The following is a 72089-nucleotide window of genomic DNA, read 5'->3' on the forward strand; positions in this document are numbered from 1 at the left end:
ACATAGCTTGTAGGTCTAATGTCCAAATGCATCATCTGGACCCCTGCTCAGCTATATGCTAAAATAAACACGCTACAAACTGAAATAGAAATGGACAGAAAAGGACACAAGCTCTGAGTTTCCCCTCAAAGTCCAAGTTCTTCAAATGTATAGAGCAGACAGTTTCATGAGCCACTGAGAACCTCTCACAATAAGAAAACAGTTCAAGAACCTTTATCAGTGGCAGGCTAAACATTTTGATAAATTTTCTCATCCCTATTGTTGTCATCACCAGCATCATCATCACAAATGTTTTCGACTACCTCCTCCACAATAACAGAATCATTGCCTTCCTCTTCCGCCCAGGCGTCCTCTACAGCTACATAGATAGCTTCTTGAGAATCATAATACGCCACCCCCTCCTCGTTCTCCTTTGCCCCTGCTGGCTCCTACTGTGTCTCCATGGTGTCTTCTGGCTTAATGTTCTTGTAGACCTGCTCCTCCTCTTCCTCCTCATCATCATGATCACTGTCTACATGGTGGTTCCTGAATCTGACAGTCACTGAAACAAAAATGTTGTAACTTAACATCACAAGAATGTGAAAATCATCTTCTGAAATGAAAGCAGGAAAAAGATGAGACAAAAAGAGCAACGACTTGTCTTTCCATGTAATGTACTGGATGTTATGGTGTGTACACACTTGGAGTTTGGATGTGAGCTTCAAGCTGCATGGCTCCTCGTCTTCTTCTGTAGACCACACAGACGACCGCCAACGTGACCAGGAACAGCACCAGGCTGCGGGCTGCTACTAAACACAGCAGCAACGAGGGCACTGAGAGAGAAAACACATACAGATGTCCAATCACATTTTTGTCCATATAACCTTTTTAAGCGATAGTTTGGATTCTTACCTATATGGTTGTGTTTGCTGCTCAGTGTGATTGCAATACATCCACCAAGTTTGGCCCATTAACTTTGCCTATCATAAGAATGAGTGCTTCACCGGGAGTGTACTGCTGAAAATGAATGAGAGTAGATAGATCGGAAAACCTGATGCTGACTGGCGATTTAAAGCTGAAAATTTGTTTTGAAGGTTACACAACAGCATACATTAGTATTGGTCTCACCAGTGATTGTTAGACATATTAAAAAGATGTCACATTTTTTCAGTGCACCATGTCTTTACAATGAGAAAGTTTACAATGGGAAATTTTGAAGTGCTAAAGATGGCAGCACGTCAATGTAAGATACACGATCAGCAGTGATTTTATGACAGATTCAACAGACAACAACGCTGCAAGCCCAAACGAGCTGCAACAAGCCCAGTGATGACTGCAGGTAAACACAGGTAAAAACACTGCATGCCTTTGTAAAACTCTGTAGCTTGTCTCTGTAGCTTGATTGTGTGCCTAATATACAGTGATGTGGCGTGCCTTTTCCACTAGGTGGGGCTAGCTGCTGCTAGGCTAGCGGATTCTGAAAGTTTTAAAAAAAGTTTCTTTACAGTCATCACCACAGCACCACAACCTTAACTAAGGACTTTGGATATTCATCAACACCTAAAACAACTAATACAAGAAAAGTTGCTGATACAACCATATTTCCTGTAGTCCCCATGGGGGAAAATTGCCAAATCTGGAAATATTGCTTAGGTATAAAGCTTTCCATCCCGTTTCTTTCGGCGTGCAGTGTCAACCAGTCAGGGGCAACCAGGAAAAGCCGAACACGTTACAAACATACTGCCATCAGGCGGGGAAAAGTATGCCCTTTGGTACCCACAGATTGCTGCAGAGCAAATTGTGGTAATCTTGCTGCGTGCTACGCTCTCTTCCTCTTTAAAGTCTATCCATCTCGTTTCACTTTGAGCAAAAGTTTTTTGGCCTCGGTATCGCCCTGTAGATTGAATATGGAATCAGAGGTCTACTGCTGGTGACACAGTGGCTGTTAGTGCTATGGCAGAAAATAGTTCCACCATTTAGGAAACCTAGAATTTGAAAAGAGAAACTACTACAAATGTGGGCTGTTGTGTGTTCATCAAAAACGTTTTTCACCTTTTGTCGCTGTTTCCCTGTCTTTAGCTACTTTGTTCATTTTGGAGCATGACACCCCTAATGAAGCCCCCCCCCACCAAGCCACTCCCAGCTCTTGCAGTAGGAAAGGACTCAATGGACCAAACTCGGTGGATGTATTACACTCACATGGGGCAGCAAATAGGATGAGTACTTTAAGAACATGTTGTCAGGTCTTTGTATTTTTTTTGTAAAATGATGTTTTAAATTTCTGTTTCAGATACATTTTATTTGGACTGTAACAGAGAGTCAACATTTTATCAGTTGAATTTTAGAATTTGATCAATGTAGACACCTGCTTCATATCAAGCTGTCTGTTGTAATGGTGACAGCTGATGTTCGGGCACAGAGAGGAAACATAGCTGCCTTAACCCTTTGGTGCATAGCGGTCACTACAGTGGACAGCTGTTTAAAAGTCATCTTCTACTAAATGCAATGGTTTCTATGGTGGAATTGCATGTCAGCTGTCAGCTGCTCTCTGCTGCACCCCCCCATTGAGGTTTATGCAGAGACTGTCAGTTCTTGTTGCTGAAAACATATTAATATTAGTATCATGACATGGTAATACCAGTCCTGCATCCTTAAAGAAGTATGGAGACTCACAAAAGTGGCCATGCCCTAAGAGGAGTAAAAACACATAAGAAAAAAATCTTTACTCAGGCTTTCATAATTCATGCATCAAAGAGTTAATGATTATAACTATGTCACTTATAATTTCATAGACTAGACTATCCATTTGTTAATGTATCTTATTATTTTTTATCGAGTTTGATGAAACTGTGGGGTCAGAACTATTCTAAACCATATTTTGTTTTCTTTTCTTCAAAATAAAAATTCCCCACCAAGGTTTGACATCTAAGTATGACAAGTGCGACATGTAAAGGAAACCTAATGGTGAATACTCCCAGACCACTAAGCTGTTGCAGCTTTCGGTTTAACACCCACACCCTGACACATGGCCTGTTTCGGAGAAAAATTAGTGCATATTATCTTCCTGGTCAAAAATATCTCAGCTACAGTAACATGTGATCGCTGTTATTGCCATGACAGCAGCCACACAAGCCCAGTTTTTTTCTGCCTCGGAAGAAACATTTTTCAAAGCTCAGAGGTTATAATGTCTGCTTAGGTTTTAGGGATCCTCTTTCTGAAGACACACTTTTGGTGAAGTCAAAAAGAAACTTTACGGCCAAACCTGCTGCCTGGTGCTGGGTGGTAGGAACTGTCAGACTTGGTCCCGCTGTATGTAATTACCCCCTTCATCTTTGTCTATATTGAGTATTACCATAAGAGGTGTTCCTATGTCCAAGTTAGGGGGGCACAACATAGGGGGCACAACTGTTTTCAATTAAGCGAGTGATTTACTAACACCTGTCCTCATCTTCCTTTTCCTCCACCTCTTGCTTCATATCATTATCCTCGTCATCAACATCTTTGTTTCTCCACAGGCATTCTACAGCAAATGGCCATACTGTGGAGCAAGCAGCAGTGATCCCCTCTCTGGACCATGCAGTGGCTAACAACCTTTTGGTCACAGGCCTACCTTTTGAAGCTACTTCATACCTCATTACCCCTCCATTCCATTAGTTACAGGCTGAAATTTTAAATTAATGTATCAGATTTTAATGAGAATACTGCAGTTGAAACTCTGCCCTCGTACACTTAATGATGACAGTCACCGGCATTGAGCTGGGAGAGCTCAAGTTGTGTGATGCGACTTCGACTTGGTACACACAGCTGTAGATTCCCTGGTGTTTATATTCTGCCACAGGGAACAGAAAGGAGGCTGAGTGGTTGACTGCTGGCTTAGTGTCAATGTTGGAGCCAGAGAAGGTGAGGTGGAAGACGCCTCCAGGATACTGGGGAGAAATAGAGCAGGTGATGATGAAGCTGTGACCCCTGGTGATGTCTGAACGCTCAGCAAACCTGGCTAGCCCTCCATCAGGAGACGTCAGGAAGATGCGTGGCTGATTCAATTTCACTGGGTGTAGAAAAAAAGACAGAATAAAAGAAAACGGAAACAAAAATTGAATATATTAACAGCAAGATGCACTTCCTTCCTGTATTTGAAAATCAGTGAGGGTGAGGATGGTGCTCTGCCCACATCTGTATTGGGGAAAAACATACAAAGATCAGTACTTTCCATGCAAGTTTGCATCCAATAAGGTAAAAATAATACCTTACTGGATGCAATTAGATGGGCCAGGTAGACTCAAAAGTGATACTGTTAGATTTATGGACATTAGATACATGCCCAGTCAGCATTCACACACTAGCATAACACATTCTAGAAACAAGGCATGGACAGTGGTTGGCCTGTCCATGTCCAGGTAACTGGCCAATTATACACTCCTGATCAAAATTTTAAGACCAGTTGAGAAATGGCAAGAATTTACATTTTGCACTGTTGGATCTTAAGAAGGTTCTAAGTAGTGCTTCAAAATGCAAAAAGAAGTAATCGGAGTGAGACAAAAAAAAAAAAAAAAAAAAATGAGGAAGCAAGTTATTGCAAACAACCATTAAACTGAAATAGGCTGTTCATCAGCTGATCAAAAGTTTAAGACCACAGCCTTTAAAAGCCCAAATCTTCGTTAAGAGTCTGTTGCGTTTGCATCTTCGTCAGACATATTGAGGAAGGATCACACCAAATAAGTAGCTTACTTATTATTTATTTTCTTCACAGCCCCGGCAACACATCAGCAGCCATGGTAGAACATGCGAAAAAACGTGCACACACCTCCACCTGTTTTACTTCCTTGTATATATAAAAAGGGCGTAAAGGTGTACTACATACAGTTTACGACAGTCATGTGATGACATTACACCAATACGATTGCATAAGATGAACAGGTGGTAAATCACATAAATGGGAGTATACATAAAACAAAAACAAATAATAATAGTACATCCCAAATATTTGATGAGATCACATAACTTAACAGAGTCAGTGTCATTTTCTGTCAGGTATCCACACTGTCATGACCTCCTGATGGCAAAGGCAAAAAAGCCTTCCCTCCATGAATGCGGTCGGATTATTGAGCTGCATAAGCAAGGCCTCTCGGTTGTGTGTAGGTCCAACCTCTGTACGGGGCAGGCCCAGCCCAAGAAGATAAATGTGTATCATTTCCTAATATTGGGACTCTTTCTGACTGAGATCCTGTGAGAGCTCTGTCACCCTGAGCCCAGTGCTGCCTTACTTTATATGTGACCATAATAAATATTTCATCTGAGAACTGAAGATTTTCTCCGGTTTGTTCTTGGGCTTTCAGCAAAAGAATCGGGTGCTAACATGCCTTCATGCCATTAGACCCATCAGTGTTCGTCTACCTCAAACTGCAGCTACTCTTTCTACTTCCTGATTGTTTTCATGTTTCTGCTTTTATAGCTGACTAAAACGGCACCCATATCCATCTCTGCTTTCATATATGCAGAGGGCATGGTTGAAGTGCTGGACCTTGCAATGGCTGAGCCTCTTCTGCTGAACTTTTAAGAGGCAACATTTGATGCATTGTCACTGGGGTTTAGTTCATCTTGATTGTCCTTGCTGAAACATGGGATGCACTGTCAAGACCTGCACGCTCATTTGTAGACTGAGAGTGTGTATCAGTGTATTAGTGGGTGCAACTTGGGGGCAAAAACTTCAATTATTTTAATTACAGTATAATACGTTTAATATAATTACAATAATAATTAGGGCCCTCGCCTCTCTGGAAGAGGGCCCTATCGTATCTGTAGCGTTTCTTTTTCTTTTTCTTCTTCTTCATTATTATTATGTCTCTTTGAAGCTTAATTAAACATGCTCAAAAACTCACCAAATACAGAACATACATCAGGTCTGGCGAAAAATTTGCTAAAATCAAAAAACGGACCCCCCCTAACTGTAAAAATGAGCTCACTAGCGCCACCTAGCCACCTAGGCCACAAATGCAGCCGCTGCAGCCCACAGGACTGTGATAGAAAGACCAAACCAACCAACCCCCCCCACTTAAAATCAACAGGAAGTCCGCAATTTGCGTTTGAAAGTCACATTTTCGCCCCAAATTTTCACTTTGCAGGAAATCCATCTCCTCCCAGGGCGTAAATGGAATCGGCTTGAAAATTTAATACATGTCAGAGGACACAGTGTGTAACAAGAGTTACTCAGGACTTCGTCATTACTTGATTCTAGTATATAAGCCCTCAAAGTCGTAGTGGTCAAAAGGCCCCTGCAGTCCAAAGTAAAAGTCTGACTGCTTTCAAACCTATGCCGATGGAAAGAGGACGAAAATTCCTACAAAAATATGATATTTTGTGTAGATTTGAACAAGTTTGTGGCCGCTGTGAAGACTTGTATACCAGTTTTGACTCTGCTCTGCTCTCCACTCTAGGTCATGTGACACACTCTAGCTGCCTGCACATCCCCCAATACACATCCATTGTAAAGAGTGTGAGGCAGCAGAAACAACTCTCAAACTAAAACTGTGAAAACTCCAAAACAGTACAAGACGGCAAAAACTTGTCAATACGAGATTTATAGATCAAGGTCTTGTGCCACATTTAAACTTCAAACAAAGTCTGTCACTCAAACTATGTTTGCAAGGTAAAAGCTCAAACAGGGGTGGTTTTGCTCCATTTCTCCATTGGATTGAATGAGGACTTCTCTGTCTGCCTGCATTTTGGTCTGCTCTTCACACAGCTGCCGCTACTCATTTCAAGCACACAATAGGACATTGTGTGTGTGTGTGTGTGTGTGTGTGTGTGTGTGCGCGCGCGCGCGAGTGAGTGAGTGAGTGAGTGAGAGTGAGTGAGTGAGTGAGTGAGTGAGTGAGTGAGTGAGTGAGTGAGTGAGTGAGTGAGTGAGTGAGTGAGTGAGTGAGTGAGTGAGTGAGTGAGTGAGTGAGTGAGTGTGTGTGTGTGTGTGTGTGTGTGTGTGTGTGTGTGTGTGTGTGTGTGTGTCTGTAACCCCAGTTGACAAATGAGTGATAAATGGACACCGTCCCCGAGGGGCATGGGTGCGAGGGCCTGTCCGACGCTGCTTGCAGCTTTAATTGTGTTTACTTGTGTTTTTGCCCATCCGTCAACAAAATTTGGCTTAGGGTCACTGTTGTTTTCTGGTTTGTATAGCTCTCATTCTTGCAACAGGAAGATCTGATGGGTCGAACTTGAAGGATCTATTACACTTGCACAGCGTGGCAAATACCTCACACAGGTGATTGTGCATGGTCGTCCGGCAGGTTAATCCAGCAGTGCACTTTGATTTGGAACATACTAAATTGACATATTTGGACACATGGACATTTTCATATCCTTTTTGTTGTGATTTGTTAAACCCGAGGATCATCTTCGTTCTAGCAGCAATAGCTACAGTTTTTGAACATTTTCCATTAGGTTTTTCAATTCACATTTAAAGTTTTTTTTTTTTTCTTTTAATATCTGTAACATTACAAGCTACTGTAGCTAACTGTAGTGCATCTCCTTCAAACGATCAAGAGTTTGATAACGATACCTTAAAAGTCAAAGAAGAGAAGGGTCTCACCTGCACAGATGACACCAGCATCTTCATTATGATTACAGTTATGTATCCCAAATCCACTGTGTGGGCAGTCAGTTAGGGAACTTTCATTTCCTGAACAGCTCACATCATCGAGCCAGATGTTATTGTTTCCTGCACCAAAGTTTGCACTTGAAGTGGCCTCTATTGCAGTTCCACAGCCTTGTAGCTCCCTACAAACCACCTCAGCGTCCGTGATGTCCCAGTCATCATCACAGACTGTTCCCCAGCTGTTGTTGTAGAAAACCTCAACTCTTCCAGAGCACAGAGTTGAGCCAACTAATTTGATCCTTGCATAATCTGTAAGGCACAGGTGACACAATTCAAAAGATTTTGCACCTTTCCTGAATGTCAAACCACAAGATCTTTCAAATGTTGTATGTTAATTGAAGAAGGTACTGACCTGCTGGTGAAGATGAGGTCAGGGAAAAAGAGACTCTTGTGCCACCTGCTACCCGTTGCCACTACCTGCTCCCCATGAATTGCGCATTTAGGAACTTCCGCTATCCCTAAACGGTATCTTGCGCCCACGCTACCCGTTATACATTATGCCGACTCCGTTATTTGCGCCTGGAGGTGTGCCCGTGGGTGTGTTTTATGCGCTTTCCCTAAAATTGCTATCTTGAGCACACACTTTAGGGAAAGCGGATAGCAGGTGGTCCTAACCACCCACTATCCGCTTTTCCTAAAGTCTGGGCTTTAACAAGAGCACGCCCAGGCGGAGCAACGCCACGCATGCGGTCGGACTGATACCGGGACACTGTTGGAATGGACTGAGTATATTACTCATATAGACTGTTTAGAGGAAAGACTGTTTTAACTTGGACACTTACCCAGTGTGTTTTAATTGTTTTATCATAAGCCAGCAGCTGTGCTATATTTTTATTCTTCATATTTTATTAGCCCAATCTACCTTGTCAATAAATTAGTTTACATATAGTTCCACCTCTGCCTCTTGTGTGTGTGTGGTGTGACCCGGGGATTTTACTCAATCAGTACAACCTTGTGACACGTCCACTTGGACACATGTGGCTCCACCTCCCGAATTAACTCGCCTATAATATAATATATAATTTGTATATACACTACTCACAAAAAGTTAGGGATATTCGGCTTTCGGGTGAAATTTCAGGATGAACCTAAAATGCATTATAACCTTTACAGGTGAACTTAATGTGACCTTCTGTACTTTTGAACTTTTGAATGCACATGTCCAACTGTTCAATGTTTCAGTACTTTTTGCACAAGTTGCTGTTCTCTGACAAGGGGCTCTAGTTTCCCGGCGCAGCGCGGGGTGGCGCAGTGAGGCGAACCCCGCGCAGAGCTAGTTTCGACCGGCGAAACGGCCGAGGCGGACTGTTTCCAAGTTTCGCAGGCGGAGGTTCGCCGAGATGGGAGTGGTGGCGCAGCGGGGGGAGGTGCCGACAGATTCGGCTTGGCGCAGTGACAGTTTCGTGCCAAAAGGCTTCGCTGAGGTGCGCCAAAAGCTCACCATCTGAAACCACGTCTACTTTCAGCGCAAGGCGGAGCGGAGCTGGCGCAGTGGAAGTTTGGCTGGCTGGCGCACATCACCAAAACCTCACAATCAGCACAAATGGTGCCGATCTCCTTTGATCTGACATCAGCTGTGACGGGACAGTTGATATGGAGATATATGTATGTGCTGATTGTGATCGTAGCATTGAATAATGTTTTTTTCTGTATTTATTGCATCGTTCATGTGCCTGACAGTCCGGAAGCCCGCCTGTGAGGTTTTGGTGACGTGTCCGCACTGCTCGCCGGTCTCCGCTCCGCGCTGGTCTCCTGAGCTCCACTCCGCCTGCGGCAATAGACCTCCATGTCAGCTGTGTAAACTTTCATTACGCCTTCGCGCAGCGCATTTTAAAGGCAAGGACAGGGGCTCATTTGATTGGTTACATGTGAATCGGCTGTGTCAAACCCACTCCATGCCTTCTCTCCTCCCCTCCGCCGGTAGGAGGGACGGCGGAGGACTTGCGCCACGAGAACGGCGTGCCAAACTTGGAAAATCCGCCTGGCCACACCCAGTTGGCGAAGCGCATCTGCGCTACGCCCCCGCCTCGCCTGGTCTGCGAAACTAGAGCCCAAGGAGTTTAACGGCAAAATTCACAACAGGTGTTTGATCCATGAATCGACCAATAAATTTCCTGGTTCAATTAGAATTGGTATTTAAACAGTCCTCCTCATTATGCTGTTCACATTTTAACATCATGAGACCAAGACGACACCTAACAATTGATCAGCAGCACCTTGCCATTGTGATGTTCTCAGACGGAAGTGGCCACTGAGCTTAGAGTGTCACAGAGTGTCATCAGCAGGTTGCAACAGAGATACAGAGAGACTGGAAGAGTCACAGCAAGGCATAGAAGTGGACATCCTTTGGCCACATCCCACACTGATGACCGCTTCATTGTGAACAGTGCCCTGTGGAACCGGATGATGAATGCCACTCAACTCCAGGCACATTTAAGGGAGGTGAGAGGCACCCAAGTGTCATGTCAGACCATTCGAAACCATTTACATCAGCATGGTCTGAGTGCTAGATGACCTGCAAGGGTACCTGACCACACCACCAGGCACAGGTGTCATCGTCTTGCATGGGCCAGGGAGCATTTACGCTGGACGAGGGACCAGTGGGCCTCAGTGCTGTTCTCTGATGAAAGCCGATTCATGTTGAGCAGAAATGATGGCTGCCAACGATGTTGGAGACGTCAAGGAGAGCCCTATGCATCAGCCACTGTTGTCACCAGACGAGCCTTTGGTGGTGGTGGTGTTACTGTGTGGGCAGGTGTGTCTAGTCAGTACAGAACTGCCCTAATGGTACAGTGACAAGCCCATACTACCTGAATAACATCATTAATCCAGTCATTGTGCCCCTGCATGAACAACACAGGCCTAATTTCATCTTCATGGACGACAATGCTCCAGCTCATCGAGGTCGTATCATTAGGGAACGGCTGCTGGAGACTGGGGTACCTCAAATGGAGTGGCCTGCACTTTCTCCAGACCTGAATCCCATAGAAAACCTATGGGATCAGCTGAGTCGCTGTGTAGAGGCTCGGAGCTCTGTACCCCAGAACCTCAATGTCCTGAGGGCCGCCCTTCAAGAAGAGTGGGATGCCATGCCTCAGCAGACAATAAGTCGACTTGTGAACAGCATGAGACGTTGTTGTCAAGCTGTAATTGATGCTCAAGGGCACATGACAAGTTATTGAGACATTGACATTTTTTGTTGTGGTATACCCACCACTGTTGTTGGCTTTTGTTTCAAGAAATTGTTTGAGATGAGGAAATCACCAGTGCATGCTTCTACTTAAATGCCCTACTTTCATGATATAATATCACTGTAGCGTGAACTTTTTACATTTTCCGTAAATTTCACCCGAAAGCCAAATATGCCTAACTTTTTGTGAGTAGTGTATATATAAAGCCACCTTGCTTTAGCCTCAGTTGAACCCCCTTAACAGAGTCAGTGTCATTTTCTGTCAGGTATCCACACTGTCATGACCTCCTGATGGCAAAGGCAAAAAAGCCTTCCCTCCATGAATGCGGTCCCCCCCTGAATCCCCCCCCCCCCCCCCCCCCCCCCCCCCCCCCCCCATGTCACTATTTGATGCCATATCTTGCTTTGTTTTCTGTTGACACTACAATAAATATGTTTTTTGAAGAACAGTTTGATGTAGTTGGATTATTCAAGGCATTTCCTCTAGTTTTAGAGCTTATTTTGAGTTTCTAGTTCTTGTAAAGCTACTTTGATGGACTGTAGTGGAAATAGAACAGTGAGCAAAGAAATTTGGTTAGAGGATTATTGCTTTTAGTAGCATTATTTAAAACATATGAACATGCTGAGCGCTCAACACTGTATGGCAAGTTTCAAAGGAACGTAAGAGAGAAAGAGGGTGGTACAGTAATGCCAGACAGCAATTTTTTCATGTCCCCCTCCAGGAATTTCTCTCTGCAATTTTGCTGTTTATTGTCCCCCCCAATAATGAAATGGGATTTTCGCCCCTGTCCAGCACCTTAGCAAGATTTGACTGGGCGAGTCATGGCCATTCTGCTCCATTGTGCCAGGTTATGTCAACTATGTCAAGGTAAAGCATTATAACAAGTGTTTGCTCACCAATGCTGATGTTGACTGTGTTGCTGTGAGTGGTGGACTTCTGGGTCTCGAGGTGGCAGGTATACTGTCCCTCATCAGTGGGTGTGACTCTGGACAGTGTTAGTGTCATACTGGTCTCTTGACATCCATGGGTCTCCTGACTGGGTATGGAAGCTCCATTCTTATATAAGCTGATAAGGAATGGAGTGCAGAACTGTGTGGAAACTTTACAGGTGAAGACAAGGTCCTCTCCTTGTAAGAGGGCTGTGTCGCTTGCAGATAGATTCACAGAAAGAGCCCTGCATTGATGGTGTTGTACCGTCGGCCCTGTGGCGAAAAACCTTGTTATTACTTGTCTTCAGCTGATCATGCTCAGAGATCTTTAATTCCAACATTCCAACCCCGCCAGAAGATAAGAATCCATAGCAAACACAGATTAATTATTTTAAAGACACATTTTTATATAGTATTTCTTATAATAGCTAAAGATTAGCTTAATGCAACTCAATTTTTACAAATTTTATTCCAACACACATCCGCATCGCCTTATCCGCTGACACTTGATCCAAATTCTCTTTTTGGTTCCAGAGACAGAGAGATCACAGAGTGCTCACTTTAATATCTTAAATATTAAAACCTACTGTGGCAGTATGTTATAATTGACGTGTATCTCCTTCAAACGATCAAGAGTTTGATAACGATACCTTAAAAGTCAAAGGAGAGAAGGGTTCAGCACATTCACATTTATTTGAGGTAAACATTCAAAAATTTGTCTCACCTGTACAGTTGACACCAGCATCTTCACCATGATTACAGTTATGTATCCCAAATCCACTGTGTGGGCAATCAGTTAGGGAACTTTCATTTCCTGAACAGCTCACATCATCGAGCCAGATGTCATTGTTTCCTGCACCAAAGTATGCTCTTGAAGTGGCCTCTATTGCAGTTCCACAGCCCAGCTCCCTACAAACCACCTTAGCGTCTATGATGCCCCAGTCATCATCACAGACTGTTCCCCAGCTGTTGTTGTAGAAAATCTCAACTCTTCCAGAGCACAGAGTCGAGCCAACTAATTTGATCCTTGCGCCATCTGTAAGGCACAGATGACACAATTCAAAAGATTTTGCACCTTTCCTGAATGTAAAACCACAAGATTTTTCAAATGTTGTATGTTAATTGAAGAAGTTACTGACCTGCTGGTGAAGATGAGGTCAGGAAAAAAGAGACTATAGGAGAGAAAACATATAGATACAATGTTTCATGGCAGATGTGTTAAGTATAAGGAGACTTAGCTGATTGCTTAGCATATTATATTTTCTACAATTTTACAATACCCATATCCATAATAAGTAATTCCATGTTCTTGATATTAGTGGACTTACCTGCTTTATTTTTGCCTCGTTTCAACACAGAAAATTCTTGAAACAATTGAAAGTTTAATGGTTAGGCTAGTCGGTCTAAAAATTAGAAGCATAAAAACTGCAGTATGAAATTAGACATCTTTGAAATATCAAATAAAACAATGGCAAAGTGACTTATTTATTTAGAAAGATAGTTTACATTATCGTCTGCATACTGTATGACATAAATGCCTTTAAGGCTAGTTAAACTGTCTGTTATTCACTCTAGGAATGATGTTTGCATGCTTTGGCCATTTATGTCTAAGTTTTAACTTATTTAGTGACTCAAGATTGTTTTGAAGAATGACTGAATATGATATAATCTTTCATGTAGTGGACTGATTATTGTACTATTTCTTAAATAGTCTTATTGCACTGGGTGTATTTGTATTTATGACACCAAATTATATAGTGTGTTTTTTATTTATGGCCCTACAGTGTTCTGATGTTACAAAGCAATGTATTCAGGTTCATAATGTCCATTGCTGAAGCTAAATATCATTAGTGATCACACATTTAAGAAAAAATAAATATTTGATTAATTACTTTTTTTTTTTTTTTTTTTTTAACTTACTTAAATATGATACTTATGTGTTACATCATATCTGAGTATATTGATACAGATAAATCTGTTAGTATGATATGGACATTTTATTATATTTAACAAATGTTTAACTCTTTTTCCAATATTAAACAAATGTGGAGGATGAATCCATTCTTTTGAGTTCAAGTTAGCACATTTAAGAAAAGAAAGGAGAAAAAAAACATATTTGTTTGACTGAACTAACCAAGTACATAAGAGTTTGCTGCTGCTGCTTAATTTGCTTCTTTTCTATGCCTGTGAGACACCATGATGCATGAAAACTTGCACCTCATTAAGTTACAAGAAATTCTTCCAGTGTGCTGTGCCTCCTCAGAATGTTTGGGTACATGAAATAACATGAATCTGAAAAGTGCATAGTTTCATGCATTTAATATCTCATGAATCACCAGGAATTATCACAACTTCACGTTTTTCATTCATGATGTTGTGCATTAATTAAAGTGTTAACTCAGGTAAGTATATCATCATAAAATAAGGTTTTAGTAAACATGAGCATATGCCAAAAATTTGGACCACTGATCCAAATACAACACAGAGCACATTACCAGTCCACCATCAGCCCTGCAAATAAAGTGGTGAACCATTTGATCCTTACTGTCTATTGTGTTATCAGGTATTTTCATCACAGGATGTAAACACATCCTGTGATGAACTTTATTGATTTTTTTTTTTTTTTTTTTTTTTTTTTTTTGGTGGTTATCACCAAAGACAGGATGTCCTGTTTCAACCAATGGAGCAAGATGTAGTTTTGTCCAGCATATGTCAGCCAGCAACTATAACTATTAAACCTTGCTTGCATTTAAAACAGCTTAAGTTGGGGAAAGAAAAACAGTACAACACTTGATTTTCATTAAGTCTTATTCAGTGACTGGAGGCTCTTGTAGTGTTATCAATTAATAAACTTTGTTGAAATTCATCAGATAGATTTGAGTTGGCAATTGTTGCAAATACCTGATAACACAATAGATAATAATGGTCAGTTGGTTTACCACTTTATTTGAAGGGCAACATGATGAACTCATGAATAACTGATGCTTAATTAATTAGGATTTCATGATGTGCTCTGTGTTGTAGTAGGTTGGATTTGGTTCAGTGGTCTGTTTTTTTTTTTTTTTTTTTTTGCAAAGAATACATCGTGGTTATGTTTACTAAATCATAATGATATTCATACCTTAGTTAATGCCTTGATTAATATGTCATGACAGATATGAAGGAGAAACCTTGAGCTTGTGTTAATTCCTGATAATTCATGAGATATTGATGTGTGGAACAATACATTTTCATGCATGAATTCGTATTATTACCCTTGACAATAAAAAATGCAAAACCTAATTGCTGCTGTTTAGCTTTGTAGATCAGCCTAAATCATCTAAAACAAGTCAAAGATGCAAAATGTTCCACAGCTGTTGCATTAAAATCATTTGAAAGAATACAGAGTGCAGCATGTTGACCCTTTTAAAGAAACTAACTCACCAAAGACCCCAAGAGGTAGAAAATTCAACATCATGCTCAGTGAAGGAGATGCTGGGAAACATCCAGAGTCTGGGAAATGGATAAGTGAGCTGCAGTGCAGGAGCTCCTCAACGCTCTTCCAGTAACTCTGTATGTAAGCACGTGAAGGAAGTGACCAGATGAATTCATAACATTTCACAACTCATCCACACAGTATTTTTTTTTTTTAAAGAGTTACAAGTTAGTTGCTGCCCAAAATGATTTCATTACAAAGTTATTTGCAGGTCATATAACACACACACACACACACACACACACACACACACACACACACACACACACACACACACACACACACACACAGAAACACACTCATAATAAAATCTTGTAATTCCTATAACTTGTAGATTGGATTACACTCAACTCAGAGAGCAATCAGAAATGTTAGTGTATTGTATTTTCTCCCTCAAACAGGTGTTAATAAAAATGATCTATTTAAAAGAAGATTATTTTGCAGATTGTTCATTTTCTTGATGAGGATGCCGGAAGAGCACTGCTTTTGTTAACTTTCCACACCAAATCTTCTTGATTTTCCCCTGTTGCTGCCTCAGGAGATCAGTGTAGTCTGATCTGGTGATGGTGTGACTCTCTTCCAAGTAGTCAACCAAGTCAAGATTATCTTTTGTCTCCCATGATAGAAAATTACTTTGTATAAAAGGAAATTAACTGAAAAAAGACAAGACACCTTTACACCCACATTTACAACCTGACTGATATAATCAATCCTGTTTCTCTCACAACACACTGTTTCACAAGTACAAGCAATCCCAGTCACAATATAGATATCTCACTACTTGCATACCGCAAAACCATGCACATACACAGCATCACCTTGCCTGCAGACATCAACACCTTGCTTTTCCTGATGCAGAGAACCATTGTGTTTCCACAGCTTTGATTCCTCTTTTGTCTCTGGTTGGAAGTGATGAATCCAGAGCTTGTTGTGGATGATTGCATGGACACATGGAAATACCCAGCAGGAGGCATGGTGCTACACCAGGGCTAGGGGGCGCTATAGCCCCGTCCTAAATCTGCGTAGCCCCAGTTGAGCCCCCTCAAGCATTTTAGTATTTTTCTCTTTGAAATAAAGGAATATGTACAAGCTGATAACCAGCCATTCTGTTCCTCGTCCAATTTCTGGCTGCATGCTAGTGCCGTAGGCTACATGTACCCTATGATGTGTGTGTGTTTGTTTGGATATTATTATGTGGTATTAAGTTTAGTAATTTTGTATATTGTGTGTCTGTCATAGCCTCATTTATTATTATGAATTAGCAACTGTAAGGCCTAACCCTGTCTGGTGGTGGGAACATGATTCCATCACTGATCTGGATCTGGGTGGAAGAAGATGATACATGCACACTGTTGGCCAGGCTCTTGGCATAGGCGGTATAGGCGGTCGCCTAGGGCGCCATCTGCTGGAGGGGCGCCGCAAGCGCCAGTCACCCTCGGAAAAAAAAAATAGTAATAGTAATAACGATAATAATAATTTCCGATTGCCCATTGGCGCCCTCCCTTTGTGTTCTGTCTTGAAAATAACATAAAATAAACAAAGAAAGAAAGAAAGAAACAAAGACATGTTTGTCACTTGCACTGCCGAGTCACATGACGTGTTGGGGGCGCATCTCAGGGTCAGAGGAGTCGGGCTTTAACATGGTGCACGTGCACGCCGCGCCCAAGTTGAAATTTTGTGTAACTCGGCCGCCCAATAGGAGAGAATAGTGGAATCTGAAAAAATCGTCGCCACCACTGGCACAAGCAGAGGTCCTTATATAGCAACACTTACGGTAAAAACGGCTCCATTCTCTGCAAATGCCCCTATATTGCAACACTTACGGTAACTCACACATTAGGTAAAATGCAGAGAAAGGCCATAGATATCTATAATAAAGGCCTTTATTATAGATATCTATGAGAAAGGCCACACAGAGAAAGATAGAGCCGGCAGCAGGCACTCCCTGTTCGCACGGACTCCGCAGCTTCCCGTGAGCTCCAGGTGACTCTCAGCCGTCTGGCTCTGACCCACAGCCCCCAGCAGCAGCAGGAAGCCCTCACCCTGCCACCAGGTTGTAAGGAGGACTACAGGTGTACAAAATTCATTTATTCAAAAAGCGAGTCAAATACATCTGGTGCGCACTCAAACATTTCTAGTGCACAACATAATAAAACGTAGCATGGTGTGTTTTATTTTTCTCTCAATGGCCCCTCCGTGGCTCATTAGGAAATAAACATAAAACAAGAGAAGAAAAATATTTACATTTTTAATCCAATCAAAGAGGACGTCATACAATTCAAATAAATACAGTGTACTCTACATCAGCCAATACAACTGTTTCATTGCTGTGTGTTGTGTTGCCTGTTTGAACTGACCGTGTGCATCTGCAAACATGTGACTAAGAAGACAAAATATTGCCAAACAAAATTGAACTTCATGAAGAATTTCGGGAATCCCGACAGGCCCTGAATCCCCCACAAGGTCTTGCGATGCTGTTGTCACCGGCGCACAGTGCTTTTGGCTAGCAGATTTCCCATGAAAAGACTTTCTAACTTGATATTTAAGAACGCCTGACTTCAAGGATTTAATCCGAAGGAAGGGACAAAAATTGTGAGGACTTTTCAAATGGAACAGATAGATGTACCTCAAACGGAATGGTACAAAAAGAAAGGCCGGGTTGTGTGGATGTAGTCAAGCTAGCAGGTTGCTGTGCTTTGCGACCCGCCTCCTTTTCGTGGCGGGTCGCAGCAGCGTCTGGTTGAGAGAGGCACAACCTGCCCAGGGCTTTGCTGAAGCACCAAACCTCCACAGCCCACATCCGCTCTCAGATCGCCCTGAGCACCTTTGGGAAGAGCCGGGCAGACAACTGTGTGCACACTATAATCCGTTGATGTCAATAACTACATTTTTGACAGCAGCAATTTGATTGACTTTGCAGTGGTTTTAATATTGAGTTCTACTTCATATATATTTTTGTATACATGATGTACTATGCGATTTAAGCTCTGGCTGATCCTGCCTACCCAGCCACGGACCTCACTGCGCGTTAATTCATGATATACATTGAAAAAACAAGTCCAAAGCATTAATTTTTTAAGACAACTTAATCTTGGTGATGGATTTGGGGCATGTGTGTCTGGGTTAACGGGAATGAGCCAAACGTCTTTTTATTTTTTATACCGCAAGTGTTGCAATAACGCCCCACCCCACCCCACCCAGCAAATCCGGCGCTCCTGGTTGTCACCCAGTAGTGGGGGGGAGTGGCAGGATGGGGGGCGCCAGGGAGTAATTTCGCCTAGGGCACCAACATGGTTAGAGCCGGCCCTGTTGTCGGCCAGTTGGCCTAGTTTTGGAATAAAATGATGGCTTAGATTGTGAGGACAGCCAGCATGTTTTATATTGTATGTGCACAGCTGACAGGTGTGGGGGAAATGCACTTCTTGTTGTGGATATTGTTCCTTTCATTTCTTGTTTCTTGTTGCTGTTGATACTATGATAGACATTTAATCCATAATATTATAACCAATGCAAAGCAGGGCACATGCATATCACAGGCCTATAAGTTATTTTTGTTTGCAATAGAAATAAAAACACAAAGACTGTGATGATAGCCATGCAGTTCATTTTAGTTTGTGCACAGTCAACAGGCATGGGCTAAATGTATCACACTTCTTGTTGTGGCTGCACTTGGATATGGATATTATTAATTCCGTTATTAATTATTGATTTCATTTCCAATGTTGTGATAGCCATTTCATCTGAAACATTATTAACAATGCACAGCTGTCTGATTATGCAGATGAAATAAATGCACTTCTTCTGTGCTGGAGAGAGGCAAGTTTCCTGGTCTTCAGCAGCATAAATTGAAAGTAATATTTAATGTAAACATCTAGAGACACTAAATTGCAAGGCTCTCTCTAACCTCATGCCCACCCTCCCACAGGCTACAACTAGCAGACTGAACTAGAGTTAAAATTTGACCAAGATTGAATTAGAAGTACATGCACATTCTTCATATTTGCATGCTGTCTGCACCCTCACGAGTAGTAATCATTGACATATGTTATCACCATGCTGTAGTACCAACTTCCAGTTAAAGTATGGTGCCTTCCAGATACATACATACTGAACCATATATACATACATACTTAGAATTTGGCAAAATACATTTTAGAAAAAGGAAAAAAATCAACATCTGACTTCAAAGCTATGCTTAAAAGTAAAGAGGAACAACAACGATATAGAAATGTATTGGAGTCAGAAGTACAATATTTGTCTTTGAAATGTAGTGGAGTTAGCCACAAGTTTTCACCCTACTTCTTTGAAAAAAGGTCTCCCAATTAGTCAGTTTTTTCGTCTTAGGAGGATCTGCCATTCTACGGAGGACTTTAAAGAAAAATCAGTAGAAATGAAAAAAAGATTTGCACAGTGTGGGTACCCACCCAGGTGGATCAATGAGGCATATGAGCTGGCCCTAAAAAAGACACGCTCTGATTTACTCAAAAAGAGCGTCAAAAAACAAAGTTTTCTGTTACGTGTATCATGCAACATTCAGTTCACTCCACCGCCATAAAATCTGTTTTTAGAAAACACTGGCATATCCTCAAGTCCGATCCTGAATTGGCTCCAGTTTTTAAAGATCCTCCTCTGTTCGTTGGGAAAAAAGGAAAAAACTTAAGGGATCATTTGGTTCGTGCCAACTTTGATGCGAAGGTGAGATCCAGTCGAGCCATCCAGACGCGCTTCCAACCTCTTCCAAATGGCAATTATCGTTGCGGTAACTGCGCGCAGTGCAATAACACCCGTGAAATCGACCACTTTTCCCATCCCCACACAGGCAAGAAATTTTCTATAAATAGCGTTATCATGTGTGCATCCACACACGTAATATATATGATACGCTGTCCGTGTGGGCTGGCATACATCGGGAAAACTACAAGAAAACTTAAACAAAGAATCAGTGAGCATAAAAGCAGTATCCGCAGGAATGATCGGAATTATCCAATAGTAGTGTTGCAAAATTCCTGGAATTTTCAAAGTTGGAAAATTTCCATGGGAATTTTTGGAAATTAACGGGAATTAACAGGAATAAACGGGAATTTTGTGGGAATTTGTGGGAATTTATATTCACTGCATTCACCCGATCATATACATGTATACATAATAAACATTTTGGTTTGTTATAAGCAGATATGCATGCAAACATGTTACATTTTAATGAATTTCCAGGGAATTTTCTGGAATTTTCCCTAGCTGAGTCAAACTGTGTTAATTCAGGCATAGGACTGTGTGCATTACTATTGTTAAGGTGTGCATATGAAGTGGTTCAAACTACCCATTCAAATGCATAGAAATGCAGGAAATTGAATCGTGATGCTGATGTGATGATCGTCTGTCTCAGTGGAAGTGCTGTAGCCTAGTGGAGTATAGGCTACTGATTGATGATGATCAAATGTGCTCGAAATTATTTGCATATGTGAATCATGGTGCACAGGTGAATTTGCATGGAATCATTTAACATATTTGTTTCCACCAAAATGCAAAGTTGACTGTTTATATTTAAGTTTTATTTCACACACTTGGGTATGGGGATGATGATTTTACAGTATGCTGGCATTGTGGCCTTTGGGTTAGAGGTGAGTCCTGAGTTCAGGAGATTAGGGTTTCCATTTCCAAAATGGTGATATTGATGTTGACATTCATTTTATTGATTATTGTTTATTTTTGCCCCATTCACCTTAAGTTAACAAAAACAAAAACGAAAATTTCCAAAATTCCCAAGCTTAAATTTCCATGGCAACTTTTTAAAAAACTCATTCAAATTGATGACAAGAAAAACGAAAATTCCCAAAATTCCCAAGCCGAATTTTCCTGGGAATTTTCGGTAAAATTGAAAAAAAAAAGTGACAGCAAAAATCTTCTGAAAATGTCCAATATTCTAGAGTGAAAATTCCCATGGGAATCTTCGGAAACTTTCTGGGAAATTTACCGGAAACTTTCCACCCCTTTACAACACTATCCAATAGCTATACATTTCAATGATGCCCACCATGACGTCTCCTCATTACGTTTTTGCGGCATCGAACAGGTCACCTTACCACCTAGGGGGGGTGACCATGATAAATTACTGAAACAGCGCGAAACGTTCTGGATCTACACCCTTCAAACATTGGCACCTAAAGGCCTTAATGATGAACTACTTTTGAGCTGCTTTCTGTGATCCCTCACACTCATCCACTAATAGGCTACAACTTATCTATACCCTATTTATTTTGATGCCTACTTGAGGGGTCCCCAGCCCTATAGAAGATTTTTTCCAGCCACATATGTATGTACTCACATCACCAGGTCTATTAATCATTTACTTATGTGACCTACTGGTTTGGGTTTACTTACAGATGTAGGTTTATTCTGCTTGATAAATTTACATTTATTAGAGGACTCGTGCATTCTTATTATAAGTTCCTCTTTTTTGCTTCTCTTTTTCTCTATATTTAAACTATGTATTGCATCTGTTGTAATTTTTCTGACTGTAATCATTAGCCATTACCTTTATTAGGACCTGATGTATTCAGTCACAACTTTTTATATAAAAAATGTTTTGTGTTTTTTGCTTGACTGCATCGTACTTTCCCTATGTCGCAATAAACTCTTTGTTCTGGAAGTTGGCCAGTGTGCGGGAATTTATCCTTCAATAAGTTTAAAAAAAAAAAAAATGTCTTTGTTACCGTCCACCACTGCACACTGGCATGCATATGGTTTATATACCATATTATATGTATGCATTTGTGTTAATGTAAGTATATGTTTACGAATGGATGTATATGTTTAGCCATAGATAAGCATGCATGTATTTATTTGCATGCTTGTATGCATGCATGTATGTATATGCATGAGAGAATGCTTGTATGTGCAAGTGTATTCTCTTTAGGCCTGAGTGGCTTCCCACACACAGTGATTAATACACTGAAGATTAAAAAATAAAAATAAAAGAATCCTAGAAATGAATGATAAAAACAGCAAATTACCTTTGATAAGGACGATGCATTTAATGGTGCTACTTTGTGTATTTGGAAAAAAATGCAGAATTTTTGCTTTAATCAATTTTGTGAGGATAATTTTATCATGAGTGGCTGAGTTATTCCTTTACATAGTAGTACTACTAGTAGTAATAATAGTAATAATAATGAACTTTATCAATATAGCAACTTTCATACAGTAGCTCAATGTTCTTTACAATAAAATGAAGAAATGAGAATACATAAAAACAGGCAAATTACAACAACGCTAAAACAGAGCCATCAAATGGAAATTAAACAATAAAAGTTACAGGTCCTCCAACCCAAAAGACCACATAAATAATTTGTTTCAACCAGCAGAAGCGTTTTCTGAACAAGCGAGCTAGCCAGCCTGCACACCGGCTAACGTGTCATTAAGGTCACTTAACTTAAAAACGTAACTACAGGTCATAATAAAATGCTGTACAAAGGGTTGTTTTTTGTCTCAATAAAAAGTTAGAAAATAGCATCAACAGGTATGCTAAGAACCATAAAATATGTGAGAGACAGGAAGAGAAAGGAAAACATGAGAGCAATAAAATATGATGGGAAGGGAATTAAAATGAAGGAACTATGGCAGTTAAAAGCAATGTTTAATAAAAAGTTGGTTAAAAATGTTCAGAGAGCTTGCATGTTTTATAGCCTTGGGTATAGAAGCAGAGGGTGTGATTTTACAAATTCTGTATTAATGCTTCACTTTGGCCACTGTTCAACAAACACCTCCATTTTAGTTCAGTCCAACTTAAGATGATTTTTCATTTATACATTCATTCATGTCCAAATGCATCATCTGGACCCCTGACCTGCTATATGTGCAAGCTCTGAGTTTCCCCTCAAAGTCCAAGTTCTTCAAATGTATAGAGCAGACACTTTCATGAGCCTGAGAACCTCTCACAATAAGAAAACAGTTCAAGAACCTTTATCAGTGGCAGCCCGCAGGCTAAACATTTTGATAAATGTTCTCATCCCTATCGTTGTCATCACCAGCATCATCATCACAAATGTTTTCGACTACCTCCTCCACAATAACAGAATCATTGCCTTCCTCTTCTGCCCAGGCGTCCTCTACAGCTACATAGATAGCTTCTTGAGAATCATAATACGCCACCCCCTCCTCGTTCTCCTTTGCCCCTGCTGGCTCCCACTGTGTCTCCATGGTGTCTTCTGGCTTAATGTTCTTGTAGACCTGCTCCTCCTCTTCCTCCTCCTCATCATGATCACTGTCTACATGGTGGTTCCTGAATCTGACAGTCACTGAAACAAAAATGTACTAACTTAGGGTGCTTTCAGACCTGTCCCGTTTAGAGCAGTTGTTCCGAAACAGGGAGCGTTTCCCCCTAAAGATCGGTTCGTTTGGACATATGTGAACACAGGAATCGCGCTCGGATGCGGGACAAAACAAGCGGGCCGAGATCGCCTAGAAGAGGTGGTCTCGGCTCGATTCCATTCGAACCCTGGAGCGGTTCGTTTGCAGTGAGAACATAATCGACACAGCAACCGACACAATTCACTGACACAACTCACTCATAACTGTGGTTTAACCAGTGTCAGAGCCCATCTTCGTCGGCGATTCCTTGTCGCGGCCCGTCTTCTTCTCAGTAGATGCAGTATGATATTATTTTCCCTGCGCAGTCTTGATTCCCGGTAGAACGGGATGTTTTCCTCCGTTACAGAACACCCGTACATTCAGTAGCGGTTTTAGGCATGTCATGTGGGGGGCGGCTCAAGAGCAAAAAAAGAGCAAAAAAAAAAAAAATCATCAGCGCCGCTCACCTGTCAGATCCGGCAGACCTGATCAGGTGGGCGCGGTACCGGCCGGTGCCACGGCCGGCCCGCCTGATGACGACCGGTGCCGTGGCCGGTGGCTTTTTATTCAAACAAGATTTTGTCCATATAAAAAGTAGGCAGGAGTAGTAACACGAAAGGGCGCAAGGCAGTAATTTCGCCTAGGGCGGCAACATGGGCAGAACCACCACTGGGTACATTAACCACAGAAACACAGAGAAACAAACTAGCCACACACGCTGAAGATGCTCCATGGTTTTTGTTTTTTCCGGGGTAAGAACGGAAGAGGAAACTTCTTCTTTCGGGGTAATTTCTGACCAATGAGAGAACAGTTTTTTCGCGCATGGCATTTGTTTACAGCTTTGAACCGCTACAGACGGTTGCCCTGTGAACACAAACGCCCCAAACGAAAAACGAAACAACTGTATCGATTTAGCCCCTGAATCGGAACAAAGGAAACGGGCCACAGGTCTGAAAGCACCCTTAACATCATAAGAATGTGAAAGTCATCTTCTGAAATGAAAGCAGGAAAAAGATGAGACAAAAAGAGCAACGACTTGTCTTTCCATGTAATGTACTGGATGTTATGGCGTGTACACACTTGGAGTTTGGATGTGAGCTTCAAGCTGCCTGGCTCCTCGTCTTCTCCTGTAGACCACACAGACGACCACCAACGTGACCAGGAACAGCACCAGGCTGCTGGCTGCTACTAAACACAGCAGCAACGAGGGCGCTGGGAGAGAAAACACATACAGATGTCCAATCACATTTTTGTCCATATAACCTTTTTAAGCGATAGTAGCATTATCTTCCTGGTCAAAAATATCTCAGCTACAGTAGCTGTGTCCCAATTCAGGGTCTGCATCCTTCGAAGTCCGCATTTGAAGGCCAGTTACATCACAACACTGCGCGAAGGCCTGTCCCAATTCATCCAAAGCCGACGGTTACGCAACCAGGAAATACTCCGAAGGCTAGACCGTCCCATTTCGTTGCCGTTAGTTGACGGGGGAGGATGCTTCGGTTGACTTCGGAGGACCCGGACTTCGAAGGATGCAGACCCTGAATTGGGACACAGTTAGTAAGTTGTGACCGCTGTCATTGCCATGACAGCAGCCACACAAGCCCAGTTTTTTTCTGCCTCTGAAGAAACATTTTTCAAAACTCAGAGGTTATAATGTCTGCTTAGGTTTTAGGAATCCTCTTTCTGAAGACACACTTTTGGTGAAGTCAAAAAGAAACTTTATGGCCAAACCTGCTGCCCGGTGCTGGATAGTAGGAACTGTCAGACTTGGTCCTGCTGTATGTAATTACCCCCTTCATCTTTGTCTATATTGGGTATTACCATAAGAGGTGTTCTTATGTCCAAGTTACATAGAGCAATGCTAGTTACTATGGGGTTGCTAGTTAGGAGGGGGCTGAAGTGTACCCTAAAAGGTTACAGTTAAAAGTTGAGACAAGGTTTTGGACTTACTAGGGTTTTGTTGGTTTGGGCCTGATCTGGGTAACTTCCTTTGAGATGGTTATGGTTTGGGTTTGGTTATGGTTAGGTTTAGATTAGGAGTAAGATTTTTGTTTAAAACTAAATGGTGGATTTGGGGAGGGGAATAGGGTATGATGGCATTCCTGTAGAGTTACTGTTAGGTTGATACAAACCCTCTGATTTACACTAAGGCAAGCGCAAACCAGCCGTATGCATAAAAAAAAAAAAAAAAACAAACAAACAAAAAAAAAACATAGGGGGCACAACTGTTTTCAATTAAGCGAGTGATTTACTAACACCTGTCCTCATCTTCCTTTTCCTCCACCTCTTGCTTCATATCATTATCCTTGCCATCAATATCTTTGTTTCTCCACAGGCATTCTACAGCAAATGGCCATATTGTGGAGCAAGCAGCAGTGATCCCCTCTCTGGACCATGCAGTGGCTAGCAACCTTTTGGTCACAGGCCTACCTTCTGAAGCTTCTTCATACCTCATTACCCCTCCATTCCAGTAGTTACAGGCTGAAATTTTAAATTGATGTATCAGATTTTAATGAGAATACTGTAGCTGAAACTCTGCCCTCGTACACTGAATGATGACAGTCACCGGCATTGAGCTGGGGGAGCTCAAGTTGTGTGAGACGACGTCGACTTGGTACACACAGCTGTAGTTTCCCTGGTGTCTAAACTCTGCCACAGGGAACAGAAAGGAGGCTGAGTGGTTGACTGCTGGCTTAGTGTCAATGTTGGAGCCAGAGAAGGTGAGATGGAAGACGCCTCCAGGATACTGGGGAGAAATAGAGCAGGTGATGATGAAGCTGTGACCCCTGGTGATCTCTGAACGCTCAGCAAACCTGGCTAGCCCTCCATCAGGAGACGTCAGGACGATGCGTGGCTGATTCAATTTCACTGGGTGAAGAAAAAAAGACAGAATAAAAGAAAACGGAAACCAAAATTGAATATATTAACAGCAAGATGCACTTCCTTCCTGTATTTGAAAATCAGTGAGGATGAGGATGGTGCTCTGCCCACATCTGTATTGGGGAAAAACATACAAAGATCAATACCTTCCATGCAAGTTTGCATCCAATAAGGTAAAAATAATACCTTACTGGATGCAATTAGATGGGCCAGGTAGACTCAAAAGTGATACTGTTAGATTTATGGACATTAAATACACGTCCAGTCAGCATTCACACATTAGCATAACACATTCTAGAAACAAGGCATGGACAGTGGTTGGCCTGTCCATGTCCAGGTAACTGGCCAATTATACACTCCTGATCAAAATTTTAAGACCAGTTGAGAAATGGCAAGAATTTCCATTTTGCACTGTTGGATCTTAAGAAGGTTCTAAGTAGAGCTTCAAAATGCAAAAAGAAGAAATGGGAGTGAGACAAAAAAAACATTAAAAAAATGAGTAAGCAATTTATTGCAAACAACCATTAAACTGAAATAGGCGGTTCATCAGCTGATCAAAAGTTTAAGACCACAGCCTTTAAAAGCCCAAATCTTCGCAAAAATGTGGATTCACTGTCATTTTCTGTCAGGTATCCACACTGTCATGACCTCCTGATGGCAAAGGCAAAAAGCCTTCTCTCCTTGAACGCGGTCGGATTGTTGAGCTGCATAAGCAAGGCCCAACAACAAGGCCTCTCGCAGTGTGCCATTGCTGCTGAGGTTGGACGCAGTAAGACAGTCATTTTAAACTTCTTACAAGATCCTGAGGGTTATGGAACAAAAAAGTTAAGTGCTAGAGCCAAAAAAATTTCATCCCTAACCCTAACCGATTTCAGGAGTGTACTCGGTTGTGTGTAGGTCCAACCTCTGTACGGGGCAGGCACAGCCCAAGAAGATAAATGTGTATCATTTCCTAATATCGGGGCTCTTTCTGACTGAGATCTTGCGACAGCTGTGTCACCCTGAGCCCAGCGCTGCCTTACTTTATATGTGACCATAATAAATATTTCATCTGAGAACTGAAGATTTTCTCCGGTTTGTTCTTGGGCTTTCAACAAAAGAATCGGGTGCTGACATGCCTTCATGCCATTAGACCCGTCAGTGTTCGTCTACCTCAAACTGCAGCTACTCTTTCTACTTCCTGATTGTTTTCATGTTTCTGCTTTTATAGCTGACTAAAACGGCACCCATATCCATTTCTGCTTTCATATATGCAGACGGCATGGTTGAAGTGCTGGACCTTGCAATGGCTGAGCCTCTTCTGCTGAACTTTTAAGAGGCAACATTTGATGCATTGTTACTGGGGTTTAGTTCATCCTGATTGTCCTTGCTGAGACATGGGATGCACTGTCAAGACCTGCACGCTCATTTGTAGACTGAGTGTGTATCAGTGTATTAGTGGGTGCAACTTGGAGTCAAAAACTTCAATTATTTTAATTACAGTATAATACGTTTAATATAATTACAATAATAATTAGGGCCCTCGCTTCTCTGGAAGAGGGCCCTATTGTATCTGTAGTGTTTCTTTTTCTTTTTCTTCTTCTTCATTATTATTACGTCTCTTTGACGCTTAATTAAACATGCTCAAAAACTCACCAAATTCGGCACGTACATCAGGTCTGGCGAAAAATTCGCTAAAATCAAAAAACGGACCCCCTAACTGCAAAAATGAGCTCGCTAGCGCCACCTAGCCACCTAGGCCACAAATGCAGCCGCTGCGGCCCACAGGAATGTGATAGAAAGACCAAACCAACCAACCCCCCCACTTAAAATCAACAGGAAGTCCGCAATTTGCGTTTGAAAGTCACATTCTCACCCAAATTTTCACTTTGCAGGAAATCGATCTCCTCCCAGGGCGTAAATGGAATCGGCTTGAAAATTTAACACATGTCAGAGGACACAGTGTGTAACAAGAGTTACTCAGGACTTCGTCATTACTTGATTCTAGTATATAAATCCTCAAAGTCGGAGTGGTCAAAACCAAAACCTCATTTTTTCTCATGGAGTTTGGAGTACAGAGGCAGACACTTGGCACTAATTAGGCCCCTGCAGTCCAAAGTAAAAGTCTGACTGCTTTCAAACCTATGCCGATGGAAAGAGGACGGAAATTCCTACAAAAATATGATATTTTGTGTAGATTTGAACAAGTTTGTGGCCGCTGTGAAGACTTGTATACCAGTTTTGACTCTGGCCTGCTCTGCTCTCCACTCTTGGTCATGTGACACACTCTAGCTGCCTGCACATTCCCCAATACACATCCATTGTGAGGCAGCAGAAACAACTCTCAAACTCAAACTGTGAAAACTCCAAAACAGTACAAGATGGCAAAAACTTGTCAATAGGAGATTTATAGATCAAGGTCTTGTGCCACATTTAAACTTCAAACAAAGTCTGTCACTCACTATGTTTGCAAGGTAAAAGCTCAAACAGGGGTGATTGTGCTCCATTTCTCCATTGGATTGAATGAGGACTTCTCTGTCTGCCTGCATTTTGGTCTGCTCTTCACACAGCTGCCGCTACTCATTTCAAGCACACACTAGGACACTGTGTGTGTGTGTGTGTGCGCGCGTGTGTGTGGGTGTGCGCGCGCGAGTGATTGAGTGAGTGAGTGAGTGTGTTTGTGTGTGTGTGTGTCTGTGACCCCAGCTGACAAATGAGTGATAAATGGACACCGTCCCCGACGGGCATGGGTGCGAGGGCCCGTCTGACGCTGCTTGCAGCTTTAATTGTGTTTACTTGTGTTTTTGCCCATCCGTCAACAAAATTTGGCTGAGGGTCACTGTTGTTTTCTGGTTTGTATAGCTCTCATTCTTGCAACAGGAAGATCTGATGGGTCGAACTTGAAGGATCTATTACACATGCACAGCGTGGCAAATACCTCACACAGGTGATTGTGCATGGTCGTCCGGCAGGTTAATCCAGCAGTGCTTTAGAAAAAGCACTTTGATTTGGAACATACTAAATTGACATATTTGGACACATGGATATTTTCATATCCTTTTTGTTGTGATTTGTTAAAGCCGAGGATCATCTTCGTTCTAGCAGCAATAGCTACAGTTTTTTGAACATTTTCCATGAGGTTTTTCAATTCACATTTAAAGGTTTTTTTTTTTTTTTTTTTTAATATCTGTAACATTACAAGCTACTGTAGCTAACTGTAGTGCATCTCCTTCAAATGATCAAGAGTTTGATAACGATACCTTAAAAGTCAAAGGAGAGAAGGGTACAGCACATTCACATTTATTTGAGGTAAACATTCAAAAATTTGTCTCACCTGTACAGTTGACACCAGCGTCTTCACCATGATCACAGTTATGTATCCCAAATCCTCTGTGTGGGCAGTCAGTTAGGGAACTTTCATTTCCTGAACAGCTCACATCATCGAGCCAGATGTTATTGTTTCCTGCACCAAAGTTTGCGCTTGAAGTGGCCTCTATTGCAGTTCCACAGCCTTGTAGCTCCCTACAAACCACCTGAGCGTCCATGATGTCCCACTGATCATCACAGACTGTTCCCCAGCTGTTGTTGTAGAAAACCTCAACTCTTCCAGAGCACTGAGTCGAGCCAACTAATTTGAGCCTTGCAGAATCTGTAAGGCACAGATGACACAATTCAAAAGGTTTTTGCACCTTTCCTGAATGTAAAACCACAAGATCTTTCAAATGTTGTATGTTAATTGAAGAGGTTACTGACCTGCTGGTGAAGATGTGGTCAGGAAAAAAGAGACTATGGGCCCTATCTTGCGCCGGATTTTGCCGGATTTATTGCGCAAGAGGCGCTATCTTGCTATCTTGTGCACCTCCCGTTATCCGGAAAACACTTGTGCTACCTGCTGTATTATGCATAGGCGTGTTTTGGGCGTTACGCCAGTTAAACCAATCAGTGTGCCAGGTGCCATTGCCTTTAAGACCCCCGGGTCACACCACACACACACAAGAGGCAGAGGTGGAACTATGTGTAAACTAATTTATTGACAAGGTAGACTGGGCAAATAAAATATTAAAAATAAAAATATAGCACAGCTGCAGGCTTATGATAAAACAATAAAACGTGCTGACGTAAGTGTCCAATTAAAACAGTCTTTCCTCTAAACAGTCTACCGTATTTCACCAATTAATCGCCCGGCCGCAAATAGCCGCCTGGTTCTTTTAAACGCCTGGGGTCTGCACCCATTTTGCATATTAAACGCCCAGCCGAATAACCGCCGGGGCGATTATTTGCATCATAATGAGGTAACCCAAAATAAGGCTATTCACCTTATTTTTGCAGAAGTAAACAGTTAGCCGCACAATAACAGTGCGGCACTTTTGTTTTCTGTCAAAATAAGAGCACTCGATAACGTTAGAAAAAAAGGGTGTACCGTAATCTTAAATTGCCCGACAATAAATATGTTGGGCGGTAACTGTCATCACAATAATGGCCTGGTGCAGGTCTGTGCAAAAATAAATAAAGGCCTGCAGCGAACTGCCACCTGGTTCTTTTAAACGCCCGGGGTCCAAGTTGATTTTGCATATTATACGCCCGGGCGATTAATTGGTGAAATACGGTATATGAGTAATATACTCAGTCCATTCCGGCGACGTCACGGTATCAGTCCGACCGTGGTGAGGCTCCGTCGGGGCGTGCATTGAAGCCGCCTGGGTGCGCTCTCATAACAGCCCAAACTTTAGGGATAGCGGATAGCGGGTGGTCAGGGTGACACGTCCACTTGGACACATGTGGCTCCACCTCCCAAATTAACCCGCCTATAATATAATATATAATATGTATATATATAAAGCCACCTTGCTTTAGCCTCAGTTGAACCCCTGAGAAAATCTACCCCCCTCTCTCCATCGCGGGTTTAGGATTTAGGATTTAGGATAGCACAGCCTGCCCTTAAAGGCAATGGCACCTGGCACACTGATTGGTTTAACTGGCGTAACGCCCAAAACACGCCTATGCATAATATAGCGGGTAGCACAAGTGTTTTACGGATAACGGGAGGTGCGCAAGATAGCAACTTTTGCAGGGGAACGCCTCTTGCGCAATGCTAAATTCCCAAATAACGGGTTTAGGGACTCTAGCACAAGATAGGGCCGTATAGGAGAGAAAACATGTAGATACAATGTTTCATGGCAGATGTGTTAAGTATAAGGAGAATTTAAGTGCATCTATTATTTGGTTCATAGTTACCATATTGTATTGTCTCCCTTGAACAAGTAAAAACCCATCAGCAGATTTTCACTCTACAAAAAGATCCATATGTGGCCATTTCATGTATAAATGAGTTTTTCAAGGTATTTCCTCTAGTTTTAGAGCTTATTGTGAGTTTCTAGTTCTTGTAAAGCTACTTTGATGGACTGTAGTGGAAACAGAACAGTGAGCAAAGAAATTTGGTTAGAGGATTATTGCTTTTAGTAGCATTATTTAAAACATATGAACATGCTGGGGGCTCAACACTGTATGGCAAGTTTCAAAGGAGCGTAAGAGAGAAAGAGGGTGGTACAGCAGTGCCAGACAGCAATTTTTCCATGTCCCCCCCAGGAATTTCTCTCTGCAATTTTGCCCCAACTGTCCCCACCATAATGAAATGGGATTTTCGCCCCTGTCCAGCACCTTAGCAAGATTTGACTGGGCGAGTCATGGCCATTCTGCTCCATTGTGCCAGGTTATGTCACCTATGTCAAGGTAAAGCATTATAACAAGTGTTTGCTCACCAATGCTGATGTTGACTGTGTTGCTGTGAGTGGTGGAGTTCTGGGTCTCGAGGTGGCAGGAAAACTGTCCCTCATCAGTGGGTGTGACTCTGGGCAGTGTCAGTGTCATACTGGTCTCTTGACATCCATGGGTCTCCTGACTGGGTATGGAAGCTCCATTCTTATACAAGCTGATAAGGAATGGAGTGCAGAACTGGGTGGAAACTTTACAGGTGAGGACCAGGTCCTCTCCTTGTAAGAGGGCTGTGTCGCTTGCAGATAGATTCACAGAAAGAGCCCTGCATTGGTGGTGTTGTACCGTTGGCCCTGTGGCGAAAAACCTTGTTATTGCTTGTCTTCAGCTGATCATGCTCAGAGATCTTTAATTCCAACATTCCAACCCCGGCACAAGATAAGAATCCATAGCAAACACAGATTAATTAATTTAAGGATACATTTTTATATAGTGTTTGTTATAATAGATAAAGATTAGCTTAATGCAACTCAATTTTTACAAATTTTATTCCAACACACACCAGCATCACCTTATCTGCTGACACTTGATCCAAATTCTGTTTTTGGTTCCAGAGACAGAGAGATCACAGAGTGCTCACTTTAATATCTTAAATATTAAAATCTACTGTGGCAGGATGTTATAATTGTTGTGTATCTCTTTCAAACGATCAAGAGTTTGATAACAATACCTTAAAAGTCAAAGGAGAGAAGGGCACAGCACATTCACATTTATTTCAGGTAAACATTCAAAAATTTGTCTCACCTGTACAGTTGACACCAGCGTCTTCACCATGATTACAGTTATGTATCCCAAATCCACTGTGTTGGCAATCAGTTAGGGAACTTTCATCTCCTGAACAGCTCACATCATCGAGCCAGATGTCATTGTTTCCTGCACCAAAGTTTGCGTTTGAAGTGGCCTCTATTGCAGTTCCACAGCCCAGCTCCCTACAAACCACCTGAGCGTCCATGATGCCCCAGTCATCATCACAGACTGTTCCCCAGCTGTTGTTGTAGAAAACCTCAACTCTTCCAGAGCACAGAGTCGAGCCAACTAATTTGATCCTTGCACCATCTGTAAGGCACAGATGACACAATTCAAAAGATTTTGCACCTTTCCTGAATGTAAAACCACAAGATTTTTCAAATGTTGTATGTTAATTGAAGAAGGTACTGACCTGCTGGTGAAGATGAGGTCAGGGAAAAAGAGACTATAGGAGAGAAAACATATAGATACAATGTTTCATGGCAGATGTGTTAAGTATAAGGAGAGTTTGTTTTTAAATGCATCTATTATTTGCCTTGTTAACATATTGTATTGTCTTCCTTGAACAAGTATGTACAAAACACATCAGCAGATTTTCACGCTACAAAAAGTTCCATATGTGGTCATTTCATGTATAAATGAGTTTTGAAAACTTAGGGCTCTAGTTTCCCAGTGCAGCGCAGGGTGCCGCGCTGAGGCGAACCCTGCGCAGAACTAGTTTTGGCCAGCGCAACCCGAGGGGCGCACAGTTTGCTGGTTTCGCAAACCGAGGTACGCTGAGATGGGAGTGGTGTTGCAGCAGGGGGAGGTGTCAACAGATTCAGTTTGGTGCAGTGACAGTTTCGTGCCAAAAGGCTTCGGCGAAGTGTGCTCAAAGCTCGCCATCTGATACCATGCCTACTTTCAATGCAGGCTGAGCGCCTGTCCTCGCCTTTAAAATGCGCTGCATGAAGGTGTAATGAACATTTACACATTTGACATGGATGTCTGCTGCCGCAAGCGGAGCGCAGCTGGTGTAGTGGAAGTTTAGCTGACTGGTGCGCAGTGCGCACACGTGAAGGCGTAATGAACATTTACACATTTCGCATGGAGGTCTACTCCATGAAAGTCCAATGGGTGCTGAGTTTAAAAATTAGAAGGGTAAAATTATTAGAAGAATGGAACTGGACAACTTCGAAATAATAACTTAGTTACTTAGAAATAATATGACAATGGCAAAGTGGCTTCTTTGTGTAGAGAGATAGTTTGTAGGGTATAGTTATACTGTCATACTGTAGGCTGATTAAATTATCAGTTATTTACGTTAAGAATTATGGTTGCATTCTTCAACATTATATGTCTTCATTGGACTAAGTTTGAATTTATTCAATTCAGTTCAGTTCAATTAACTAACTGTGATTAGTATTTGAAATTAAATTATAAATACTAATCAAAATGTTGGTGATTACTAAGAGGTTACATCTGAATAAATTATTTTTAGTGAAAAGCTTAAATGTAGAATATGTAGAATATTACATTCTCTCTGTTACATTGAATCTTTTTGCCGTACAGTAAAGCCAGACAATATGGGTCAGCGAGGCCGTTAGGACAAATTTGAGTGTCACACCTTGAAGGGCAGGATGGCTTACAAGGAGTGGCCTCTATGTCTAGACAGGCTCCATTCATTCCATTCCTTCTTTGGATTGGATCTCTTGCTTGAACTTGTGTTTTGAAATCAAAATATTTCAATCTTAATTCAAGCTGTACTTAAATGTTTGACTGTCAGTGTTGAGTACTGTTAGGAGGTTTAAAAGTTTAAAACATGTTTTGGAAAAGTAATCAAACTGTGATCAAATGTAACAGGTTATTTTACTTTGATAAAGTAATTCAAATAGTTACATTACTTACATTTTTAATAGGATAACAAGTAATCTGTAGCCTACTGCATTTCAAAAGTAAACTTCCCAACACTGGTGATAGCTGAAGGCTCTGCCTCCCATTCTGTTTTACTCCAGGAACCACAAGTAAGCCTGCATTTTGGGAGTGCAGTGCTCTAGGGGGCACTTTAAGCTCATTAAGATAAGATGGTGCCTGACCAGGGGTGCAAACTAACTTTTTGGCACACTGGCCAAGGGGACAAGTAGATAAAAAAATCTACCGGCCAAGCAATTTTTTTACCAGACAAAATAACAAATTGCCTTTTGTTGTTCCATATGCATCTGTTTTAGTACTTTTAATTGAGATAACAGTATTATATTGAAATACATGTTTAGAGAAGAGGAATAAGATTTAAAATACATTTTAATATTTTGTTGTTGTGAACAATTATTTTTATTTACATTAACTCTGTAAATATTACTAACTGTAACTGTAAATATTAATAGAACAAAATAACCTTTATAAATAAATAAATCTTAAAAAAATAAATCTTTTTTTTTGTGAACAAAATGGCATTTGCAACCAAAAAGGCAGTCATATTTCCTCTCAGACGTCCCTTAATATGCCTAGGTAACCTAAAACAGGGCATCTCTAGTCGTCAGGTCCATCCATGAAGTTAGGCCGCCTGCCTCTGACAGTGCGTTGCGTGTCGTCCTTCTGAACTGGCTAGGCTAACCCTGGGCTAACCTCACAACATGTGATGCAACTTCGGGGGAGCGATTTAAGTGTGACACACAACAAACAGATCACTAGCGCTAGCCGACGGGCTACGGGGAGCTACTGAAGTGCGACACACAAACATCACTGGTCATGCGCTAATGTTAGCTACAGTATGAAGTTAAGGCCACCTCTTGCATAATTTATTGCATGACTTGGTGCAAATATTTACCTGCCCCGTGGCAGGTAGACCTCCAAAATTAACTCGCCAAGGGAATATTTTAGGCGCATTTGGCGAGTGGCGACCGCTAGTTTACAGCACTGTGCCTGACCATTAAGGGATTTTAAATTCTAGTCTGGTTTTTACAGAGTCAGTGCAGAGAAGCTAATGTGGGAGTAATATGACCTCTCCTCTTAGTTCCAGTCAATACATATGCAGCAGCACTCTGAATCAGCGGAAGAGTCTTTAGAGACTTGTTGGGGCACCCTGAGAGTAAGGAGTTTCAGTAATCCAGCCTAGAAGTAACAAATGCATGGACTTGTATCTCTGCATCTTTATGAGAAAGGAAGTACCTGATTTTTGCAATGTTATGTGGGTGAAAAAAAACAGTGTTTGAAGTTTGTTTTGTGTGGGAGTTAAAGGACATATTCTGACCAAAGATAGTTAAGGTAACTATACCATTAGATAATGTGTTTCTAGGGTGTTCATGGCCTATTGCAAGAATTTCAGTTTCAGTCTGAATTTAATAACAGAAAATCGGAGGTCATCCAGGTTTTTATAGCCTGAAGATATGTTTGAAGTTCGGCTATCTGATGATTTCATCTTGCTTCACTGATAAATATAATTAGGTATCATCTGCATAGCGATGAAAGTGTATGGAGCATTTCCTAATAATGTTGCCTAAAGGAAGCATGTACAAGATGAACAGTAAAGGTCCAGGCACAGAACCTTGTGGAATGCCATGTTGCAGTTCTGCACACATGGAGGATACATTGTTAACATGTACAAATTGAAATCAATCTGATAAGTAGGAACTAAATGAGTTAATGTGTGGTTCCTTTAGTGCCAATTAAATGTTCCAGTCTCTGTAATAAGATCAAATGGTCAGTGGTGTCGAATGCAGCACTAAGATCTAACAGGACAAGTACAGGGAGAAGTCTTTTGTCCGAAGCAATAAGGAGGTCATTAGTAACTTTCACCAGTGCTGTCTCTGTGCTGTGATGCACTTTAAATCCTGATTGAAAATCTTCAAATAGACTATTGTTATGAAGAAAGTCACACAACTGCTCAGTGACTGCTTTCTCGAGGATCTTAGAGAAGGGAAAGGTTAGATATGGTTCTGTATATAATTAGGGGTGTAACAATACATTGATCTAAATCGATACATCGATTCAATGATTAACGATGTAAAAGCATCGATGCAAAGCGCAAACATCGATGTATATCGTCATCCTTAAAATAGGTATTTATTTTGAAATTCCCCCGGCACGTCTGTGTCACCATTTCCGTTCGTGCGCACGTCCGCAAAAGTCCTTTTCTAACAATGCTAGCCAAGGGCTGCAGCGCGCGAACGAGGCATGGCTAGTAGCCAAGAAAAAGACGAGGACATCCACTCCCCTCTTGGCCATAAATCAGTAGTGGAAATATTTCGGATTTCAGAGCAAAGACGGGTCAACGGACAAAACACATGCCGTATGCAAGCAATGCCATTTTGAGCTAAGATACTCAGGGAACACGACGAACCTGGTCGGGCATCTAAAGAATAAACACGGCATTAACCCCCATGCTAGCGCTAATGTTGGCGTAACTAATGCCGGCTCACCAGCTTTGACCAGCTTTTTTCCGCAAAAACTCAACCACAGCTCTAAAAGAGCAATGAGTATCACATCTGCCATTTCATATTTCATTTGCAAAGATATGAGGCCTTACAGTGTTGTCGAGAATGGCGGTTTTCGTGAGTTAGTGCAAACTCTGGAGCCGAAATATAACATCCCATTGAGACAGCATTTCAGTGAAACTTGCATACCGAGGCTCTACAGTCAAGTCAAAGACGAGGTTAAACGCGAGTCAATGAATGCAGAGTGAGTCGCCATCACTGCCGATGGATGGACCTCATGCACAACACAAGCATATGTAACTGTGACCTGTCATCATATTGACACCAACTGGAAAATGAAGAACCATGTTCTTCAGAGATGCATTTTGAACGATGCACACAGGAGCAAATCTTGGGACAGTTTTGAAAGAGGCCTGTGAGGAGTGGAATATACACGACAAAAACCTGCGCTTGTAACACATAACGCCAGCAAAATGTGTGTAGCCGGAGTTAAGGCGAGTCTTTCACCACACATCAAATGCTTCGGACATACTATTAACTTGGCCACACAGAAAGCACTGAAAAGTGCTGGTGCAGCTCGTCTTCTAGGCAGAGTAAGACGTGCTGTATCGTTTTTCCACCGCAGCACAGTAGCAACCTCGGTGTTGAAAGAAAAGCAGAAGTTGCTTGAACCTCCAGAACACAAGCTAAAGCAAGACGTGAGCACATGCTGGAACAGTTCATTTGATATGTTAGAGTGTTTTCTGGAGCAACAAGCTGCAGTGTGTGCTTCACTGCTGGAGAGAGAAAACTGAGGGAAGGTGCAGATGACTTGCACATGCTCAATGAAGGTGACATTACTGCAGCTGAAGACTTGGTTAAGATACTCCGACCCACTTTATCCATGATTGCACCACTTAAAGCTAAATTGTTGGAGCAATTCAGCATCTCTGAGGAAGACTCCACTTTAGTAATAGAAATGAAGCAGACTATGGCCAAGGAGCTTGACCAGCGATATGTGGATGTGCAGGATGTCCTGCATGCATGATAGTTGATTTTAGAAAAAAGGAGGCAAAGATACACAACCCTGTCTACATCAATGGAGCTGAGGTGGAGCAAGTGAGCAGTTTCAAGTTCCTGGGAATCAACATAACAGAGAACCTGTCATGGACTTCACATATCTCTGCCCTGGTTAGTACAGCTCAGAAACGGCTGTATTTCTTAAGGAAACATAAGAAAGCAAATTCCCACGCCAAGTTCTTGTCAACTTCTACAAAGGAGCGATTGAAAGCATCCTGACTGGAAACATCACAAACTGGTATGGGATGTGCACGGCCCAGGACAGGAAGACTCTGCAACGAGTGGTTAAAACTGCCCAAAACATCATTGGTACCCATCTACCAAGCATCAGTGATATCGGGGAGGTGAGGTGCCTGCACAGAACCAAAAAGATCCTAAAAGACAACACCCACCCCAGCCACAGCCTGTACACCCTGCTGCTGTCAGGAAAAAGATACAGAAGTATCCACTGCCGTACAACCAGACTACAGAGCAGCTTCTTCCCTCAGGCTGTGAGACTACTTAATGCACCATCTGCACTCCTCCATGTTTAATAATTTTATTTTTTATAAAATCAATTAATCAGTCAAGAGGGAACCACATTTTAATTTCATTATACAACCTGTTGTATAATGACAAATAAACTTCCTTGTATCCTTGTATACAGTATCTGCTCTAGATGCAAGGTTCAAGAAGCTGCCATTTGTAAGTGAGGAGAAGAGAGCTGACACTTTCCAGCATGTCATACATGAGGCTGCAGAGCTGTGGGACCACAAGGTAAGATAATATTTTTATCTCATTTGTAGTTAATGGACCAGAAATGCAAACACTGTTCATGAATAATATATTCATAACTTCTCTTAGTGTTGACATGCTTTTTGTGTGTGTTTTTGTTTTGATAATCTACAGAATGACACAGTGGCACAGGCTGATGCCCCTCCTCACTCATCTGGTGACCCAACTTCTGATGATCAACCTGAATTGGTGCCTGCGTCCCAGTCTCAAGCCACTGAACAAGGTGTATGTACACAGTACTTTTCATTTTTGTGGAAAATGTTATTGATTCAGTGTTAAACGAGTGAATTAATTAATTATCAGCTAACAAGTGTTTGGAGTGCGCAAGAGATATTTTGTCTTGTGAAATAATTAAGTCTTGTATTCTGTCATTTTAGAGTCCGCTTCCAAGAAGTCAAAGGCACTTAAAGATCAATTTGGTGACTCCTTCTGCACTATGGACCCTAGCAAGACTGCCAAGACTTCCAGAGAGCTGGCCCGTGTCAAAGTTGCTAAGTATAGAGACACTGCATCTTTGATCCTGGGAGGTAATGTGTTCGACTGGTGGAAAAGTTCACAGACTGAGCTCCCTCTTCTGGCAAAACTTGCTAAAGCATATCTCTGCATTCCCGGTACCAGCGTGCTTTCTGAGCGTGTATTTAGCACTGCAGGTGACATTGTCCGTTCAGAACGCAGTGTTTTGTCTCCTGAACATGTTGATCAGTTTTTTGGGGTTTTTTTTTTTTTTTTTTTGAAGAAAAACTTCCAGTTCTCCACTCCCAGGGCAACAAGTTCACAACATATTTACAACATATTTAACAAAAATACCTTACCATTCTGAAACATCTTGTAATAAACGGATTTGAGGTGGTTCGGATCGTCCGGTCATATAACATGACGCTCAGGGTCCCGGTTTCACGTGTCCCGCAGGGTTTTAGTCTGATGGCAGCAGTTCAAATTTGTGGAGTATTTGTGGAGCGGGGGAGAGGGGTCTCTGACAATGTTCAGTGATCTACTACGGCAGGGATGGGATGTTTCCATGGAGCCATGTCTCCGTAAAAGCAAGCACACAGCAGTCTCTCCAGTCTCTGCGGGTGTCTCTTAGCAAGCGTAGCTCGTCCAGCTTGTTGTCGAGGGAGCGAACATTAGAGAGCAAGAACGACGGTTCTGCTGGTCTGGAGGGGTTAGCCGTTAGTCTTTAGCCTAGCATGGATCCCGGCTCTCTTCCCCCTCCTTTGTTTAAGTTTGCACCGCTTGCGCTTCCTCCTCTCCCTGGTGACTGGTGTAGACACAGGTAAAATCCAAGGATACAAGGAAGTTTATTGGTCATTATACAACAGGTTGTATAATGAAATTAAAATGTGGTTCCCGCTCTGCGATGGACTGGCGGCCTGTCCAGGGTGTTTCCTTGCCTTTGCCCTATGAGCGCTGGGATAGGCTCCAGCACCCCCCTGCGACCCTAGTGAGGATAAGCGGTTTAGAAGATGAATGAATGAATGAATGAATGCGGTTCCCTCTTGATTGATTAATTGATTGTATAAAAAAATAAAATTATTAAACATGGAGGAGTACAGAAGGTGCCTTTAGTAGTCTCACAGTAGTCATCTGGTCGTACGGCAGCAGATACTTCTGTATCTTTTGCCTGACGGCAGCAGGGTGAACAGGCTGTGGCTGGGGTGGGTGTTGTCTTTTAGGATCTGTTTGGCTCTGCGCAGGCACCTCACCTCCCCGATATCACTGAGGCTTGGTAGATGGGTACCAATGATGTTTTGGGCAGTTTTAATCACTCGTTGCAGAGTCTTCCTGTCCTGGGCCGTGCACATCCCATGCCAGTTTGTGATGTTTCCAGTCAGGATGCTTTCAATCGCTCCTTTGTAGAAGTTAACAAGAACTTGGCGTGGGAATTTTGCTTTCTTAAGTTTCCTTAAGAAATACAGCTGTTTCTGAGCTTTTTTAACCAGGGCAGAGATATGTGAAGTCCATGTCAGGTTCTCTGTTATGTTGATTCCCAGGAACTTGAAACTGCTCACTTGCTCCACCTCAGCTCCATTGATGTAGACAGGGTTGTGTGTCTTTGCCTCCTTTTTTCTAAAATCAACTACCAGCTCTTTGGTTTTGCTGATGTTGAGCAGTAGGTTGTTTTCTGTGCACCATTCTGCAAGATGGTTGATTTCCTCCCAATATGAAAACTCATCATTGTTGGAGATCCGGCCGATGATGGTGGTGTCATCCGCGAACTTCACAATAGAGTTCTCTCCATGTCGGGGGTTGCAGTCGTGGGTGTACAGCGTGAACAGGAGGGGGCTGAGCACACAGCCCTGGGGCGCTCCGGTGTTGAGCACTAGAGTGGAGGAGGAGAGACTGCCAATCCGAACTGACTGGGGTCTGTTTGTGAGGAAGTCCAGTATCCAGTTGCAGAGGGTGGTACTGATGCCCAGAGTGTTCAGTGCTGTTCATCCCGTGCTGGCGTAGTATGTCCACATCAAAACAGAGTGCCTCATTTCTTGCAGCATGCTTTACCGCTTTAACGCTGATCCCTGGAGGGGCCGCTGCGTCCATGTGCGCCGCCATCACCATAGCAATACAATACCGGCTTCTTCTGTGGTTTGGGATCGGAGTCATACTTACGGTTGTATAATATCACACTCGGCGGTAGCCATGACAATCTTACATAAGATGATAACTTGCTTTCGACAAGTTTTCAAATAGTTATTGTATCTCGTTAGCTCCGTTTTTCTCTCGCTCAATATGGCGGCGCGCTATTGTTTACGTCCCAGAATGCATTGCGCAGTGACGTCGGTTGATTGGTCCGACCATATGTCACTCAGAAAACAGTCATCCAATCAGTGGAGAGGGGCTGATTCTCCCTTCTGATTGGCTAAATGAACCATGCTGCCAGAGCTCAGGGATAAAGGCAAGAGAGAGGAGCTGTGAAACTATATTTAGCAGACCACAGGTCCTCAAAACCACAAATACATCATGCTAGGGATATCAGCAGTTAAAATAAAACCCTTTAAGCAATGGTCGAACAAAAGTGGATTCTGTGGAAAGCCTATTGAATGTTCAGTTTTGATGCCATATGCCAAAACAAGGTTGAGGGTGTGGTTATTACAGTAAGTCGGTTTATTTACACTCTGGAGAGGCCAACTGAATGTAATAATGAGATAAATGCAATACCGAGGCAAACATTATTGATGTCTACATGAATATTTAAATCACCTACAATAATTACTATAATTACTTTATCTGTACTAAGGACTAAGCTTGATAAAAACTCTTAGAATTCAGAGAGGATTTCAGAGTATGAGCAAGGAGGGCATTGCACTTTGACAAATAAGAATGGACTGCAGAGCTTTTCAGATTGCCGAACTTTCCTCTCAAGGTTGCATCACGCTTTGTAAAAGTATTATTGTGGCTATTAATAACATGATAGATGGGAGGAACAAAAAATAAATGTCTTGTCATTTTCATGCCAAGCTGAGGTTTGCATTCTTGCTCCATACTAGTTATTGCTGTTTGGTAAATTGCTTCTTTTCTACTTCCCCTTACCAGTGAGACAATATTGCATATTTAGAAAATGACCATTTGTTTTTTTTGTGTTTTTTTTTTTTGTATCATCAAATACCACAGCATAGTTGCATAACCCATGTCAATCACCTGATCACCCTGAAACTAGGGCTGTAGTCAACCAAAGAAAATCTTGGTCGTCTAAAGTCCTGAAATTTTGACCAAAAGTCGACTAATCGGGGGTCGGCGGGAACACAAATTAAAAAAAAAAAAAGCTACTATATTTAGATTAATTAACTGGGCAGTAGCCTACCTGGTAGCCTTGTCCTCCAAAATGAATTATAAATAAACATAAACAACTAGTATTTGCAGAATATTAAATCGTTTTTGACCTAATTTTGCACTGAATGACACACTGGAGTCAGTCGGCTCTGACAGCGTTGCATTACGTGCACCTACGCAATATCATAGCCTATGATTTCCGAAAATAGTACTATGTCAAGCTGCCGTCAAAACTGACGAAGCAACGCAACGCAGACGTGTTAGCTTACCGTTTTCAGGTGATATGCCATGTTGGTCATTGAGCTGTGATATGCAAACTTTTTTTTGCATCTATCTTTGTAAAATGCTGCCACACTGACGACGTCTTTGACATGGTAGAGGACTAAATGTTCATTAAACCTTCTTAATTAAGCAAATATTCAGAAAACCAGGCCTAATTTTTTCTTCAATTCAGAACATACAGGCTGTCCTATCTGTCTCCAGTGGGTTGAGCTAATCCAAAATTGTGAAAACAAGGGGGGTGTTCTGAAGACAGACTGTTACCTGTGAAACAGGGTGTTCTTAAAACACCCCATTAGCACTTAGGGCCCTATCTTGCACCGCGTAAGAGGTGTTCCCCCGCAAAAGGTGCTATCTTGTGCACCTCCCGTTATCCGTAAAACACCTGCGCTACCCGCTATATTATGCATAGGCGTGTTTTGGGCGTTAGGCCAATTACACCAATCAGTGTGCCAGGTGCCATTGCCTTTAAGGGCAGGATGCGCTATCCTAAATCCTAAATCCTAAACCTGTGATGGTGAGAGAGAGGTAGATTTTCTCAGGGGTTCAACTGAGGCTAAAGCAAGTTGGCTTTATATACATATTATATATTATACTATAGGCGAGTTAATTCGGGAGGTGGAGCCACATGTGTCCAAGTGGACGTGTCACAAGGTTGTACAGATTGAGTAAAATCCCCGGGTCACACCACACACACACAAGAGGCAGAGGTGGAACTATGTGTAAACTAATTTATTGACAAGGTAGACTGGGCAAATAAAATATTAAAAATAAAAATATAGCACAGCTGCTGGCTTATGATAAAACAATAAAACGTGCTGGTGTAAGTGTCCAATTAAAACAGTCTTTCCTCTAAACACTCTGTATGAGTAATCTACTCAGTCCATTCCGGCGGCGTCCCGGTATCAGTCCGATCGTGTGCGTGGCGAGGCTCTCGTAACAGCCCAAACACCTGCTATCCTTACTTTCCCTAAAGTGTGTGCTCAACATAGCAATTTTAGGGAAAGCGCATGAAACATGCCCATGGACACACCTCCAGGCGCAAATAAAGGAGTCGGCATAATGGATAGTGGGTAGTGTGGGAGCAAGATACCGTTTAGGGATAGCAGAAGCTCCTAAATCCGCAGGTAGTAGCAGCGGGTAGCGGGTGGCACAAGATAGGGCCCTTAGTGCTTTACTCCTGATAAAATTAACACGGCAAATAATCAACCAATCAGATATTGGTCGACCAAGAATATATCGACCAATAAATCGACCAGTCGACTAACAGATTGCAGCCCTACCTGAAACACACAAAAATTAACTGCTGCTGTTTACCTTTGTTAGTCAGCATAATAAATAATCTAAAACAAGTCAAAGATGCAAAATGTTCCACAGCTGTTGCAGGGAAATCATTTGAAAGAATACAGAGTGCAGCATGTTGACCCTTTTAAAGAAACTGACTCACCAAAGACCCCAAGAGGTAGAAAATTCAACATCGTGCTCGGTGAAGGAGACTCTGGAAACATCCAGAGTCTGGGAAATGGATAAGTGAGCTGCAGTGCAGAAGCTCCTCAGTGCTCTCACAGAAACGGTCTGTGTATGTGAAATGAAACAAGTAGGAAGAGGAATTTATAACATTTCACAACTCAACCTTACTGCAGGTTTTTTTTTTTTTTTTTTTTTTTTTTTTGAAGGGTTAAAAGTTAGTCGGTGCCAAAATGATTTCATTACAAAGTTACTTGTAGGAATAGGTGGAAATTGTGGGGGTTTCAGGGGGGACAAGACCCCTCCATCCATAAAGTTGTCCCCTGTTGCTGCCTCAGGAGATCAGTGTAGTCTGATCTGGTGATGGTGTGACTCTCTTCCAAGTCGTCAACAAAGTCAAGATTACCTTTTGTCTCCCATGATAGAAAATTACTTTGTATAAAAGGAAATTAACTGAAAAAAGACAAGACACCTTTACACCCACATTTACAACCTGACTGATATAATCAATCCTGTTTCTCTCACAACACACTGTTTCACAAGTACAAGCAATCCCAGTCACAATATAGATATCTCACTACTTGCATACCGCAAAACCATGCACATACACAGCATCACCTTGCCTGCAGACATCAACACCTTGCTTTTCCTGATGCAGAGAACCATTGTGTTTCCACAGCTTTGATTCCTCTTTTGTCTCTGGTTTGGTGGTCTGGTGGATGATTGCATGGACACATGGAAATACCCAGCAGCAGGCAGGGTGCTACACCAGGGCTAGGGGGCGCTATAGCCCCGTCCAAAATCTGCGTAGACCCAGTTGAGCCCCCTCAAGCATTTTAGTATTTTTCTCGTTGAAATAAAGGAATATGTACAAGTTGATAACCAGCCATTCTGTTCCTAGTCCAATTTCTGGCTGCATGCTAGTGCCGTACATGTACCCTATGATGTGTGTGTGTTTGGATATTATTATGTGGTATTAAGTTGGGTAATTTTGTATATTGTGTGTCTGTCATAGCCTTATTTATTATTATGAATTAGCAACTGTAAGGCCTAACCCTGTCCGGTGGTGGGAACATGATTTCATCACTGATCTGGATCTGGGTGGAAGAAGATGATACATGCTATACTGCTATACATGCTATACTTCTAGATACATACATACTGAAACACATACACATACGTACTTAGAATTTTGCAAAAACATTTTAGAAAAGGGAAAAAAATCAACATCTGACTTCAAAGCTATGCTTAAAAGTAAAGACCACCACTGCATACTGGCATGCATATGGTTTATATACCATATTATATGTATGCATTTGTGTTAATGTAAGTATAAGTTTACAAATGGATGTATACGCTTAGCCATAGATATGCATGCATGTATTTATTTGCATGCCTGTATGTATGCATGTATGTATATGCATGAGAGAATGCTTGTATGTGCAAGTGTATACTCTTTAGGCCTGAGTGGCTTCCCACACACAGTGGTTAAGACACTGAAGATTAAAAAATAAAAATAAAAGAATCCTAGAAATGAATGATAAAAACAGCAAATGCAAAACTTTTACCTTTGATAAGGACAATGCCTTTAATGGTGCTATTTTGTGTATTTGGAAAAAAATGCAGAATTTTTGCTTTAATCAATTTTGTGAAGATAATTTTATCAAAGTGGTTGAGTTATTCCTTTACGTAGTAGGAGTAGTAGTAGTAGGAGGAGGAGGAGTAATAGTAATAATAATAATGAACTTTATTTATATAGCAACTTTCATACAGTAGCACAATGTTCTTTACAATAAAATGAAGAAATGAGAATACATAAAAACAGGCAAATTACAACAACGCTAAAACAGAGCAATCAAATGGAAATTAAACAATAAAAGCTACAGGTCCTCCAACCCAAAAGACCACATAAATCATTTGTTTCAACCAGCAGGAGCGTTTTCTGAACGAGCGAGCTAGCCAGCCTGCACACCGGCTAGCGTGTCATTAAGGTCACTTAACTTAAAAAAACGTAACTACAGGTCATAATAAGATGCTGTACAAAGGGTTGTTTTTTGTCTCAATAAAAAGTTAGAAAATAGCATCAACAGGTACGCTAAGAACCATAAAATATGTGAGCGACAGGAATAAAACAAAGGAAAACATGAGAGCAATAAAATATGATGGGAAGGGAATTAAAATGAAGGAAATATGGCAGTTAGTTAAAAGCAATGTTTTAAAAAAAGTTGGTTAAAAATGTTCAGAGCTTGCATGTTTTATAGCCTTGAGTATAGAAGCAGAGGGTGTGTGTTTTTACAAATTCTGTATTAATGCTTCATTTTGGCCACTGTTCAACAAACACCTCCATTTTAGTTCAGTCCAACTTAAGTTGATTTTTCATTTATACATTCATTCATGTCCAAATGCATCATCTGGAACCCTGACCTCCTATATGTGCAAGCTCTGAGTTTCCCCTCTAAGTCCAAGTTCTTCAAATGTATAGAGCAGACAGTTTCATGAGCCACTGAGAACCTCTCACAATAAGAAAACAGTTCAAGAACCTTTATCAGTGGCAGCCCGCAGGCTAAACATTTTGATAAATGTTCTCGTGTGGATCATAAATGTCCACACTGGCTTCAGCAAAAGGCTCATCCCTATCGTTGTCATCACCAGCATCATCATCACAAATGTTTTCGACTACCTCCTCCACAATAACAGAATAATTGCCTTCCTCTTCCGCCCAGGCGTCCTCTACAGCTACATAGATAGCTTCTTGAGAATCATAATACGCCACCCCTTCCTCATTCTCCTTTGCCGCTGCTGGCTCCCACTGTGTCTCCATGGTGTCTTCTGGCTTAATGTTCTTGTAGTCCTGCTCCTCCTCTTCTTCCTCCTCATCATCACTGTCTACATAGTGGTTCCTGAATCTGACAGTCACTGAAACAAAAACGGTGTAACTTCATGTCATAAGCATATGAAATTCATTTTCTGAAAATCACAGGTCCACTCAAATTTAAGCCGAAAGAAGATGAGGAAAAACAGCAGGAACTTGTCTTTCCATGTAATGTACTGGATGTTATGGTGTGTACACACTTGGAGTTTGGATGTGAGCTTCAAGCTGCATGGCTCCTCGTCTTCTTCTGTAGACCACACAGACGACCGCCAAGATGACCAGGAACAGCACCAGGCTGCTGGCTGCTACTAAACACAGCAGCAATGAGGGCACTGGGAGAAAAAAAACACATACAGATGTTCAATCACATTTTTGTCAATATAACCTTTTTAAGCGATAGTTTGGATTCTTGTATTTGCTGCTCAGTGTGATTACAATACATCCACCAAGTTTGGCCCATCAACTTTGCCTATCATAAGAATGAGTGCTTCACCGGGAGTGCACTGCTGAAAATGAATGAGAGTAGATAGATCGGAAAACCTGATGCTGATTGGCGATTCAAAGCTGAAAATTTGTTTTGAAGGTTACACAATAGCATACATTAGTTTTGGTTTCACCAGTGATTGTTAGAGATATTAAAAAGATGTCACATTGTTTCAGTGCACCATGTCTTTACAATGGGAAAGTTTACAATGGGAAATTTTGAAGTGCTAAAGATGGCAGCACGTCAATGTAAGATACATGATCAGCAGTGATTTTATGACAGATTCAACAGACAACAACGCTGCAAGCCCAAACGAGCTGCAACAAGCCCAGTCATGACTGCAGGTAAACCATAGGCGACATCAGCAATGGGCCCGGGTGGGCCTGGGCCCACCCATTTTGAGCCAGGCCCACCCAATCAGAAGAAAATGTTTTCGGAATTATAAATTGTTCATCCTATTTCCAGCCTTTGCAGAGCTCATGTGACGCTAGCTTCTCAGGCAATCAGCAGCTTTCTATCATACATGAGTGCCCACCCCCAGGCTGCGTCATCAGCATGTGACCCAATGAAATGAATGAGTGAGTTTGCTCGCAAACGGTCCCACCCAGAATCAGGAAGAAAGAAATGTGTACAGGTAAGAGAAAAAAGAGAGACGGAGACGGAGTTTATTATGGCGAAACAGAGCGGATTACTTGGCTTTTTCACCAAACGACTCCGTGTTGAGCAGGAGGAAACTCCTGCGGCCATTCCACCACTTGATTTAAATGTTACGAGTGCGAGTGCCAGTTTACCTGCTGCACTTCATAGCCTATGATAGATTTATTATTCTGAATAAGCTATAACCAAAATAACTTGGGCCTTTTTATGCTGTGTGTGCGTTTTATCCGTTGTTTATAAAACAGGTGCTTCCCATCCTTAAATGTGATTGGCTAAGCTGCGTTCCATGCCGTTGTAAAATCAGTGTAACCCACTGGCAGACCGCAGCACAAAATATCCCTGCGCCAGTGTAAACGGACATAGCGTTGCCTAGCAACCAACTGCTCTGCGCTCAACTTCCTCGTTAGGTCACATTTGTTTCAAGACCTTTGTCAACAAAATGTCAGACTTTGTAGTGAATTTTGATTTGCTGGGTGGCCTGAGCCTGGATGAGTGGTTGGTGGAGGTGCTTGGTGTCTGTTAAAAGACACTGAATTCACCACCAGCAACAAGGTTTTCGCCGGTGTGGTAAAGAAACTCCGCCGAGAAGGATGTGACAAATCTTCCCATCACCAAGCCATAACCGATGCAGACTGCCAGAAGATTAAGCACTTTCAGGCACGAAGTTCAGACACACCTTGGGGGCTTGTCTGTAAAGTCTGGTTTGACGTGCAGCTTCATATGGGATGCAGGGCGAACGAGGGCAACTGCTAATTAAAGCCCGACTCCTTCAGCATTCACCACGACGAAAATGGCCTAAAATATGTCACCTTGTCTTTCAATGAATGCACAAAAAAAATCACAAAGATGCTGCCGAAAAAAACATAGAAAGCCTGCGGGGATTCATAGCCTATATGAGCAGCCGGGTAACCCACTGTGTCCAGTGGCCTCCCTCATAAAAGCAATAAGCCCCTCGAAGCCGTGAGTTACAGTGATTTTACAACTCTGCTGGGCGTCCTGCCTTAGATAAGAACGCCCCTCAGCCGTTGTAAAATCACTGTAACCCACGGCTTCTCGGGGCTTATTGTTTAAATAATGCAGTCAATAAGAGAGAGAAATGAAGTCTGCTGAGTTATAGGTGTTTGTCCAGTTCAGCACTGAGGTGAGGACAGCGACACAGTAGCCACTCAGGTGCAGACACGGCTGCTGGAATGCAGGTGGCAGTGCGGTGCTGTGTTTTTTCCTTTTTTTTTTTTTTTAATTGGCCCACCCGTTTTTCTGTAGGCCCACCCATTCACAAAATCCTGGCGCCGCTAGTGAGGTAAATACAGGTAAAAACACTGCATGCCTTTGTAAAACTCTGCAGCTTGTCTCTGTAGCTTGATTGTGTGCCTAATATGCAGTGATGTGGTGTGACTTTTCCACTCGGTGGGGCTAGCTGCTGCTAGGCTAGCGGATTCTGAAAGTTTTTAAAAAGTTTCTTTTGGTGGTGAGTCACTGTACAGTCATCACCACAACACCACAACCTTAACAAAGGACTTTGGATATTCATCAACACTTAAAACAGTTAATACAAGAAAAGTTGCTGATACAACCATATTTCCTGTCGTTCCCATGGGGGAAAATTGCCAAATCTGGCAAAATTGCTTGGGTATAAAGCTTTCCATCCTGTTACTTTTGGCGTGCAGTGTCAACCAGTCGGGGGCAACCAGGAAAAGCCGAACATGTTATAAACATACTGCCATCAGGCAGGGAAAAGTACGCCCTTTGGTACACACAGATTGCTGCAGAGCAAATTGTGGTAATCTTGCTGCGTGCTACGCTCTCTTCCTCTTTAAAGTCTATCCATCTCGTTTCACTTTGAGCACACGTTTTTTGGCCTCGGTATCGCCCTGTAGATTGAATATGGAATCAGAGGTCTACTGCTGGTGACACAGTGGCTGTGTGTGTGCTATGGCAGAAAATAGTTCCACAATTTAGGAAACCAAGAGGTGGAAAAGAGAAACTACTACAAATGTGGGCTGTTGTGTGTTCATCAAAAACGTTTTTCACCTTTTGTCGCTGTTTCCCTGTCTTTAGCTACTTTGTTCATTTTGGAGCATGACACCCCTAATGAAGCCCCCCCACCAAGCCACTCCACCTCCCCGGCTCTTGCAATAGGAAAGGACTTAATAGACCAAACTCGGTGGATGTATTACACTCACATACGGCAGCAAATAGGATGAGTACTTTAAGAACATGTTGTCAGGTCTTTGTCTGTATTTTTTTTGTAAAATTTTGTTTTAAAGTTTCAGGCGCATTTTATTTGGACTGTAACAGAGAGTCAACATTGTATCAGTTGAATTTTATAATTTGATCAATGTAGACACCTGCTTCATGTCAAGCTGTCTGTTGTAATGGTGACAGCAGATGTTCAGGCACAGAGAGGAAACATAGCTGACCTCACGAATGCCTTAATGATTATAACTCTATATCGCTCGTAATTTCATAGACTAGGCTATCCATTTGTTAATTTATCTTATTATTTATTTATGAGTTTAATGAAACTGTGGGGTCAGAACTATTCTAAATCATATTTTGTTTTCTTGTCTTCAAAATAAAAATTCCCCACCTAGGGTTTGACATCTAAGTATGACAAGTGCGACATGTAAAGGAAACCTAATGGTGAATTGTGCAGACAACTAAGCTGTTGCAGCTTTCGGTATAACACCCACACCCTGACACATGGCCTGTTTCAAAGCAAAAATGAGTGCATAATTATCTTCCAGGTTAAAAATATCTCAGCTACAGTAACACAATGACCGCTGTCATTGCCATGACAGCGGCCACACAATGATGATGATGATGGCCCTGCCATGGCAAACATGTCTGTAATTTTCGCACATTTGGCAGCATTTGCTTGAAGAGCAGGTTTCTTTTTTTTCTCGCAGTTTCTCTGCGCCACCTTTGCGTTTTCTCTCCATCTCAGTAGATCCTGAGATAACGATAAGAGATAACGTTCGACCCACGTTGCACTGCACACCGGCGCACCGAGCCAAAGGCTTGTGATATGATTGAGCCAGTCAGTGAAGAAAAATAACCAATGGGCCGCAGAGTTAGCGTGTGGTTAGAAAACAAACTCTTGCAATCACTTTATTTGCCAAAATCAGCAGGCGGAACCAAACTACGCATAAGGGGTTGTTTAGCAATGTGATTGGGCCAGCCCAGTGTCAGTCGGGCCGCTGATCTATTGGTTGTATGGGCCGGTCAGCTATTTAAATAATAATAAAAAAAGTGTTGGGGGACTGTCGACCCACACAGCACTGGGCAAATGCCCGGTGTGCCCGATGGCCAGTCCACCCCGGTCACATCCAAACTTCCATACTTACGGCTCCTGCAACCTTTTGTTTTGGTTTTTGGTAGTTGTGTTTACCTAAAAGGTTACGGTTAAAGGTTGAGACAAGGTTTTGGACTTACTAGGGCTTTGTTGGTTTGGGCCTGATCTGGGTAACTTCCTTTGAGATGGTTATGGTTTGGGTTTGGTTATGGTTAGGTTTAGATTAGGAGTAAGATTTTTGTTTAAAACTAAATGGTGGATTTGGGGAGGGGAATAGGGTATGATGGCATTCCTGTAGAGTTACTGTAAGGTTGATACAAAACCTCTGATTTACACTAAGGCAAGCGCAAACCAGCCGTATGCATAAAAAAAAAAAAAATAAATAGGGGCCACAACTGTTATCAATTAAGCGAGTGATTTACTAACACCTGTCCTCATCTTCCTTCCTCTTGCTTCATATCATTATCCTCATCATCAACATCTTTGTTTCTCCACAGGCATTCTACAGGAAATGGCCATATTGTGGAGCAAGCAGCAATGATCCCCTCTGTGGACCACCTGTGCAGTTATTGCAGTGACACGGCAACTTAAAATGTGCGCTCCTCAAATGCGAAGGGACTGTGCAAGCAGTTGTCAGGTCAGTGGAGAGCAGTGGTCATTGCCCCCCTTACCCTGACTTTTGCAATCAGTCCAGGCATTTGAACCAGCAACCTTTTGGTCACAAGCCTACCTTCTGAAGCTTCTTCATACCTCATTACCCCTCCATTCCATTGGTTACAAGCTGAAATTTTAAATTGATGTATCAGATTTTAATGAGAATACTGCAGAGAATTCTGCCCTCGTACACTGAACGATGACAGTCACCGGCATTGAGCTGGGAGAGCTGAAGTTGAGTGCAGCGATTTCGACTTGGTACACACAGCTGTAGATTCCCTGGTGTTTATACTCTGCCACAGGGAACAGAAAGGAGGCTGAGTGGTTGACTGCTGGCTTAGTGTCAATGTTGGAGCCGGAGAAGGTGAGATGGAAGACGCCTCCAGGATACTGGGGAGAAATAGAGCAGGTGATGATGAAGCTGTGACCCCTGGTGATCTCTGAACGCTCAGCAACCCTGGCTCGCCCTGCATCAGAAGACATCAGGAAGATGCGGGGCTGATGCAGTTTCACTGTGTAAAGGCACAAAATTACATACATTAACAACAGCATGCACTTCTTGAATTTAATGTCAGTAAGGATTGGGACAGTTTTCTGTCCACTTCTATGCTAGGAAAAACAACACACAAAGAACAATACTCTCTGTACAAAAAGTTTGTACAAATCATACTGGGCAGCCTCATCATCTCAGAGTATTCTTTTTCGCAATATTAAAAGATGAACTGAACAGATTCAAACTACAGAACAATGTTCAGTCATTGAGGAAGTGAAAATCAGCTGCACATTCGTTCTCATTCACTGAACAGGATTAGATGATTTAATGAGGGAAGCTGGTTCAAAACAGAGCCAGCTCAGTGGGCGAGGCTGCAGCTGCCACTGAACTTCAGGACTCAATAGCCCCACAGCACATTGGGACTCTCAGGAGTTAACAACAAGCACACCCAAACACCCAGGAAAGTTTTCTTTCAATAGGAAGATGTCAGTGGCAAAAGAACAGGAGGTAGTGAATTTCATAGTCAATGTTGAAAACCGGGATATTTTAGTGTTTTACAGATATGAGACATCAAGACTGCAACCGGGCCAATCCTGGACAAAAAAAGGACATCTGGTCGCCATCAGTTACAACTCACATTTGGCAGACACTTTTATCCAAAGTGACCCACGTATTAGATTTTTTTTTGGATCAACAAGCAAAGATTAATTCAGGAGTGAACAACAACATCAATTGCCAGAAAGCTCTGGTTCTGGTCCAAAGGACAGAGGAGCTACAAGGAAGAGCAGAGAGTGAATGGATAAAGTGCATAAAGTGCATAGAGGAAGGAAAAAGCATGGAGGCATTTTTTTTTTTTTTTTTGCCTCCTCTTAAAGACAGAGCGGGCCTCTGTGGATGGAATGGAGTTTGGTAGCTGGTTTGGTAGAAGAAGACAAGCCAATGTGATGTGAAACAATTACAAAAGGTAAAATTTCTCACCTGCAACAGAGACTGTGACAGAGTCACTTTTAGGAGCGATAAACGTTCGACTCAGAACTCTTGTCTCATAATGACAATGGTAAAGTCCCCAGTCACTGACGTCCAAGTTCGAGATGTTGAAGGTGGCAGGGTTGCTAGTTAAGTTCTGGCTCATTCCTGATGAGCCCGAGGTCCTCTTCAAAGTGAACGTTCCTTCCGAATGCCGAGTTGAGATTGAACAGGTGATGCTAATTGTGTCGCCCAGTTTAATCTCACCGACAACATTCACATAGATCCTTGGCTGTGGGAGGCTTACTGAGAAAGCAGCAAATTATTAACATGAAAATTTGGAACAATTTGTAATTCATCAAGGCTGTATCTCTGCGATGCCCAGGAATCTGTGTCTGACCAAAAAACTGTTGCCAAAACTGTTGCTTCAAAACTACCACAATATTCTAACCATAGAAACAGAATGTGCAGAACCAGTGTGGGCCTTTGGTTCAGGGCAAATTACTGTCATGGCATTGGCAGAAGGGTTTGTTTACGTCTGTAGAACTGATGCAAAGCTAATGGAAGCAAATTGTGAAAGTACCTTTGTGGTACCTTGTGGTTTTGGGAGGAATTGAGTCCTACCTGGTAGGTTGTTAGTGGCTTTGCCAGACATTATTCAGTAACCTTGTTGACAACAACACAGCTAACTATATTATATTAATGTTAGCCTGTTAGCTTCCCATAATTTTGTAATAACTTTAGCAGCATGCGGATGATTTAAATTTATTTTGTGCATTAACTTTAACTTCCCCAATTGTTGTTCATCCACTGAAAGGCCAAGTCATGATGTCATGATGTAAATTTCAATTAAGTTATTCAAACAAATTCTTCTAGTGTGGTGACATCATCTGTTGCCATGGCAAAGTGAACCACCCAGAAATACTGTGATTTGTTGTGAAACAAAGTCCCAAAAAGGCCAGGTCTACTCATTCAGTTTCTGTGATTCAACATGTACAATTTGTCTTGATCATTTTTTACAAGTAAATGTAAGCTCAAGTCCAGACTGCCTTTCCTCATGACTAAATTGTGCCTCCAGCACCTTATCAAGATTTGACTGGGGGAGTCATGGCCATTCTGCTCCATTGTGCCAGATTATGTCAACTATGCCAAGGTAAAGCATTATAACAAGTGTTTGCTCACCAATGCTGATGTTGATTGTGTTGCTATGAGTGGTGGATTTCTGGGTCTCGAGGTGGCAGGTATACTGTCCCTCATCAGTGGGTGTGACTCTGGACAGTGTTAGTGTCATACTGGTCTCTTGACATCCATGGGTTTCCCGACTGGGTATGGACGCTCCATCCTTATATAAGCTGATAAGGAATGGAGTGCAGAACTGGGTGGAAACTTTACAGGTGAGGATCAGGTCCTCTCCTTGTAAGAGGGCTGTGTTGTTTGCAGATAGATTCACAGAAAGAGCCCTGCATTGATGGTGTTGTACCGTCGGCCCTGTGGCGAAAAACCTTGTTATTACTTGTCTTCAGCTGATCATGCTCAGAGATCTTTAATTCCAACATTCCAACCCCGCCAGAAGATAAGAATCCATAGCAAACACAGATTAATTAATTAATTGACATTTTTTTGAGTATTTGTTGAGTATTAAGATTAGCTTAATGCAACTCAGTTTTTACAAATTTTATTCCAACACACACCAGCATCACCTTATCTGCTGACACTTGATCCAAATTCTCTTTTTGGTTCCAAAGACAGAGAGATCACAGAGTGCTTACTTTAATATCTTAAATATAAAAGCTACTGTGGTGGGGTGTTATAATTGTCATGTATCTCCTTCAAACGATCAAGAGTTTGATAACAATACCTTAAAAGTCAAAAGAGAAAAGGGTACAGCACACTGACATTTATTTGAGGTAAATGTTCAAAAATACTTCTCACTTGCACAGGTGACACCAGCGTCTTCATCATGATCACAGTTGTCTATCCCAAATCCATTGTGTGGGCAATCAGTTAGGGAACTTTCATTTCCTAAACAGCTCACATCATCCAGCCAGATCATGCCCTCGCCTTCATCCAAGTAATCACTGTCAAGGACCCTCTTTGCCGTTCCACAGCCCAGCTCCCTACAAACCACCTCAGCGTCCGTGATGTCCCAGTAATCATCACAGACTGTTCCCCAGCTGTTGTTGTAGAAAACCTCAACTCTTCCAGAGCACAGAGTCGAGCCAACTAATTTGATCCTTGCACCATCTGTAAGGCACAGATGACACAATTCAAAAGATTTTGCACCTTTCCTTAATGTAAAACCACAAGATCTTTCAAATGTTGTATGTTAATTGAAGAAGTTACTGACCTGCTGGTGAAGATGAGGTCAGGAAAAAAGAGACTATAGGAGAGAAAACATATAGATACAATGTTTCATGGCAGATGTGTTAAGTATAAGGAGACTTAGCTGATTGCTTAGCATATTATATTTTCTACAATTTTACAATACCCATATCCATTTCCATTAATAAGTAATTCCATGTATTATTGGGACCAGGAAATTTCCTCTTCCCATAATAATAATTGGATAATATCTGCCAGCATGATAAGACAACTTAAATTGTTTCCAATTTGAATCAAACAGTTTCCAGAATTTTTTTAAATCAACTTTCAAGTGTCAAGTTCTTGATTTTAGTGGGCTTATCTGCTGTATTTTTTGCCTTGTTTCAACAGAGAAAATTCTTGAAACAATTGAAAGTTTAATGGTTAGGCTAGTCGGTCTAAAAATTAGAAGCATAAAATTAACTGCAGTATGAAATTAGACAACTTTGAAATATCAAATAAAACAATGGCAAAGTGACTTATTTATTTAGAAAGATAGTTTACATTATCGTCTGCATACTGTATGATATAAATGCCCTTAAGGCTAGTTAAACTTTGGCCATTTTAACTTATTTAGTGACTCAAGATTGTTTTGAAAAATGACTGAATATGATATAGTCTTTCATGTAGTGGATTGATTATTGGACTATTCCTTACATAGTCTTATTGCACTGGGTGTATTTGTATTTATAACACCAAAGTATATAGTGTGTTTTTTATTTATGGCCCTACAGTGTTCTGATGTGACAAAGCAATATATTCAGGTTCAAACTGTCCATTGCTGAATATCATTAGTGATCACACATTTAAGAAAAGACAAATATTTAATTTAACAAATGTTTAACTCTTTTCCACCATTAAACAAATGTGGAGGATGAATCCATTCTTTTGAGTTCAAGTTAGCACATTTAAGAAAAAAAAGGTGACAAAAACATTTTTTTGACTGAACTAACCAAGTACATGAGAGATTGCTGCTGCTGCTTAATTTGCTTCTTTTCTACTTCCCTTTGCCTATGAGACAGCATGATTCATGAAAACTTTCACCTCATCAAGATACAGCAAATTCTTCCAGTGTGCTGTGCCTCCTCAGAACATTTGGGTACATGAAATAACATAAATCTGAAAAGAGCATAGTTTCATGCATTTAAACCTCATGAATCACCAGGAATTATCAGTTTTTCATTCATGACATTGTGCATTAATTAAAGTGTTAACTCAGGTAAGTATATCATCATAAAATAAGGTTTTAGTAAGCATGATCATATGCCAAAAATTTGGACCACTGATCCAAATACAACACAGAGCACATCACCAGTCCACCATCAGTCCTGCAAATAAAGTGGTGAATCATTTGTTCCTTGTTGTCCATCACGTTATCAGGTATTTGCAACAAGTTATATATAAATTTTATTTATTTATTTTTTTTTTTTTTGGTTGTTATCACCAAAGACAGGATGTCCTGTTTCAACCTATGGAGCAAGATGTATTTTTTTTTTGACCAGCATGTCAGCCAGCAACTATAGCTATTAAACGTTGCTTCTTTTTCAGTGAATGGAGGCTCTTGTAAAGAGTGTTATAAATTAATAAACTTTGTTGAAATTCATCAGATAGATTTGAGTTTGTAATTGTTGCAAATACCTGATAACATGATAGATAATAATGGTCAGTTGGTTTACCACTTTATTTGAAGGGCAACATGATGAACTCATGAATAACTGATGCTTAAGTAATTAGGATTTTATGATGTGATCTGTGTTGTAGTGGGTTGGATTTGGTTCAGTGGTCCAATTTTTTGGCAAAAGAATACATTGTGGTCATGCTTACTAAATCATAATTTATGATGATATTCATACCTTAGTTAATGCCTTGATTAATATGTCATGAGGGATATGAAAGAGCAACCTTGAGCTTGTGTCAATTCCTGATAATTCATGAGATTTTGATTTGTGGAAAAATACATTTTCATGCATGAATTTGTGTTATTACCCTTCACAATAAAAAAATGCAAAACCTAATTGCTGCTGTTTAGCTTTGTAGATCAGCTTAAATCATCTAAAACAAGTCAAGGATGCGAAAGCTGTTGCATTAAAATCATTTGAAAGAATACAGAGTGTAGCATGTTGACCCTTTTAAAGAAACTGACTCACCAAAGACCCCAAGAGGTAGAAAATTCAACATCATGCTCAGTGAAGGAGAAGCTGGGAAATATCCAGTGTCTGGGAAATGGAAAAGCGAGCTGCAGTGCAGAAGCTCCTCAATGCTCTTCCAGTAACTGCATACGTAAGCAAGTGAAGGAAATGATGAGATGAATTTATAACATTTCACAACTCATCCACACAGTAATGTTTTTTTTTTCTTCTTCTTTTAAATGAGCCACTAGCTGTTGTTCTATCATGACAGGGCAAAGCATCAATAACGGGCCCCATTGAGCCAAACTCCCCTTTATGGCATGTTTGGCGGCAAAGCAGTTGTGTGATGACAGAATGGATGGACAAGACACTCAGTTATACTCTCCAGTTTGATGTGTCCTTCCTCCATTTAACAGCAGCAAGAAGGCAAATCTATCCTGGAGGGACATAGATTTCCTCTCATAAGAGATCTAGGACCTGTTATAGAAACAGGTTGTATCTGTTGTTCCCAGTGACGACAGACTTCTTGGTGTATTTCTTGGTCCAAAAGTAAACGGGTTAGGGTTAGGGAGATTTGAACCCTTGCTCACAAAACTTTCCACTTGTTAAACATAAAGAGGTTACTGGTACTGGTTCAGCCAGGTGACTGGTTCACCACCATCGACCTAAAACTTGGGTACTTTCATATGGAAATGGCCCCCAAACATAGGAAATTCCTGTGTTTTGCATTTCAGGGAGTAATGTACAAGTATAGCAGGCTACCGCTCAGCTTCTCCTTGCCCCCCTCCCTGCCACTATTAAGCAGCCATTTCTTCCTGCCATGAGGATTTTGGCGACAGACTGGTCTTTGCCCCGCCTTGTGAAATGTTTCCTTCAGGCAGTCAGGAGACGACACTGCCACTGAGAACTGCCATTTGTGCTTGAGGCCCTGGTTTAGAGCCATACAGGCCTATATGGCGCTCCTCTCTGAAGGCACTGTCTCACAGGACAGCTTGGCTGCTTGCCTAGACCTCAGCCAAGAGAGTGAGTGAGTTGAGGGCCCTTTTGGTTTTCTGGTACACCCCAGCTGCATGCTGCTTAGTGTTGACCAAGAGGTTCTACTCTAATACCAGACACAGAGGTGCCTTGCCCAATGGCCTTATGCATCTCGAATAAGCCTATAGGCAGGTGGGAAGAGACCCTCCCACTGTGGTCTGTACACACATCACACACAGCGTGGCAGTGTCATTTTCAGTGAGTTGAGTATCAAGGACTTATGCATGGCAGAGTCATGGTCTATGCTGTCTGTTCAAAAGGTTCTATTGCTTGGACATGCCGGGTTCCTTTTTGAGGGTGGTGCTTGCTGGAGCAACCCAGGTCTTGTGAAAAGGTGGTAGGGGTGTCCGCTGTTTCTATGCCAGTGGCATTACACATGTCACCTGCATTCTGTTGTGCTGTTTGATTAACTGGGTAATGAGGTGGGAAGGGTGTCTCTGGCATGACCTTTGACCTCTGCAAGGTTAGGCCAATTGATCCACCTAGTGTCACTGGGAGGGTGAGTCCTGACTGACTGAGTCAGGGGTAGTCCTGACTGACTGACTGACTGAGTCAGTCAGGACTTGGTGAGGCTGTGGTCTGGTGGTAATGTCACGTCAGGGCGAAAAAGACTTGCCAAATTGCAGTTCATTTTATACTTGTAACTCAAAGCACTCAGAAATGTTAATTTACTGTATTTTCAATGTTGAACAGGTGTTTATAAAGCTGATCATTTTAATGGCAAATTTGCCATTGAAATTTTTTCACAAATACGTTTTGGAAATTGAACATTCTAAAAAGTGTGTATGTGTGTGTATATGTGTGTGTGTGTGTGTGTGTGTGTGTGCGTGTGTGTGTGTGTGTGTGTGTGTGTGTGTGTGTGTGTGTGTCTGTGTGTGTGTGTGTGTGTGTGTGTGTGTGTGTGTGTGTGTGTGTGTGTGTGTGTAAAGAGCATATTTCTGCATTGTAGTATTTCACAACTCAGTGTCCCCTTTTGTATCATATAACAATCCGATACAGTGATTCTAAACTTTTTTTTTTCTTTTTTTTTTTCTTTTTTTCCAAACAAAATGAAGAAAAGAAAATCAAGAAGTTTGTTTTAGGAGTACCTTTCTGAAATTGATTCTTTATGATCTGGCCAATCCTTCTGGCTTCAAATGAGCCACCATCAGTTGTTCAGTGTTGAAACACAATGGAGCACATGAGCTACAGTATGTTTCAGTGGTTAAGTGGTGAAATGGAATGAATGCTGATTCCTGTTAAGATGGGTGTGAAACCAATAGAGACTTGCACCAGTGCGTGTGCTGTTTGCTGTGACTTCTGCTTTCTCAGAAATATGCACCATCCATGTTGTTGAGAGACCAATAAGAGCATGTCCACAAATCATCATCATCATCACACACACACACACACACACACACACACACATAAATAATGAAATACAGGGCAATTTTAGGTGTAGCAAAGTGTAGCTTCACTTGAGGGAATACGCACTTAATGAAGGGGCCACCAAATTAAAATGGAATTTCACTTGTTCAGCAAAACTTAAAAAAAAGAAGAAAAAAAAAAAGGAGTCTACAATGAAGCTAAATTCAAAAATTCAAAAGGTTGACACTTGTTTCTGGTGAAATAACTAAATAAGTAAGTTAAGTGTATGGTAAGATAATAAGAAGAACCAAAATAATAAAAAATACTTTTGCATTCTCTCCCATACTGCCCGAGCCTGTGATATGTTTACATACAGTGCTGTGAAAAAGTATTTGCCCCGTTCCTGATTTCTTATTTTTTTGCACATTTGTCACACTTAAATGTTTCAGATCATCAAACACAATTTGATATTAGACAAAGATAATCAGAGTAAATATAAAATACAGTTTTTAAATGATGATTTCATTTTTTAAGGGAAAAACGCTATCCAAACCTATGTGAAAAAGTAATTGCCCCCCTAACCCTAATAACTGGTTGGGTCACCCTTGGTGGCAACAACTGCAATCAAGCGTTTGCGACAACTGGCAATAAGTCTTTTACATCGCTGTGGAGGAATTTTGGCCGACTCTTCTTTACAGAAATGTTTTAATTCAGCCAAATTGGAGGGTTTTCGAGCATGAAAGGCCTGTTTAAGGTCATGCCACCGTATCTCAATTGGATTTAAGTCTGGACTTTGATTAGGTCACTCCAAAACCTTCATTTTGTTTTTTTTTTAAAGCCATTCAGAGGTGGACTTGCTGGTGTGTTTTCAATCATTGTCCTTCAGGATTTTCTGGTAGAGAGCAGAATTCTTGGTTCCATCAATTATGGCAAGTCATCCAGGTCCTGAAGCAGCAAAGCAGCCCCAAACCATCACACTACCACCACCATGTTTGACTGTTGGTATGATGCTATTTTCATGAAATGCTGTGTTAGTTTTATGCCAGATGTAACAGGATGCACACCTTCCAAAAAGTTCAGCCTTTGTCTCGTCAGTCCACAGAATATTTTCCCAAAAGTCTTGGGGATCATCAAGATGTTTTTTTTGGCAAATGTGAGATGAGCCTTTGTGTTCTTTTTGGTCAGCAGTGGTTTTTGTCTTTTGTAACTCTCCCATGGATGCCATTTTTGGCCAGTCTGGTTCTTATTGTTGAATCATGGACACTGACCTTCACTGAGGCAAGTGAGGCCTGCAGTTCTTTAGATGTTGTTCTGGCTTCTTTTGTGACCTCTTGGATGAGTCGTCGATGCACTCTTGGAGTATTTTTGGTAGGCCGGCCACTCCTGGGAAGGTTCACCACTGTTCCAAGTTTTCTCCATTTGTGGATAATGGCTCTCACTGTGGTTCACTGGAGTCAAAACGCCTTATCAGCCCTTTCCAGACCGATAGAATTTGAATTTCTTTAGATCACAGCATGATGTGTTGCTTTTTGAGATCTTTTATCCTACTTCACTTTGTCAGACAGGTTCTATTTAAGTGATTTCTTGATTCAACAGGTCTGGCAGTAATCAGGCCTGGATGTGGCTTGTGAAATTGAACTCAGCTTTCCAAAAAAATGTGGTCAATCACAGTTAATTCATGATTTAACAAGGGGGGCAATTACTTTTTCAGATAGGGCCAGGTAGGTTTTGATAGCCTTTTTCCCTTAATAAATGAAATCATCATTTAAAAGCTGTATTTTATATTTACTCGGGTTATCTTTGTCTAATATCAAAATTTGTTTGATGATCTGAAACATTTAAGTGTGACAAATATGCAAAAAAAAAAAAAAAAAAAAGAATTCAGGAACGCTTTAATTTCAGCACTGAAGAAGTTATTTGTTTGCTGAGCCCCACCCTGTCTTTTTGATGTTATCCTGTGAGTTTTAATAGGTTCCGTGAGCCTTACCTCAACACATACTAAGGACAACACTGAAATTGGCGTTCCCAGATTTTTACCTGACAGCAGTGATATTGCAGGAAGGCAGTGGCACTATGTGGACAGATCATGGCAGTAAGCTGTGCAGAATTTAAAGATTAAAACATTACCTGTGGATTTCTAAACCTGTCTTGGTGACAACTGTCATCACTTGAGATGCCTGAGGGAATTTTGCCTCCCATCCATTAGAGCCTGGTTCTGTGCAGCTCGGAGGCACAATACCTCCAAAGCTGGTGCTGTGTGGGGTTTGATGTTTGCGCTCCTGGTACCACACTTTGCTTTGGATGTGGAAGTGTCCACCAAAAGGTAGAGGTCATATTGTAAAATCTGTTTCACAGTTTGTAAAAAAACGAAAGGTCATTTCAGTCATTGTGGTTTCATCTGAGATCTAAGAAAATATGCGTTTTTTATAGAGATGATGCAAAGGAATAAAGACAATCTAATTTTCTGTGTGTGAACTGAAACTACCCGCAGACAATTGATTCTAAAATGGTTCTTGAAAACCTTTTTTTTTTTTTTTTTTTTTTAAATACCTTCAAACCATTTGAACCCATCAAGCACTTTTTCAAAAAACTTTTTTTTATTTGGTTAAAGATCTTTGCAGAACCATTTCGCCATTCCACCTCAAAGAACGTTCTGTGTGTTCAGACCAAATGCAAGAGTGAGTTTTTCACACGACACGATTACACACAAAGTCAGTGCAAAGATGTGAAATGACATGAATTTACATTGACTTGTGTCATTCATATGATCTGAATTTTGAATGTGTGGCTGTATTCGCATATGTTCGAATATGTCCGGCAAAAATTCACTTTGCGTTTGGTCTGAACACACCATTTAAAACACCTCTGGGTATTCTTTCAAGAATGATCGAAAGAAATGGTTCTTTAAACAACCGTGGTCTGAAAGGGTCTTTGTGGAATCAGAAGTAGTTCTCTTGAGGAACCACAATGAGGAACTATTTTTGGTCTACAACTTTTTTCCCCTTCAAGAAATGAGAATCAACCTCTATTTCCATTTTCATACTCCCTTTTAAGAACAATCACTGGTTCCTCAATGAACTGTCTTTACCGCTTTGAGCCATTTTAACTTTTGAACCATTTAGGAAAATTGCTTCCATGATCTGAAAGGTTACTTGTGGAGCCAGAAAAGGTTTTCCAGCAATTTTTGGTTCCATCGGGCACCTTTATTTTTCTGTGTGTACAAAGTGTCTCCAGTTAATATTCACATTTCATAACATTTTGTGGAAGCAGAAAGGAAAAGCACAAGAGCTGTGTGGGGATTGATGGTGCTGGTGAAACCTGGCAGGGTCAGCTGCAAAAGTGAAATATATACACATTTACTTTTGGCAAAATAACTTTGCTCTTCAGTATACCTCTGACAAATGAGTTTTTCCCCCCATTATACACAACATTATTTGCACACAGCTTCAATACACTGTACATGACTGTTCAGTAGAGAGGAAATGAACAATGATAGAGGAATGCTGGCGTCATGATGTCCATCATACCCTCATCTTTTACAATCTGTCCACTTGAAAATCTCTAGATCGTCCATCTGTCTGTGTCTAATCTAGGATCGGGCTGCCTTTGCTTAGGCTCATGGTCCACATCTGACTGGGCAGTCTAGCCTTGATGGTCAACACCGGAGGCGGGGCCAGTGAGGTTCTGTCCAATAAGGAGAAAAGTGTGGATTTGGATTTCAGTTCAAGCTACAGTTTGACTCCGGTGTTGCATTTCAGCCCTGGATTTACAGCAGTTTCAGTCCAGTGAACAAACATCCTCTTGGCTACAGGGGCTGAGAGATTTAAAAAAAAAAAAAAAAAAAAAAGCACTAGCTACTTTCACTCTGTTACCAGCCATTTTTAATGAAAAGAATCTCCAAAAGTAATCTGGCAAAGTGTTCATCTAGACATGAGACAAAGTTACCAGCTGCAGGCAAAATTTTCAAAACCAAATTTCATCTGCCACCCTGGTTCAGATCACTATACATTCAGAGCAATAGAAAATCAACTCTTTACCATCTCCCTACAAGCATTTAATACACAGTTATTCTTCTTATCTGGACTGTTTTTGTCACTCCTAGACAGCGTGTGAGGCGGTCATCCAGGCGTATCAAACTGTAAATGAGTCTGCGTGGCACAGTTCAAGCTCACACCTGCTTTCATTCAATCTCACAGCTATTGCATTATACTTGTTTTGGCAAGCATGAAGTCAGGCTCACTTTCAGGAGACACAACATGTTGCCGGTGAAGTCAACCAGTAGAAGCATTAGCCTCTTGTTCTGCTAACCAGGGAGGTCTGAACCTCTGCTTTCCTTCGTTCTGTTCCTTTTCCAGATTATCTGTCATTTAAAAATCCAGGCAAACCTCTTTTCCGGATTTAGTCTTGTTTTTTTATGTCATTCGGCAATCCAGCATGTCTGAAAATGTTGATTCTCAATCACTGTTTTTTTGATTTTCTTTAATTTATGTGATCTGTCTCTCTGGGCTTCTTGGCTGCTGTACCACAGTGTTGCCCCGGGGTGGCACTGTGTGGAGCAGAGGTGCTGAGTGCAGACAGTGTGGGCTGTCAGGTGGAGAGGGAGGAAGAGGGCGAGGGGGACGGTGATGGGGAGCAGGGGACAGGGCTGGGGCTGGGAGAGGGGACTGATTTGGGCGACGGACTTGGGTGCCAGCTGCCAGGTTCTGCTTCACCCTGTCCTCCCGCTCTCGCTCCTCGTCCTCCTCCTCTTCCTTCCCTCCCTCCTCCTGCGCCATGTCCCTCCAGTCCCTCAGAGTTCTCCAGCATCTCCTGGATGAGAGGAGGCATGGAGCCTGGTATCTCCATTTTCAATGTGATCACTCGCTCCGCTCCTGCACACAGAAAGACAAAGTATGGAACCAAAGAGGAAAGCAGTCTCTTCTGCACAGGAGTGGCACTATGGAGGCACTCATAGAGCAGTCACACTGGCACTGAGTCAGCAGCTGTGTCATCAACCGAACTGCTAACTGTCAGTTTTTTGTTCTCCTGTTTTTCTCATGTCTAGTTCTTTGTCTAGTTTTTAAATATTTGCTTTTGCCATGTAAATTCTGCTTTGATACATTTTCTAACTAGGTGAACTGAATAAAGTTCACTTAGTGTCAGTTACAGCTGTAACATGCAACTTTACAATTGAGCCCAGCAACCTTTGTGCTGAAAATGTCTTCAGACCTTTCCTCTATATATGGTGTACTGCACTAACGGCTTGGTTTTTACAGATAGGGGGAGACAGGAAGGAAGTGACACATCAAAATACAGATGAAATTAGAAAGTTAAAATTTGACTCGTTTGGTATTAACTGCTGACATCTGACACTGCCAGTGCAGTGTGCTAAGTCATTTGCAGTGAAATTTTTACTTTACACATTAAAAGACATGGGCAAGTTTCATTGGACAGAATTAGATCAGTCAAGTGCTCTTCAGGATGGGCACCAAAAGAAAACCTCTCAAAAAAGGAAACATCTGATGTGGTTGGGTAAATGAAAAAAAAAAAAAAACATTTTAAGCATTCCAATGTCAAGTTTATTATAAAAAAACAGTATGTTTACATGATTACAGTATGTTTTTTTTGTCATGCAAAAAACTCCAAAAAAGTTCTTAAAAGTAAAGTCTCATGTGGTTGAGAGATAGGAGAAAAAGATCTTTTAGTCTGAATGGTGTTCTTTCTCTTTCTCAACAAAGTTCAATTTGTTCTTCACTCTTACTTTTTAAAGCAACGTTTGTTTTGTAAGTTTATAGTTTTTGTTGTTTTGTTTTGTTTTTTGTAATTTTGCAATAATTTTCTTGTAATTTAATTTTAAATATCTAAGAGGTCTCTATAATTTCTTCTATAATTTCTCATTTTCTGGTCATTTTCTTCTATTTTTACAAATTATTTAGCTAATTTTCTGTTTGTTGTTTTTTTCCTGTATTTTTTGTAATATTTTCAGTAATTTTGTGGCAATTTCATGGTAATTTTCTTGCTTTTTCCTCCCAAATTTTAGGGGTACTTACTTGTCACCTAATTTTAAACAGACTATGATTTTGGAAGAGGTCAAGTGAATTTGTTCATGTTTCAAAAGAGTAAACCAAAGCCTTTATTACCTTAAATCCATATTGTCATAAAGTCTGATGTGTTTATTACGTCCTTGGCTAATCATGCTGTAAAATAGACTTTTTATATTTTTGTGTCAAGTTATGCATTCACATTCGGATAATTGGATCCTGTCTATGTGTGTGTGTGTGTGTGTGTGTGTGTGTGTGTGTGTCTCACCTTTCACACTGATGCTCCTGAGGTCAGTAATCTTCATGAGCATCTTAGGGAACATGCTGGGTTTATCTGGCCTCCTCCTCCTCACATAGATCTGTACACACAATTATTAGCTTTTAATATCTGTGTTCTATACTTATATATGGGCTCCTGAAGAGTTCAGCTATATATCTGAGTTGAACAAAAATGAATTCCCTCGCATCAAGTCACCTGCTATGATTTTAGAATGAACAAAACTCAGTGAGGGGAAAAACGAACCTTCAAGGCCTCCAGCAGCGGCTCCTGAAGAACATCCACCTTTTCTGACTGCTCCAGATCCTGACGGTCTACACACACACACACACACACACACACACACACATGAGCACCTTCATTATCACACATAGTCAGTGCAACCAGCTGTGCTGCACATTAGTAACCTGTACAAGTAAGTTCAGTTCAGTTTCCTCACTGATGTGTGTGTGTGTGTGTGTGTGTGTGTGTGTTTTAGCACAGCGCATCAGTACATCACAGCTGTCACAAACATCTTCTGCTATCAGTAACTCAGAGGTATTGTGACACATCACTTCTTGATAATTCTTCACCATCGTCTTTCTTCACGGATTACATCACTTGTAAAACCATTTCCTACAGTTTGTGTCTGTTGTGAACTTAACTAATCAATAAAGTAAATTATAAAATGTGTTGGGAATATCTACCTTAGAATTTCTTTCATCTGTTTTGCTGTTTTATTAGCTTAAGCTTTATAAGCTTAAAAGTTTCATGCAACGTTGACAGTCCATATAAATTCAGGTCTACATATTCAGGCAGACTATTTGGGGGACTCTGGTTCCTGTTTGGCTTCCCTTTGCATGTTTTTTTTTTCCCTGCTTGCTCTGCTGCAGCCCCTGAGAATGCGAGTGCAGTACCTCCACACAGCAGACAGATGGCGCTGAGCAAGCCCGTCTCGGCGTCGTCCATCTCCAGCGGGAGCAGCTGGTTGGCAAAGGAAAAGACGAGGTCTGTGAGCGGGCCGAACCCGGCGTTGTGCATCTGGGTCCGGTTCAGAGTGAGGCCGTCGGAGAAGGTCATGGTGTCCTGGTCAGGGGTGTAGCGAGTGCAGATCCGCAGAATCTGGGAGAGAGAAGGCACAGACATTATAACATAAGATGTCTCACATCTGACACATCAGAATGCCCCGATCGGTGATTTCCAAACTGTGGATCCCAGCTCCAGTGTGAAGACAGATGGATCACTGGAGAACAGCATCAGTACACTCTTTCCTCAATAACAGGAGATAGAAACCATCTGGAAGTGAAATGAAATGCCCTTTTTTCTTTTTTTCAGAATATATTTATATATATATTCAGAATATATTTAAAGATTGCTATTTTGCCTGATGAAGTTGAATTTTTTTTGGAAAGAGCAGACTTGTCTAAACAATAAGCACTGAAATGCTGAATAAATACCTTTTTTCTTAGCAAATTTCACAAGCGAGTGGTGATTTTTTTTTAGGATTTCCTAGTAACGTTATGTACATTTAAAATATTCATAGTTTTAGATCATTTTAACATTCTAAAACTGCCTTTTTAAATTTTCGCATAATATCCGGTCAGAATCTGCAGTCCACTTTTGGGCCGTGATCCTCCAGTTGAGAACCACTGATGCAGACTGATCAGGCCAGCTTTAGAGGTGCTCCTCTAACAAGCTAGTATTTCTCCACCTGAGAAGGCACGGTGTGCAGATCACAGCCCGTAAGGTGATGTGTGGTGTGGTGTTATGTGCAGAGGTTTGTGAGAGGATCAGCTGGTTGACTCGTCTGTTCTCTCTTGTGTGTTTACCGGTGACCAAACTCACCAGGATGTCGAGGCAGGCAGCTTTGAGCAGGGTGATCTGATCAGCGATGGTTAATGTGGTGAAGCCGGGCAGCTGCTTGGCGAACTCCACCGTCTTGATGATGCATTTGGTGGAGAGTTCGCTGAATTTGTCCCACAGACTGACGTCCAGAGAGACACGGTGCTCCGCACTGTTGCTCTGCAGGGGAAACGACAAAGAGCTGTTCATCTGAAATCCACTGAGGACAAAACATGAAACACTTCTTCGTGTTTTATCTTACGCATATTTATTAATTAATTATCTTCTACCTTGTTTTTAAATATTTTTATCATTTACATGCCTTTTTGTACAGTTTTAATTATTTTTGGCCACATTTTAAATGTTTATTTATTTTATTTTAGTTTTGTTTCTATTTGTATTTTATTTATTTTATACTAATTTTATGTATTTTATATTTCAGTGTTATTTTCTGTTGCTGTTGTGGATAATTCCTTTTGTTTGTGATGTGAGGTTTGTGCAAAACGTCTGTTTCAATATAGATAAATTAGAAAAAAGACGAAGATGCTTGTTTTTCTGAATTAATGAGATAATTATCTCGGACTTATTAAGAAAGTTTTCATGGTTAAAAATCTTGCCCCTTTTTTTCTGGATTCATGAAATAATTATAATTATCTCATGAATTCAGAAAAATTGAAGATTTTTTCTGAATTTCACAAGAAGAATATATTTATTAAACTTGTTTTCCTGAATTAATAAAGAAAAACAATGCAATGATTTGTTTTTTCTTAAATGAATGTACTGTGCTAAGCACATGAATGCAACTGGATGTTTTCATCTAACTTTGCAAAGCAGGAAGTGAGTTTCCAGGACATTACAAGATTTTCATGGAAAACGAATACTAAAGTAATAATTTATTGTTCCATAAAATACCCAAACCTTGTGAAAAATTAAATACATTTTATAAAGTGTATATTCTGACTGTCATACGCAACAAAATGGATGCATGTCCGAAAAAATGGGCAAACTTTATTCTGCAGATAAAACAGTGGCTGGAGTGGATCCTCCACTCCATGTGTGTCTCTGTACCGTGGTGTATTTTCCCAGCTGGCAGAGCGAGGGAAACGTGTCCTGATGGGCCCGGCGAACCCGCTCGATCATCTCCTCTGTGTCCGCTGACAGGACGTAGCTCTCCGCCCCCTCCAGCCTCCTCTCCTCCTTCTTCTTCTTTGTTCTGTCATTTCGCACAGCTGGACACGGAGAGAGACGCACATTAGATTTAAAGTTCCCAAACTTCATTGGTTGCCAAGAGGTGATCCATTCTGAGCAAAGTGGAAAATGATGGACACAAACTGGAGAAAAAGGCTGGTGTAAAAAAGTTCTGAGGGAAAGACGATACAATCACTGCCATTTTGACATGAAACAGTGGACGCTGGTGTCACTAATGACATTAATGAAGGTTCTGTTGACACTGTAATGAAGCCATGTGGATATCAGTTAAAGTACCAAGGTGGTCTAGTGCCATGCTTGTGTCTGTTAGAGTCCCCACTTTCCATGCTGCATTTATGTCGCCTAAAGGCATCAGACAATCATCCCTGCTTTAACCAGTCCAGTGTTAGGCTCAGAGAGATACCAGTCCAAAATGCACTGGTGTCTTTATAGAGCTGGAACACTTTTTTTAAGTGTGGAGTTTACATGGATTGTATTATAATTGTATAAATGTATTTAATGTATGTATGTGAACTGTTGCATTTAGGTGTTTAAAGTGAGTCAATGTGAAAACCAGCAGGAGCCTGGCTCTGTTAGTCCTGAACAGAGCAGAAACTTTATTAACCCCCTCAAGCCCATGTGTTGGCTTTGGTGTTATTTATTCCCTGGACAAAGTTCCCTTTATTTCTTTCAAAAATATCATAACGTTTTATAAAGTTTATTATTATAAAGTTTTTTAAATAAAACTTTTTTTTTTTTTTTAAATGAAACATTAAAATACTGACTTTTTACTTTGTCTTACATTTATCCAGTATTTATTTATTTATTTATGTATTTATTTAAATGTTTTTTTTTCCCTCATTTCTTATATTTTGGGACAAAACGCTATTCATTTATTTATTTATTCTTCTTTAAAGCAATGAAATAAATTTTGTTCAGATTGTTGAAGAAAACATTTGAAAATAGAAGCCCACTTAGAGCCTTTTGGGTTTCAGAGGGTTAATGTCATCAGTAGCACCTGCGTTCTCCTGCTAGTCAGGTGAAAATGGCTGTTGTGAAAAAAAAAAGGTATTCCCTCCATTTTTTGCCTTTATCATGCAACAGTCATGTTTTGGTGTGTCACCATTCTATAACCAGTGACACACCACGCACTTTAAAAAAAAAAAAAAAAAACAACAACAACTTAAATCGTCGTGTAAAATGTAAGAATGACCCATTTTCCCTTCAGGGATGAACAAAATATTTCTCATTGGGATTCTGTAAAAAAGTGGACTGGACAGAGAGTTGGGGGGCTGTGTTGGAGGAAAGTTGGGAAACATGGGGTAGGACGTCAAGTATGCTGGGCATGTAATGACACTGTATGACCTCTAGAGGGAGACAAACACCAAGGTTAAGCTTTACATGTGTAGACAGTAACTGACTACATTTACTCAAGTCCTGCTCAAGTAATGTTTTGAGGTACTGGCACTGCAGTATTTCTACATTTGTGATACTTTATAATTTTCCTGCACTACATTTCAGAGGCAAATCTTGTACTTTTTACTTTTTACTGCACTACATTTACTTCAAGGCTGGAGTTACTACTTACTTTGCAAGAGAAGAAGACATTGCTACGAGCCAACAGCTGATGGAACTACTTTCGAATACTTCTCACAGGTTAATGCATAATTTAACACTCAGAGAGGAGTCACTCTTCACAATGACTTCTTTAACTTTTCATGCTTATGTACATTCTACTACTAATACTAATAACACTCTGACTGGCGGAACATGTTCACTGAGGGA

General features: G+C 41.3%; 2 protein-coding genes across 2 annotated transcripts in view; both read right to left on the bottom strand.

Moving 5' to 3' along the window:
- Positions 1-428: 428 nt before the first annotated feature.
- Positions 429-32295, bottom strand: LOC115363036 (uncharacterized). Its single transcript, XM_030057110.1, has 5 exons — positions 32187-32295; positions 26116-26436; positions 3707-4027; positions 681-812; positions 429-541 (listed from the first exon to the last, which is right to left on the bottom strand). Exons 1-5 carry the CDS (start codon positions 32293-32295, stop codon positions 429-431), a joined length of 996 nt encoding a protein of 331 aa, XP_029912970.1.
- A 32567-nt stretch (positions 32296-64862) lies between these two features.
- The window catches only part of rarab (retinoic acid receptor, alpha b), a 22125-nt gene continuing 14898 nt past the window's right edge, over positions 64863-72089 (bottom strand). Inside the window, exons 4-9 of the mRNA XM_030058077.1 lie at positions 70185-70345; positions 69120-69296; positions 68192-68396; positions 67542-67609; positions 67287-67377; positions 64863-65869 (exon numbers count right to left, since the gene is read on the bottom strand). Coding sequence (XP_029913937.1) covers positions 65586-65869; positions 67287-67377; positions 67542-67609; positions 68192-68396; positions 69120-69296; positions 70185-70345 — 986 coding nt within the window. The 3' untranslated portion in view covers positions 64863-65585. The remainder of the gene's footprint in view (positions 65870-67286; positions 67378-67541; positions 67610-68191; positions 68397-69119; positions 69297-70184; positions 70346-72089) is intronic.

The sequence above is a fragment of the Myripristis murdjan genome, chromosome 8, assembly GCF_902150065.1.
Source record: "Myripristis murdjan chromosome 8, fMyrMur1.1, whole genome shotgun sequence".
NCBI classification, from domain to species: Eukaryota; Metazoa; Chordata; class Actinopteri; order Holocentriformes; family Holocentridae; genus Myripristis; species Myripristis murdjan.

Coding starts and splice junctions, on each gene's coding strand:
- LOC115363036 (XM_030057110.1), bottom strand. CDS start 32,295: ATGACACTGACACTGCCCAGAGTCACACCCACTGATGAGGGACAGTTT. Junction 4,028..26,115: donor GGTGACTGTCATCATTCAGT/GTACGAGGGCAG, acceptor TTCTACACCCAG/TGAAATTGAATCAGCCACGC. Junction 813..3,706: donor GGTGACTGTCATCATTAAGT/GTACGAGGGCAG, acceptor TTTCTCTCTCAG/TGCCCTCGTTGCTGCTGTGT.